At 51.8% G+C, this 68,568-nt stretch overlaps 4 protein-coding genes across 8 annotated transcripts in view; 1 reads left to right on the top strand and 3 right to left on the bottom strand.

Moving 5' to 3' along the window:
• Nucleotides 1-1,255: 1,255 nt before the first annotated feature.
• Nucleotides 1,256-55,861, top strand: STX3 (syntaxin 3). 5 transcript variants are annotated; one of them, XM_077820853.1, is made up of 11 exons: nt 1,256-1,743; nt 19,727-19,807; nt 20,203-20,302; nt 25,195-25,269; nt 25,951-26,018; nt 26,853-26,961; nt 27,928-28,001; nt 28,342-28,476; nt 30,301-30,411; nt 37,646-37,754; nt 38,240-39,541. In XM_077820853.1, exons 1-10 carry the CDS (start codon nt 1,432-1,434, stop codon nt 37,721-37,723), a joined length of 1,143 nt encoding a protein of 380 aa, XP_077676979.1. In that variant the 5' UTR covers nt 1,256-1,431; the 3' UTR covers nt 37,724-37,754; nt 38,240-39,541. The 5 variants fall into 5 exon arrangements, with proteins under 5 accessions (XP_077676979.1, XP_077676978.1, XP_077676977.1 ...); XM_077820851.1 differs by lacking the exons at nt 30,301-30,411; nt 37,646-37,754; nt 38,240-39,541 and adding exons at nt 30,069-30,179; nt 31,979-32,079; nt 55,819-55,861 and having other exon boundaries at nt 1,260-1,743; XM_077820850.1 differs by lacking the exons at nt 30,301-30,411; nt 37,646-37,754; nt 38,240-39,541 and adding exons at nt 30,069-30,179; nt 31,979-32,079; nt 35,915-36,119 and having other exon boundaries at nt 1,260-1,743.
• Nucleotides 39,801-43,459, bottom strand: MRPL16 (mitochondrial ribosomal protein L16). The gene is made up of 4 exons (XM_077820855.1): nt 43,293-43,459; nt 42,556-42,621; nt 40,820-40,968; nt 39,801-40,545 (listed from the first exon to the last, which is right to left on the bottom strand). Exons 1-4 carry the CDS (start codon nt 43,342-43,344, stop codon nt 40,060-40,062), a joined length of 753 nt encoding a protein of 250 aa, XP_077676981.1. The 5' UTR covers nt 43,345-43,459; the 3' UTR covers nt 39,801-40,059.
• On the bottom strand, nt 47,356-53,026 carry CBLIF (cobalamin binding intrinsic factor). The gene is made up of 9 exons (XM_077819276.1): nt 52,960-53,026; nt 52,487-52,678; nt 49,984-50,118; nt 49,208-49,342; nt 48,726-48,901; nt 48,383-48,569; nt 47,940-48,075; nt 47,615-47,733; nt 47,356-47,417 (listed from the first exon to the last, which is right to left on the bottom strand). Exons 1-9 carry the CDS (start codon nt 53,024-53,026, stop codon nt 47,356-47,358), a joined length of 1,209 nt encoding a protein of 402 aa, XP_077675402.1.
• A 10,350-nt stretch (nt 55,862-66,211) lies between the features above and the next one.
• The window catches only part of LOC144267137 (transcobalamin-1-like), a 6,016-nt gene continuing 3,659 nt past the window's right edge, over nt 66,212-68,568 (bottom strand). The window contains exons 7-9 of the mRNA XM_077820856.1: nt 67,290-67,479; nt 66,714-66,832; nt 66,212-66,506 (exon numbers count right to left, since the gene is read on the bottom strand). Coding sequence (XP_077676982.1) covers nt 66,445-66,506; nt 66,714-66,832; nt 67,290-67,479 — 371 coding nt within the window. The 3' untranslated portion in view covers nt 66,212-66,444. The remainder of the gene's footprint in view (nt 66,507-66,713; nt 66,833-67,289; nt 67,480-68,568) is intronic.

The following is a 68,568-nucleotide window of genomic DNA, read 5'->3' on the forward strand; positions in this document are numbered from 1 at the left end:
TCTCTGAGGCAGGGCAGTGCTATTATCCCCATTGTATGGATGGGGAAAGTGAGCACAGAGTGACTGAATGACTTGCTCAAGGTCACACAAGAAGTCTGTGGCAGAGCAGAGAATTCAGTGTGGGTCTCCATTTAACACCCTAACCACGGGCCAAACCTGCCCAGCCTCAGTGCACAACTTTATGGCTGCTCTGGGTCACAGGGCTGCCATAACCCTGGGGTGCCTAAATTATGCTAGGAGCTATTCTGGCTCCTGACCGGCCCAGAACCAAGAGGGGCCCAAAAATTATTTAAAGTCATCTTTGCTTCCTCTTCCTTGGGCTGGGCTGTGCAGTCCCTCACACAGTCTTAAGCATCTTGAATCAAAATAATTCCCTGTCTCAATCAGTTTTCACATTAGCCCTACTCTCCTCCTCCCTTTTTCTCCTTTCCACTTTCTTTATACATTACAGAAAAGTAAAGAAAGTCACACGCTCAATTTATTTTTTCCCTGCAGTTCACCACTAAGGATTCAAACCTGAAAGGTGCTGAGATCCTATGGCTTTCATAGGAGCTGGGGATCAGTCCCTCCCAGAATCAGGCTGTCAGCTGGATCTTTAAAGAAAAACTCAGTCATACACTTTGAATTGGAAACAAACAAACGCAACCCCAAATGCCAAGGTCCTGATCCTGCAATGAGCCCTGTGCAGGCAGAGCCAGGGAATCCATGGGGGCGCAGGGTTCGGATTGCCTGCCTGGAATCCCAATTTCCTTCCCTGCCTTAGCAACTGGCCTCTGAAATGATTAAACCGGAAGGAATTTTAACAGCTTTCTGATGGCATGTTTGTTCTGGGCCTTTCCCTCTGTGAAAGCAGACAAGGCACCTGGGGCACCAGGTGATCCCTGGTCAGTTTCAGCCTCAGTTTCTCAAGCCCTTGGTTGCAAAGGCTGGCTCTCTTAAAAATTCCCCTCCAAGTACAAGCCGAAAAGATGGCAGGAGAGGTTTCTCTGAGCTCTTTGGTTCTGATCAGGGCTGAGCTTGGGGCCCAGTCTGGCCTGACTGTGTCATAGAACCACAGAAGATCAGGGCTGGAAGAGACCTCAGGAGGTCAGCTAGTCCAACCCCCTGTCTCTTTTCTAGTTGTAGCTGCGTGGATCCCAGGTCATTAGAGAGACAGGGTGAGGGAAGTACTGGAATAGCTTTGACTGGCCCAACTTCTGCCAGAGAGACCAGAAAAAAAAAAAAAGGAGGACTTGTGGCACCTTAGAGACTAACACATTTATTTGAGCATGAGCTTTCCTGAGCTACAGCTCACTTCATCGGCTACCTCACCCTTGTCTCTCTCCTGGCTCTTTAAGAGATTGTGGGGCAGCAGATTCTTGCACAGGTAAAGTGGGAGGCTCCCGTCTTCCCCCTCCTCCCCTCCCTGTCTTTCCTACCCGCTCCCTATGTATGTCATTGAGGATTAGCAGCTGGGGCCAGGCCAGGCCAGCGCAGCAGCGCCCGGGAATCCGCTGTGCACGGCCGCGCGCAGAGGCCGGGAGGCCAAAAATCAAGGAGGAGGGCGCGGGTCTCGGGTTATTTTCCTCGGCTAATGAGCCTGCCACCCCCCCTCTAGCCTGGGCGGGGAGAAGGCGAAGAACCGTCCCCCGGGCCTCTGCGGGCGCGAGGACTTCCTGGAGCGAAGCCGGCCGCCCGGGGAGCCTGCACCTGCTGGGGGGAGCGGCGGGCACCATGAAGGATCGGCTGGAGCAGCTCAAAGCCGTGAGTCACTGGGGCGGCGGCCGAGAGGAGCCAGGCGGGGCCCGGGGCTCGATCCCTGCGCCCCGGGGCGGATGGGGGAGGGGGGCTGCAGGGGGAGGATGCTAATAACGAGACCGCTTCTGTAGCGCTGCGGGGGCTCGATGCCGTGGAGATGATGAGGGTGGGAAGCGCCAGGGGAAGGGGGCATTCGCTGGCACTTGTGGTTCCCCCCCCCACCCCGCCAGCTCCCTGGTACCTCCAGTATCTCCCCTCCCTGCCCCCCTCCCCCCCCCCCAGCTCTCTGGTACCTCCAATATCTCCCTTCCTCCCCCCCCCTCCCCCAGCTCTCTGGTACCTCCAATATCTCCCTTCCTCCCCCCCCCCCCAGCTCTCTGGCACCTCCAATATCTCCCTTCCTCCCCCCCCCCCCCAGCTCTCTGGCACCTCCAATATCTCCCTTCCTCCCCCCCCCAGCTCTCTGGCACCTCCAATATCTCCCTTCCTCCCCCCCTCCCTCCCCCAGCTCTCTGGCACCTCCAATATCTCCCTTCCTCCCCCCCTCCCTCCCCCAGCTCTCTGGCACCTCCAATATCTCCCTTCCTCCCCCCCTCCCTCCCCCAGCTCTCTGGTACCTCCAATATCTCCCTTCCTCCCCCCCTCCCTCCCCCAGCTCTCTGGTACCTCCAATATCTCCCTTCCTCCCCCCCCCCTCCCCCAGCTCTCTGGCACCTCCAATATCTCCCTTCCTCCCCCCCCAGCTCTCTGGCACCTCCAATATCTCCCTTCCTCCCCCCCCAGCTCTCTGGCACCTCCAATATCTCCCTTCCTCCCCCCCCAGCTCTCTGGCACCTCCAATATCTCCCTCCCCCCCCCCAGCTCTCTGGCACCTCCAATATCTCCCTCCCCCCCCCAGCTCTCTGGCACCTCCAATATCTCCCTTCCTCCCCCCCCCCTCCCCCAGCTCTCTGGTACCTCCAATATCTCCCTTCCTCCCACCCCCTCCCCCAGCTCTCTGGCACCTCCAATATCTCCCTTCCCCCCCCCCCAGCTCTCTGGCACCTCCAATATCTCCCTTCCCCCCCCCCCCAGCTCTCTGGCACCTCCAATATCTCCCTCCCCCCGCCCCCAGCTCTCTGGTACCTCCAATATCTCCCTTCCTCCCCCCCCCCCCAGCTCTCTGGCACCTCCAATATCTCCCTTCCTCCCCCCCCCCCCAGCTCTCTGGCACCTCCAATATCTCCCTTCCTCCCCCCCCCCAGCTCTCTGGCACCTCCAATATCTCCCTTCCTCCCCCCCCCCCAGCTCTCTGGCACCTCCAATATCTCCCTCCCTTCCCCCCCCCCCCAGCTCTCTGGCACCTCCCTTCCCCCCCCCCCCAGCTCTCTGGCACCTCCCTTCCCCCCCCCCCCAGCTCTCTGGCACCTCCAATATCTCCCTTCCCCCCCCCCCCAGCTCTCTGGCACCTCCAATATCTCCCTTCCTCCCCCCGCCCCCAGCTCTCTGGTACCTCCCTTCCTCCCCCCCCCCCAGCTCTCTGCTACCTCCAGTGTCTCCCTTCCTCCCCCCCCCCCAGCTCTCTGCTACCTCCAGTGTCTCCCTTCCTCCCCCCCCCCCCAGCTCTCTGGTACCTCCAGTGTCTCCCTTCCTCCCCCCCCCCCAGCTCTCTGGTACCTCCCTTCCCCCCCCCAGCTCTCTGGCACCTCCCTTCCCCCCCCCTCCACCCCCCAGCTCTCTGGCACCTCCAATGTCTCCCTTCCTCCCCCCCCCCAGCTCTCTGCTACCTCCAGTGTCTCCCTTCCTCCCCCCCCCAGCTCTCTGCTACCTCCAGTGTCTCCCTTCCTCCCCCCCCCCTCCCCCAGCTCTCTGCTACCTCCAGTGTCTCCCTTCCTCCCCCCCCCTCCCCCAGCTCTCTGGTACCTCCAGTGTCTCCCTTGCTCCCCCCCCCCCCAGCTCTCTGGTACCTCCCTTCCCCCTGCCCCCCGCTCTCTGGTACCTCCAGTGTCTCCCTTCCTCCCCCCCCTCCCCCAGCTCTCTGGTACCTCCAGTGTCTCCCTTCCTCCCCCCCCCTCCTCCAGTGTCTCCCTTCCTCCCCCCCGCTCCCCCAGTTCCCTGGTAGCTCCAGTGTCTCCCTTCCTCCCCCCCCCCTCCCCCAGCTCCCTGGTAGCTCCAGTGTCTCCCTTCCTCCCCCCCCCCCCCTCCCCCAGCTCTCTGGTAGCTCCAGTGTCTCCCTTCCTCCCCCCCTCCCCCCTCCTCCCCCCTCCTCCCCCAGCTCTCTGGTAGCTCCAGTGTCTCCCTTCCTCTCCTCCCCCAGCTCTCTGGTAGCTCCAGTGTCTCCCTTCCTCTCCTCCCCCAGCTCTCTGGTAGCTCCAGTGTCTCCCTTCCTCCCCCCCGCCCCGCACCAGCTCTCTGATAGGTCCAGGATCTCCCCCCCCTCCCCCCCCGCCCCATCTCCCTGGTCTCTCCAGTATCTCCACAAAAACAAGGAGGAGTCCGGTGGCACCTTAAAGACTAACAGATTTGTTTGGGCATAAGTTTTCATAGGTAAAAAGCCCACTTCTTCAGATGCATGGTAAAACCCCCACTTCTCTGTGCATCTGAAGAAGTGGGCTTTTTACCTATGAAAACTTATGCCCAAATAAATCTTAGTCTTTAAGGTGCCACTGGACTCCGCATTGTTTTTGTGGATACAGACTAACATGGCTACCCCTCTGATACCTAGTAGCCCCACAATCAGCTCCCCCCCACCCTCACATCTTCCTAGTCTCTCCAGCCCCCCGCCCCCCAACACCCTAGTCTCTCTAGTATCTCCCCCATCCCTCAGCTCTACAATCGGCCTCCCCATCTCCCTGGTCTCTCCTATGTAAAGCTGGGGGCGGGCGGAATAATCAAGCTCCATCTAGGGAGTTATTGTTTGCCTCTCTCTCCACAGTGAAAGAGGTTGGGGTGGGGGGGGTGGAGCAATGGCTATATGTTGCAAATTGGGGGGCAGCCCCCCCACCCCAGGGATAAGAGGTGTTTGATGCTCCTAGGATGGGAGAGGAAGGAGGAGAGTGTCTGAATGAGGTGTCCCGAGGGCTGAGCAGGTTGACGCTGAGGTTGAGGTTCTTTTGCTTGCTGAGAACAGGTGGTGGTGGGGGTCCAGGGTTCAGAGGGGACCTGCTGGCCAGGGGCCCTTGTTCCTCTATCTGGGGGGGAGGAGGGGGGGCCAGGAGGGTCAGCTGAGGAAGGGGGGGGGATGGACTGAAGAGATTTGGGGGATGGAGGCCATTTCAGTCCCCCCCCATCCCCCCCGCACTTGTATTTGGATGAGTCGAGCTGGCAACTTCCTCCTTTTTTCCACCCATTGCTCAGCCTGTCCGTTAACGGCCTTACCCGCAGCGGGACCTGGCGATAACATTACCCGCAGGGTCACACCCATTATTGCTCTGGCACTTTGCTCTGTGACTATCTGAGCTTCCTTCCCCTGGGTCACAGGGACACCTTGCTTGCTGATCGCAGGGTGGTTAGCGCCAGGGCCTGGGGCTATTCTCGGGAGGGTTGCTTGGGAACACTGGCTCTGGTGTTAGTTTCTTTAGTGTGTGGGGTTGCTTTTGAGCACCAGGGGCTGTGCACAATGTACTGCTATTGTAGGGTCGTTTGTGAACTGCACGTGCTGCGTTGTTCCTGTAGGGTTGCTTCCAACCACCCCCCCGGGGCTACGCACCCACCTTTCTGTTATATGATGTTGTACGAACTCCCAGGGACTGTGCAGGCTGCCTCGTGATGGTAGGGACGCCCAAGGGAGCCGCATGCGTGTGCTGCCTCGTGATTGTAGGGTCACCCAAGAGAGCTGTGTATGTTCCCTTGGTGGCGTCACTGGTGTCAGCAGGCAGGTCGCCCAGGGCAAGGCCGCCTGCTGGCACGGGGTCAGACTCTCACAGCTTTCATTGCCAGGAAGCACTGGCTAAACGTGTATCAGACAAAGGGCTGAATGCAGAGAATAAAAGGCCGAAACAAATGGGGGCCTGGTGTCTGTGAGGCTCCTGGGTTAGGCGGTCCCCTTACGCCCTCCTTCTCCCCAGCCTGTTTTACCCCAACCCAGCTGTAATGCAGGATCTGCCCTGCCTGGTAGCGCATGGGCAGCAGCTAAGCAGAGCCGGGTGGGCGCAGCATGTCTGTAGTACCTTGTCTGCAGCTTCTTTGCTTCAGGGGAGCTCTGGGGGTTTTTGGTCAGAGGTGTCAGAGAAATCTATAATGCTGTGGAAGTGGGTCTAGCTCCCACCCTGGAGTGTGTCACTTTTAAGGGAGCAGGTATTCGGAGACTAAACCATCCCTGTTCTGATCCCATCGCCTGGGGCAGCAACATCCGGTGCCCATATTCTCCTGAAGGCCTGGTGATATCCCACTCTACCAGGCTGAGATGTGGGGATTAGAGGGAGTGTGGACGAGGGGTCAGAGCATGGGCCTAGACATCTGGAGCTCTGCTGCTGACTCGCTGTGTGACTTTGGCTGAGTCACTCCCCCCACCTCCCCATGCTCGGTTTCCCAATCTGTGAAATAGGGTTAATGATGGTGGGCTGTGGAACGGCCATGTACTTTCGGGCGTTTGCTACAAAAGAGGAGTAGGGTCTCTTGTTCTGGTGGGAGCCTGGGGGAGCAGCAAGCTCAGCCCCTGAGGCTGGAGGCAGGGGGAGTGCTCAGTAGTGCCCCTCTCTGAAGCTGAATGAGCAGCGCTGTTGTTCTCTATAGAGAACCATTCCCTGATGAGCGCCAGGGAAGGGGATGAAAGTTGCTGCGGGGCATGAGGAAGCGGCAAAGGATGGGCAGGAATCTGCAGGGCTCTGAGGGGGAAGCGTGAGAGACAACCCAACCCTCTCTGCCCAGGGCGTCCTAGGGGCAACGCCACCCCAGCCTTGGGGCCCTGCAGGGAAATCCATGTGCCTTGTGTGAACTGCACCCACGATGGGAGACCCTGGGGGGAGATCCAAACCGTCAGTAAAGATGGCTCTTCTCATTGGGGAATAGCGGGCTGTGCCAGAAAACAGAGCCCCGGAAAGAAACCAGCATCTCCTGAGTAAATGCTCACCCTAAGGATTGCATCAGGCTTGTCACATTAACAGCTTCCCCCCCATTCCCCCTCCCCACCCCCAAAAAAAAAAAAAATCTTGGCCTATCCAGAAAGGAGAGGCCTCTACCAATCAGACTGATCTCTTCTCCCAGAGCCCGAAGGGTTAAACTTTTTTGCCTGGCTTCCCCTAGGGGGGAATAAAGGCCTCTCCTGGTCTTGAAGTGTCCCTCCAGGACACCAGGGGTTAAACTCTCCCTTTCACCATCACCCCAGTGACGATCAGGGCTGGCTGGAAAACAAAAATTCCTTTCTGCAAAAAAGGGAGAGGTTTGGAGATTTATTTTCTGCATAGGAATTAAAGAGATCTCATGAGACAGAGAGCATCTGTGTCCCCACAATAACCCGGTGGTTCGGGCACTCATGAAGGATGTAAGAGACCTGGGTTCAAGATCCTGCCCTGAATCGGGGAGAGAGGGGCCTTGAACCTGCGACTCCTGCATCACAGGTGGGCTATTCTGGAGTCTCTCTCTGCTTTGGGGGGTTGATCTCCACAGTACAGGAGCGGGGACAGGCGTCCTCTGAGCTCTCCTCATTCTGCCGGTCCATGGCAGCGTTGATTCATTTGCTGTCCCTGTTGGTGGTTGGGAGAGAAGGGGGTGGGGCAGAGTGACAGGGATTTAGCTGGGATTACAAAACCATCAGCTAGGGGAAGAGGAGATAAAACGCTTGGGAGAGAGAAGGGGATTAATTTTATTTTTATTCCTTGGAGGGTTGGAGTCCTGAACTGGAAGTGAGAGTGGGAGGGCAGGTGAAGGGAGGGGATCTGGATGGGTAGCAGGGCCGTCCCCTCTTGGGAAATGATCCAGTCCCACCCTGGGGGGTTTACCAGGGTCTGAGTGGGATATGGCACATCGGGACAGTTCCCCACCCCTTGGATACAATCCCAGATCTGTCTTGGCATGGGGACCTTGTCAGGGTGTGACCAGTGGGGCACAAGGAGCAGGCTGGTCACTGTGGCATTCTCATGACCTGCTCTTTGTAGCCTGGGAGGGCAGTGGGACAACTAGCATATTTCCCATAGTTGCTCCCCTGTTGTTTGTGCCACATGATGTGTCTCCTTGGTAGACACCATCTTGAGGCGTTGAGCTCCATCCGAGAGGCACAGTGTTGGCAGGGGGATGGGTCTGTTCCAGGGGTTTCCGCGCTTGGGGGTCTGAGTAGGGGTTTTGGGTCCGTCTCTCTGTGGATCAGAGCACAGACAGGCCCTATAAGGCCTGGTTTAATCACCAACCAATTGCTCGGCTGCCTTCCTCCTCCAGAGGGAACAGGCTGGAGGTTCACTGGTTATGCTTGGCCTGCTCTAGCTGGAGCAAAGTTCAGCCTCCTAGATGATGAGCATAGCAGTAAAGATCTGAGCAGAGCTGTGTTACTGCCCCCGCCCCCAAAGGTCCTGTGGAGAGCAGAGCATGTCCCAGGCTGGAGGTTACGATGCCATGGTGCCAGCCGTCAAACAGGGGCCAATCTGGCAGTGGCCTTGGGCTAATGCAGGAATAGTAGCCTCAATACCTTCCTCCAATGACTCTGCAGCCCTCTGGGGAACTCCCCACTATTCTGTTCTTGAATAGAGTGCTCACAGGGGGAGCGACTGTGCAATAGCGTGGCCTAGTGAGCAGAGCACTGCGACTCAGGAGACCTGGTTTCTAGTCCCAGCTTTGCCACTGGCCAGCTGGGTGACCGTGGGCAAATCACTTCCCCAAGCTGTAAAATGGGGATAATGATCCTGCCCTCTTTGCAAAGTGCTTTGCGACCTACAGGTGAAAAGTGTCGGATAAGAGCTAGGGCTGATGATTATTTTATCTGTGGTATTTCCCAGGTAGGGCAGCCCTTAGGGAGTTGACACTCTAGAGTTAACATCCTGATGTGCACAATTTTACCAGGATGTCTCTGGGCTTATGGCCAGAAACGATTTGCTAAGCCAGTCGCTCGTTCAGTACAGTGGCACTGACCAAACCTAATGTAACTTTGAGGTCTCCGTTCCTGGATGGTATTCCAGCAGTGGGAGGGGATCAGCCCTGTGTGGGGGGGAGGACGACAGACTGCGAGAGGGATGGTGCTGGGAGAGATGCTAGGCCATGCTTCTGGCAGCAGAGGATCCTGTGGGAAGCTTCCTTTTATCCACACCTGGCTAATTGTTTTGGATGACGTTGATGCCCATTACATTGAGGACACTTTGTGGGCACTCAGCTCTGCAGCGGGCAGGGATCTCTTGGGCGTGGGTAGAGTTTAGATGGGCTCTGGTCAAATATCTGAGAGAACAGCTCTGCCGCTAGCGGAGAATCAAATGGATCCAAGTCACTTGACAAATAAAACACTACTAAAAAACCAGCCGTCGGTTACCATGCTGCACCGGGCAGCCACTTGGAGCGAAGAGCCTCATAATCGGGAAGCTGCTTGCAGTGCATCCCAACAGCTTTATTGAACCTGCTGCTATTAGTACTATTTATCTGTATTACCGCGGTCCTTGGGAGACCTGCTCACGGAGCAGGACCCATTGTGCTAGGTGCTGTACAAATACAGAACAAAACGACAGTCCCTGCCCCAGGTCACTTGCCTTCTCTGTATGGGAGAAGAGACAACAGATGGGCACAGCCAGGGAAGTACAAGAAAACAATGAGACAGTATTGGTCAGCGGGATGGGCAGTGGTCTGCGCACATCAATGATCTGAGCGTGGTCAGGTTTTCATGGGCATCGCAGCAAAGGAGAGTTTTGAAGAGGGCTCTGACTGGGGATGATGAGGCGGAGCTGGAGATGTTTTACGAGGAGCGTCTCCCAAGCATGAGGGGCAGTCTGAGAGAAAGCTCAGAGGTGCCTGTTTGAAATTATAACTGTGGGTGGTGGAAGCTGGTCCAAGGGGCCAATTGCAGGTGAGCATCAACAGCTTGATAGCGAATGAGGGATGAGAGGTCGGATGGGGATTGACCGCAAAGGGCCTTGGAAGTGAAGACAAGCAGCTTATGTTTGATGCGATACAGAAGGGGGAGCCAGAGGAGGGATGCAAAGAGAGGAGGTCAGCGACAGGCTAAGAAAATGATCTTTGCACAACAATACTGTATATTCTTATGTGCAAGGAGGTGGGCTCTTTCTGTTGGCAATCTGCATATACATCTGTAGCTCTTTTTAATATAGCTTTTCCATAACACTTGTAACTCCATAGCAAAGGGAGGCTAGAACACCGAACTGCAGACTCCAAACTCCTCCCCCCTGTTGGCTAAGTGAGGTCCTCGGTGTAACAAGTAGTACGCTTTCCTGCCTTCTGCTGTGGAGATTTAAGAAGGAAGCAGAGCTTTTTGGGTGATGCCTACAACAGATGGGGTCAGGTTCTTGCTGGTTCGATGGCTGGAGGGGTCAGAAAATTGAGGGGAGAGGAAAATGTTAAATAGGCCAGGGGAGTGGGGCAAGGCGGGAGGGCAGCAGCTGTCCGTCTGTGCTGTTTGTTACCTGTGGAGACAGGGTCTGTTTGAGTCATGTGTCCTCCTGTTGGGCCTTGGGTCTCTGTAATGGCTACAGGATCAGCCATGGAGACCCACCAACTGTTGGATAACCAGAGAGAAACCCAGAGCAGGTACTCCTGGGGCAGCCTTTGGGGGCTAAGGTCATCCCTGGGGTAACACCCTGGGATGAACATGGACCTTGGTAGAGCACTGGTGGTGATGTTGTGGTGGGGACGGTGTATGAACAGAGGCCAGTGCCTTTGCCCTGGTGAGGGACACTAAAAACTTAGGGCCAGATCCTTAATGGTATTGAGGTGCCTAACTCCCACGGAAACCAACTGGGTTTTAGTACTTCATGATCTCAGGGTAACCCCCTCGCACCATCCTTTCCTTCACCAGTGTTCTCCACGGTGCCCACAGTGGGCGGCTGCAAAGTGGCCAATGAATGGCCCAACCTTCGGCTGGGTTTCCCTGGCAGGTGGAGCTAGTCCTTGGTGCTGGGGACTCTGCCCAGTCTCAGATCCTCCACTCAGCTCCCAACATATGGCTGCAATTTTTCTTCCTTCAGAACGTAACACATGACTAAGCTTCTCTTGCTCCCTGTTAATGACAACAATATACACCCTGGATGACACTCCTGAGGTTTTCATGATCCTCTCTATGGCAGGAACTAGCTCCAGATGTCTTTCTTGCTTATCTCTTTTGACTGGGTTTTTTTGTTTTAAAATCTACTCTTGAATTCTTCCCTCCTGCGCCAAACATTATTCTTTTGGTTTTATGGTACCCAGCAGTGTGCTGGTGTAAACCACCCTGCTTTGAGCCAAGAGCAGGCATCGAACCTAGGACTCTGAGGGTAGAAGCATGAACCTCCACCATTAGAGCTGAAGGAGTAAGTACCTTGGCTGGCACTTGTTGCGGATGTGTTAACCTTATATGTGGTATAGCCACTAGGGGCAGACATTCACCTACCTTATAACATTGGCTTAGTGAAACCACTGCTAGAGGATTCTGGTATTTTCATTAACAAGGGGAAAACACATCTTAGTTTTTGACACTCTCATGTCAAAGACTGTGTGTGTGTGTGCTTACAGAAGGAAGGGGTGAAGGAGTGGGGAATGTTCCCATTTCAACCCAAACTTAGGGAATCGTAGAATATCAGGGTTAGAAGGGACCTCAGGAGGTCATCTAGTCCAACCCCCTGCTCAAAGCAGGACCAATCCCCATTTTTGCCCCAGATCCCCTGAATGGCCCCCTCAAGGATTGAACTCACAGCCCTGGGTTTAGCAGGCCAATGCTCAAACCACTGAGCTATCCCATTTTTGTTTTTTCTGGAAATGATTCTACTTTGTTCCTTGGGTGGGGGGAAACCTGAGTGTCTCACCTGAATAGCTTAGGGTCTGAAGCCCTTGTACTGGCTTTGGAGCAATCCTTCTCCAGAAAATGTTCTGGAAATAGCTGGCACAAGGTGATATCTGGTGTGTTCCAAAGGCAGAATAATGTGTTTTCCCCAAGTGTCTCTGTGAGCCCTGGGGACACACAGGTAGGGGGCAGGATCTAGTGATGCCATAGAGACCGAGGTCATCTCAATCTCCCCTTCTGCTGGTGATAGGATTTTAACTGGACGTTCCCCCAGAATCCCCTCCATCACATTACTCCGCTGGGCTCTTTACAGAACAAACAGAAAAATGGTCACGGCCATGAGGCATTAGCAATCAAACTCCAGGCTCTGCAATAGGATCTAGGAAAGCAGAACTCAAGTTGGGGCGGATCTAGAGCCTCAAAGGTATTTAGGTGCCCAACTCCCATTGATTTCAGTGGGAGTTAGGTGCTTAAATACCGTTAAGGATCTGCGCCTAGGACTCTGCGCAGGCTTAAAAGAAGAGAGGAAGGATGGTCTGGGCTGGGAACTGGAGACCCAGAGTCAGTTCTCGGCTTCCCCAGACCTTGGGCAAGTCATTTGCACTCTGTGCTACAGTTCTGCCTCTGGAACAAACCTCACAGGGGTGCTGGGAGGTTAAAGAGGTAAGTCCCTTAGATTAAGGTCAGCTATGTGGTTCCTTTGGGGGGATCATAGAATATCAGAGTTGGAAGGGACCTCAGGAGGTCATCTAGTCCAACACCCTGCTCAAAGCAGGACCAATCCCCAACTAAATCATCCCAGCCAGGGCTTTGTCAAGCCTCACCTTAAAAACTTCTAAGGAAGGAGATTCCACCACCTCCCTAGATAATGCATTCCAGTGTTTCACCACCCTCCTGGTGAAAAAGTTTTTCTTAATATCCAACCTAAACCTCCCCCGCTGCAACTTGAGACCATTACTCCTCATTATGTCATCAGCTACCAATGAGAACAGTCTAGATCCATCCTCTTTGGAACCCCCTTTCAGGTAGTTGAAAGCAGCTATCAAATCCCCCCCCCCCCCCATTCTTCTCTTCCGCAGACTAAACAATCCCAGTTCCCTCAGCCTCTCCTCATAAATCATGTGTTCCATGTCCCCTAATCATTTTTGTTGCCCTCTGCTGGACGTTTTCCAATTTTTCCACATCCTTCTTGTAGTGTGGGGCCCAAAACTGGACACAGTACTCCAGATGAGGCCTCTCCAGTGTTGAATAGAGGGGAACGATCACATCCCTCGATCTGCTGGCAAAGCCCCTACTTATACATCCCAAAATGCCATTGGCCTTCTTGGCAACAAGGGCACACTGTTGACTCATATTCAGCTTCTCGTCCACTGTAACCCCTAGGGATCAGGGCCTAACTGTAACTGTGACCTGATGAGTGGTGTTAACAAGGAGATACAACAATAAGCTCTTGGGGTGACTCAGTTTAGGTCGGTGCCAATCCTTCTCTGCAAGGGATGTCCCCTCAAACTGGCTGTTAGAACAGCAGCTGCAGGAAGGAGTTGGGGAGATACGGAGATCCAGCTGCATTTCCTGTTAAAAACTGCCCCCTCTCTTCTTAGCAGCATGCAGGACTCTCACAGCTACAGATGTTTCTTGTTTTCAGGCAGTTGCTTAAATGGTCTCCCTTTGTATTACACAGTGTTGTTGTTGCAGCTGGGTGGGACCCAGAATACTGGAGAGAGAAGGTGGGTGAGGTAATAGCTTTTATTGGGCCAACTTCTGTTGGTGAGAGAGACAAGCTTCCCAGAGCTCTTCGAAAGCTTCTCTCTCTCATCAACAGAAGTTGGCCCAATAAAACATTATCTCACCTACGTTATCTCCCTCTTTGTATTGGCAGGGCTAGGTGCAACACAGATCGCTGTCTCTTGTCTGAATTTATCAGCATTCCTCAGTTCTGCCCTGCAGCAGGCACTGCTATCCCAGTCCTGGGCTCCCCATACACAGCTCTGCTAGTGCCCCTCAACCCCAACCCATGGCCCACTGCTATCCCAGCCCTGGGCTCCCCTTGTGCTGGTTACCCTGCTATCCCAGCCCTGGGCTCCCCACACCAATCAATGCCTCTCCTCCCCAGTCAATGCCCATCTGTCCCAACCCACTGCTGCCTGCTATCCCAGCCCCAGGCTCCTCCCACAGCTCTGCTGGTGCCCCTCAATCCTAGCCTGCAGCCCCCTGCTAGCCCAGTCATTCTTCCCTCCACCCTACCCCAGCTCTGCAGATGCCCCTGAATCCTGTCTCCTTGCCCTGCTCCGTTAGGGAGTTGTCTGAGAAGTGGCTGTTCCCTGGTTTCGAGTGACTCCGCACAAGGATCAGCCCCAAACCAGCAGCTGGGTTTTTACCCCTCATGCCTATCCCCTGCCTTTCCTTTCCACTCCTCAACATGGTGTCAGGCTGGAGGGCTCCCCCGCTGCACCCTTCTTTCTCTGGCTCTGCAGAGCACCTTGGGAGGGTGTAATGCAATTAAACAAGGAATCCAGCCATCTGGTCCTGGTTTTCGTCAGGCCCTGTGGGAAGGAGGGGGATGGTCATCTGTCCCTTAAACCAAGAGCTAAGGGTGGTGATGGGTGTACGGGGGAGTTGGTGGGCGGCACCGAGTTGCCCTTTAAATGGGGGAAGTGGCAGAACCAGTTGGCAATGGGATGAATCTCTGTGTGTGGCTTAGGGGAGCAGCTGTCCCTTCAGATCCAGTGGGGGGGTCACCCACATGGGGAACCTGTCTTGGGAAGTCGCTGTCCCTTTAAAGCAGGAAGAGCTGGGCTGAGGGGCCCCAGGCGAAGCCAGTAGGGGTACATGGGTGAGGGACAGCTTGTGCGTGCTCCTGAGCAGGCAGCCCCCCTCTCCTCACCAGCAATCCATTAATACCTTTGCTGTGTGTGTCTGGAACCAGATGTGAGATTAGCTCTGCTGCTCAGGAATGCAGATGGCTAAACAGCCTTTTCCCATGTGCACGAAACACCCCTCTTAGGCACCTTGCCTGCTGAGCCTCCAAAGACCCCTCCTCTGGGCCAGGAACCCTCCCCCTTCTGCAGCGTCCTTTCCCCAGCATCTCACGCTTCCCCTGCGGCAACCGAACAGGGTTTGTTTGAAACCTCTTGGCAGCTGCAGGAAGCGCACGGCTCCGGGGCTCGAGGATGTGGGAGAGAGCAGGAGCCTCTTACTTCTAGGTCACTGAATCCTATCTAGCCCCAGGTCAAGAGTGACTAGAAACTGCTAGAATCAGAGACATTCCAGCTGGAAAATGCCCTTCCTGCCATATTTTAGCTGGCTGTGTCCACTGGGCCCATCTCGACCTTTCCTAGCGCTCGGCTCCGTCTAATTTTAGATGTCCCGAGAGTCAGGGCTCCCATCATTCCCCTTGGGAATCAATTTCAGAGTCCCTTATCAGGGAGGCTCTCTGACATTCATTCCCAATGTTCCTTTTCTTGCTTTCATCCCCTTAGATCTAGTTATGATTCCTCTCTCTCACTGGCATTTACATCCTTCAGATGTTTACAGCCTGTTCACCATCACCGTGCCTTCCACATCTCATAGTCAAGCTGTATGTAACACCACACCCTTGTGTGTGATGGGTGTATCAGCTGAGGGGATTGAGCCTGGGTCCTGGATCTTCACACATGCACCTCTGGGCATCTGAGCCAAAAGATCCACCTCTGTTAGCCAAGGCTGTAGCAAAGTGGGTGCGTGTTACATGTACATATTCGTGTCTCAATCTTTCCTTGTTGCGCCGCACCTCCAGCCCCCTGAACATCTGTAAAGTGAAGATACAAGGGGGTTGTGCAGGGCTCAGATACTACAGCGATGAGAGCTAGGTTGCTACTGCTGCAGCTTTTAAGAATTAATACTGTGGCTCCTTCTGTTGATGGCCTGGTCAGACATCCTTGACCACTGGCTGATGGCTGCTAAGGATCCCCTCTTTGCACCATCCTCTCAGGTCACCTGGGTTATACAGATGACCTGGGACAGATGGAGGGGAGTTGTCGTCCTACTGTGAAGCCTCAAGTCCTGTGCTCTGGCTGTGGTGGAGGCTCAGAAAGCTTTCTTCTCTGACTCCACCCCAGGCCCCAGCCAATGGTTGACATCCAGGTAAATCTGAGCCACCTCCTCTTGGATCCGGGGTCAACAGCAGCAACTGCCCTCCAGTGCAAGGAAACACTCAGAATGGATGGATCGGTGGTAGCGTAGCCACATCAGGAGACAAGCGCAGCATTTGGTTGCATTCCAGCCGGTTTTCCTCCCTCCGGTTGTGGCAGAGCAGCATCCTATAACCTGTGAGGTGGCCCCGTCTCTGTCACATGCAGCAAAAACAACTGGGGATCTACTGGGGGTCATTAATGGCACGGGTCATCTGTGCCTCTGTGGAAGAGGACAAGGAGCCATATTCCCATAAACGGGGAGCAAGGCTGTTGCTTAGTAAAACACCTTTACTCCTTAAGCTTTTTTTTATGGGAGTATGGGGAGAGGGGACTATTGAGAAGAAGTGCCAGAATTGCTATGGTGATATGGTGGAGGGTTCAGACTGCTTTGTGGCCTCTTGGTCTGGTTTGTTGGCCTAGAGACACTCGGAGGCAAGCACAAATTTCCCTGATTGGTTCCTTGACGATGGACAGAGGTGAGGCATTCATAGAATCATAGGACTGGAAGGGACCTTGAGAGGTCATATAGTCCAGTCCCCTGCACTCATGGCAGGACTAACTATTATCTAGACCATCCCTGATGGGTTTGTCTAACTGTCTTTCAAAAATCCCCAATGAGTGAGATTCTACAACCTCCCTAGGCAATTTATTCCAGTGCTTAATTACCCTGACTGTTAGGAAGTTTTTCCTAATGTCCAACCTAAACCTCCCTTGCTGCAATTTAAGCCCATTGCTTCTTGTCCAATCCTCAAGAGATTAACAAGAATAACTTTTCTCCCTCCTCCTTGAAGCAACCTTTTAGGTACTTGAAAACTGTTATCATGTCCTCACAGGTCATGTTTTCTAGACCTTTAAATGTTTTTATTGCTCTTTTCTGGACTTTCTCCAATTTGTTCACAACTTTCCTGAAGTGTGGCATCCAGAACTAGACACAGAGCCTCAACTAGAGTACTATCAGTACGGAGTAGAATGGAAGAATTGCTTCTTGTGTTTTGCTTACAATACTCCTGCTAGTATATCCCAGAATGATGTTTGCTTGTTTTGCAATAGGGTTACATCTTTGACTCATATTTAGCTTATGGTCCACTATGACCCCCAGATCCCTTTCCACAGTACTCCTTCCTAGGCAGTCATTTCCCATTTTGTATGTGTGCAACTGATTGTTCCTTCCTAAATGGAGTACTTTGCATTTGTCCTTATTGAATTTCATCCTATTTACTTCAGACTGTTTCTCCAGTTTGTCCAGATCATTTTGAATTTTAATCCTATCCTCCAAAGCACTTGCAATCCTTCCCAGTTTGGTATCATCCACATAGAGGGTACTGTCTATGCCATTATCTAAATCATTGATGAAAATATTGAACAGAACCAGACCCAGAACTTATCCCTGCAGGACCCCACTCGATATGCCCTTCCATCTTGACTGTGAACCACTGATAATTACTCTCCGGGAATGGTTTTCCAACCAGTTATGCACTACCTTATAGTAGCTCCATCTAGGTTGTATTTCCCTAGTTTCATGTTGATCCCTGTGGAGCTGGGTCTTCCCTCCCCCACAGACCGCAGCCAGCATTGGTGGAGTTGTTTGGATGGCTGTTTTCTTCCTCTTGGGGAGATCTCAGAGGGTGATACTGAAGGCTCCCTCACGTGTGGTTCCTCTTGCTCCACACATTGGGAAGGCTGCTAGGAAGGACTGCTATATTTTAGGTTGCTGTCATTGTGCTGATGACCCTCCCCTCTGCGGCTCAGCAGGCTCCAATCATGTTGGCTCTAACTTCCCAGTGCCTGGCTGAGATGGCTAACGCTTAGTCTGGGCAAGCTGAAAGTGATGCTGGTTGCTGGTGAAAGGAACCATCTAGAGAACTTACAGGGGAGATAGTCTCACTCTGTACTGCACTGCTCTGCAAGTGAGATTCGCACCCTATAGAGTCTTGGGGGCAGGAGTGCTTTCAACCTCTGCATTTGGCTAGGACTCTGCAAACTGCCCTCTCTGATGTGGAGCTCCCTGCAGTCAGTGATGCCTTGGGAACCTCTCTCTGATCACTGCACTGAGCACAACCTGGAGCTGTCTTTGGAGGCCATGTGTGAGCTTCAGCTAGGGCAGAAAGGCAGTTGCTCATTTAGTGAGCAATGCAGATGGTACAGGGTGTATCCCCTGCTCTGTGTAGATGATGCTAGCTTTTGACCTGCCTCCAGGTGCAATTCAAGGGGTTGACTTTGATCTCCAACCCTGTATGCTGTGAATCCTGGCTGAGTGAGAGAGCTCCTTTGCTGATACTTTGTGTCAGCAGCTGAGATCAGAGGGCTGTTTCTGCTGATGGTACCTAGATATGCATGTAAGGGGTACTTGAGGCAGATCCTGGGGTGGGGTGGGTTATCCCATCATGCATTGCCCCACATCAGTCATTGGTGCATGTTGCAAAGCTATTTACATTAGTGCATATTGGGTGTAATAGACCAATGGATCTGAGTGGAAGAGCTGGATTCTGTTCTCACTAACATCAGAGTGAGTTTGGAATAACTGCAGTGATTTCATTGGTGTTACCCGGGATTTTCCGTGGTGGAAATTGATTGGAAGCAGCATGGCTGGCTACGTAAGCAGCAGGACACGGGAAAGCCAGACGCTTTCAGCAGGCACTGGACATTTGCTTAGCCAAAACAGACTGACTTTGTTGACCTCCAGAGAGTGTCCTAAGGCCAGTGTGCTTGTAACCTGGGCTCGCTCCTGAGATGGGCTGACAGAGCAGGTGGGGCTGAAGGGCAGGTGGTTTAGCTGACGTTGTGATGATGTGAAGGGCTGTTGCATCATTGCTGTGGGCTGGGAGAAAACACTGTCTTAACCGTAAAATAATCCTATTTCTGCTCTGAATGGGAGGGGAGTGTGGTGAGGGCCACTTCCCCCCAGGGAAATTTAAAATAGGGGCCAGACCCCTTCACTATGAACCTTGCCTTTTTACTAGCTACCCACAATACATCTTCTACCTCCTCCACTCCCTCTTTACCATCCCACCCCAAATTCCTGGTGCCTCTTCACCACATCCCCATTAGCAGCAGTAACCGTTTCCACGAAGCTCCTGGACTTCTGCGTCCCCAAATGTGGCTGGGGCTGCTGAGCTGGGATTTGGATCGCAGTCCCACCAGGGTAAATCGGGAGTTTCTCCAATGAAGTCATGCAGTTACTCCAGATTAATCCCATGTGCCTGGCACTGAGTCGCCTTCTGATGGCTGGTATTTTTAGTAGCCCATATGAGATGAGTTGGTCTTTCCTCTGACTTGTCCCTAGAGGACAAAGTATAAAACCAGTGGCCTCCACTAGCACTAGCTGGCTCCCTTGTCATCGGTCTCAGCAGAGATCCCACAAATTGATAGGTCATGGAGGCTGAGCTCCCCACTTCCCCTAAGTGGGGTCCCTCTAGATCTGGGCTGAGGCACGCTGGCGGTGAATGGTGTGGGGAAAGTCTGCAGAGCCACCACTCATGATGCACCGGTTGTGGGAAGGAACCAAAGATAGCTGTCTCCAGGGGGTCAGTCTGGGACCCAGTCCCAACACAGATGTTACAGAAAAGCCCCCTGATGTTTGAATACTTGTAGCGGCCGCCGCAGGAGGAAGAGAGGGAAGCATCTCCAGGAAGGATGATCCTTCACTTTAGATTAGTTTGATGGATCCCAATCTTTTCCAGGCCAGGACCCACCCTCCTCATTGTTCTGAGTGAGGGTGACTCCCAGAGTCGCATGCCTGGCTTCCCAATGGTGCTGCATTGGCATGGTGGCTGCTGGGTGTAGGGAGTGGAAATTGGGGCACTGGTGAGATGGCCTTTTGCACCCAGGGGGTAGGCCGTGAGGGGTTTCTCCTATGTGCCGGGAAACCTGATGTGGGTGTGCTGGCTCTGGGTAGGTCCCCTAACCCTCTCACTGGCCTTGCCCTCCCTTACAGAAGCAGGACCAGGATGATGATGCCGACGATGTGGAGATCGCTATCGAGAACGCAGGGTTCATGGATGAGTTCTTCTCCGAGGTGAGGAGGAGGCGTGGCCCTGGGATGGGTCTCTGCCTCGTTTACGTTGACAGTGTCCCTTCTCCGGGGGGAGGGAGCAAGGCAGGCTGGCAGAGCTCCTTTGCCTGGGGAGCTCTTGGGGCTAGAGATCCCCTCTCCTTTGGTGAACAACTGTGGTTCAGTGGATAGGGCACAGATCTGGGTGCTTCTCCCAGATCGGCCACTGGCTGGCTTGGTGACCTTGGGTAAATCGTTTCCCCTCCCACCCTTTGTCTGTCTTGCCTATTTAGACTGTGAGATGTTTGGGGCAGGGACTGTCTCTAAATGTGTCTATACAGCCCCTAGCACCCTATGGCCTTAATAGCAGTTCAGTGCTACTGTAATACAACTAATAGTGATCTCCTCTTGTGGTTTAGATTGAAGAAACCCGACAAAATATTGAGAAAATTGCAGAGAATGTGGAGGGGGCGAAAAAGCTGTACAGTATCATCCTGTCCGCCCCCATCCCTGAGCAAAGTAAGTCTGAGGGTATGTCTACACTACGAAATCAGGTCGAATTTATAGAAGTTGTTTTTTTAGAAATCGGTTTTATATATTCGAATGTGTGTGTCCCCACAGAAAATGCTCTAAGTGCATTAAGTGCATTAACTCAGCGGAGTGCTTCCACAGTACCGAGGCTAGAGTCGACTTCCGGAGCGTTGCACTGTGGATAGCTATCCCACAGTTCCCGCAGTCTCCGCTGCCCATTGGAATTCTGGGTTGAGATCCCAGTGCCTGATGGGGCTAAAACATTGTCGCGGGTGGTTCTGTGTACATATCGTCAGGCCCCCGTTCCCTCCCTCCCTCCGTGAAAGCAAGGGCAGACAATCGTTTCGCGCCTTTTTTCCTGAGTTACCTGTGCAGACGCCATACCACGGCAAGCATGGAGCCCGCTCAGGTAACCGTCACCCTATGTTTCCTGGGTGCTGGCAGACGTGGTACTGCATTGCTACACAGTAGCAGCAACCCATTGCCTTGTGGCAGCAGACGGTACAGTACGACTGGTAGCCGTCCTCATCATGCCCGAGGTGCTCCTGGCCACGTCGGCTGGGAGCGCCTGGGCAGACATGGGCGCAGGTACTAAATCTGGAGTGACTTGACCAGGTCATTCTCTTTAGTCCTGCAGTCAGTCCTATTGAACCGTCTTATGGTGAGCAGGCAGGCGATACAGATTGCTAGCAGTCCTATTGCATCATCTTCTGCCGGGCAGCCATGAGATGTGGATGGCATGCAGTCCTTCTGCACTGTCTGCTGCCAGCCAAAGATGTAAAAGATAGATGGAGTGGATCAAAACAAGAAATAGACCAGATTTGTTTTGTACTCATTTGTTCCACCCCCCCACCCCCCATTCCTCTAGGTCACACTGCAGTCACTCACAGAGAAGGTGCAGCAAGGTAAATCTAGCCATGTATCAATCAGAGGCCAGACTAACCTCATTGTTCCAATAAGAACAATAACTTAGGTGCACCATTTCTTATTGGAACCCTCCGTGAAGTCCTGCCTGAAATACTCCTTGATGTAAAGCCACCCCCTTTGTTGATTTTAGCTCCCTGAAGCCAACCCTGTAAGCCATGTCGTCAGTCGCCCCTCCCTCCGTCAGAGCAACGGCAGACAATCGTTCCGCGCCTTTTTTCTGTGCGGACGCCATACCAAGGAGGCAAATTTGGCAATTAGGAGCACATTAAACACCACACACATTATCCAGCAGTATATGCAGCACCAGAACCTGGCAAAGCGATACCGGGCGAGGAGGCGATGTCAGCGCGGTCACGTAAGTGATCAGGACATGGACACAGATTTCTCTGAAAGCATGGACCCTGCCAATGCATGCATCATGGTGCTAATGGGACAGGTTTCTGGGCTCGGGAAACAAGCACAGACTGGTGGGACAGCATAGTGTTGCAGGTCTGGGACAAGTCACAGTGGCTGCGAAACTTTCGCATGCGTAAGGGCACTTTCATGGAACTTTGTGACTTGCTTTCCCCTGCCCTGAAGCGCATGAATACCAAGATGAGAGCAGCCCTCACAGTTGAGAAGCGAGTGGCGATAGCCCTGTGGAAGCTTGCAACGCCAGACAGCTACTGGTCAGTTGGGAATCAATTTGGAGTGGGCAAATCTACTGTTGGAGCTGCTGTGATGCAAGTAGCCCACGCAATCAAAGATCTGCTGATATCAAGGGTAGTGACCCTGGGAAATGTGCAGGTCATAGTGGATGGCTTTGCTGCAATGGGATTCCCTAACTGTGGTGGGGCCATAGACGGAATCCATATCCCTATCTTGGCACCAGAGCACCAAGCCAGCGAGTACATAAACCGCAAGTGGTACTTTTCAATAGTGCTGCAAGCTCTGGTGGATCACAAGGGATGTTTCACCAACATCAACGTGGGATGGCTGGGAAAGGTACATGACGCTCGCATCTTCAGGAACTCTGGTCTGTTTCAAAAGCTGCAGGAAGGGACTTTATTCCCAGACCAGAAAATAACTGTTGGGGACGTTGAAATGCCTATAGTTCTCCTTGGGGACCCAGCCTACCCCTTAATGCCATGGCTCATGAAGCCGAACACAGGCAGCCTGGACAGTAGTCAGGAGCTGTTCAACTACAGGCTGAGCAAATGCAGAATGGTGGTAGAATGTGCATTTGGACATTTAAAGGCGCGCTGGCGCAGTTTACTGACTCGCTTAGACGGCAGCGAAACCAATATTCCCACTGTTATTACTGCTTGCTGTGTGCTCCAGAATATCTGTGAGAGTAAGGGGGAGACGTTTATGGCAGGGTGGGAGGTTGAGGCAAATCGCCTGGCTGCTGGTTACGCGCAGCCAGACACCAGGGCGGTTAGAAGAGCACAGGAGGGCGCAGTACGCATCAGAGAAGCTTTGAAAACCAGTTTCATGACTGGCCAGGCTATGGTGTGAAAGTTCTCTTGATGAAACCCCCCGCCCCTTGGTTCACTCTACTTCCCTGCAAGCTAACCATCCTCCTCTCCTCCCTTTAATCATTGCTTGCAGAGGCAATAAAGTCATTGTTGCTTCACGTTCATCCATTCTTTATTCTTTCATCACACAAATAGGGGGATGACTACCAAGGTAGCCCAGGAGGGGTGGTGGAGGAGGGGAGGAAAATGCCACAGAGCACTTTAAAAGTTTACGACTTTAAAATTTATTGAAAGCCAGCCTTCTTTTTTTTGGGCAATCCTCTGTGGCGGAGTGGCTGGTTGGCCGGAGGCCCCCCCACCGCGTTCTTGGGCATCTGGGTGTGGAGGCTATGGAACTTGGGGAGGAGGGCGGTTGGTTACACAGGGGCTGTAGTGGCAGTCTGTGCTCCAGCTGCCTTTGCTGGAGCTCAAGCATACACTGGAGCATACTGGTTTGGTCCTCCAGCAGCTTCAGCATTGAATCCTGCCTCCTCTCATCATGCTGCTGCCACATTTGAGCTTCAGCCCTGTCTTCAGCCCGCCACTTACTCTCTTCAGCCCGCCACCTCTCCTCCCGGTCATTTTGTGCTTTCCTGCACTCTGACATTATTTGCCTCCACGCATTCGTCTGTGCTCTGTCAGTGCGGGAGGACAGCATGAGCTCAGAGAACATTTCATCACGAGTGCGTTTTTTTTCCTTTCTAATCTTCACTAGCCTCTGGGAAGGAGAAGATCCTGTGATCATTGAAACACATGCAGCTGGTGGAGAAAAAAAAAGGGACAGCGGTATTTAAAAAGACACATTTTATAAAACAGTGGCTACACTCTTTCAGGGTAAACCTTGCTGTTAACATTACATACATAGCACATGTGCTTTCGTTACTAGGTCGCATTTTGCCTCCCTCCACCGCATGGCTACCCCCTCAACCTTCCCCCCTCCCTGTGGCTAACAGCGGGGAACATTTCTGTTTAGCCACAGGCAAACAGCCCAGCAGGAACGGGCTCCTCTGAATGTCCCCTGAAGAAAAGCACCCTATTTCAACCAGGTGACCATGAATGATATCTCACTCTCCTGAGGATAACACAGAGAGATAAAGAATGGATGTTGTTTGAACTCCAGCAAACATACACTGCAATGCTTTGTTGTACAATGATTCCCGAGTACGTGTTACTGGCCTGGAGTGGTAAAGTGTCCTACCAAGGAGGACGCAATAAGGCTGCCCTCCCCAGAAACCTTTTGCAAAGGCTTTGGGAGTACATCCAGGAGAGCCGTGAATGCCAGGGCAAAGTAATGCTTTCACATGCTTGCTTTTAAACCATGTATAGTATTTTAAAAGGTACACTCACCGGAGGTCCCTTCTCCACCTGCCGGGTCCAGGAAGCAGCCTTGGGTGGGTTTGGGGGGTACTGGCTCCAGGTTGAGGGTGAGAAACAGTTCCTGGCTGTCGGGAAAACCGGTTTCTCCGCTTGCTTGCTGTGAGCTATCTACAACCTCATCATCATCTTCTTCATCCCCAAAACCTGCTTCTGTGTTGCTTCCATCTCCATTGAAGGAGTCAAACAACATGGCTGGGGTAGTGGTGGCTGAATCTGCTAAAATGGCATGCAGCTCATCATAGAAGCAGCATGTTTGGGGCTCTGACACAGAGCGGCCGTTTGCCTTTCTGATTTTCTGGTAGGCTTGCCTCTGTTCCTTAAGTTTCACACGGCACTGCTTTGGGTCCCTGTTATGGCCTCTGTCCTTCGTGCCCTGGGAGATTTTGACAAAGGTTTTGGCATTTTGAAAACTGGAACGGAGTTCTGATAGCATGGATTCCTCTCCCCATACAGCGATCAGATCCCGTACCTCCCGTTCGGTCCATGCTGGAGCTCTTTTGCGATTCTGGGCCTCCATCATGGTCACCTCTGCTGATGAGCTCTGCATGGTCACCTGCAGCTTGCCACGCTGGCCAAACAGGAAATGAGATTCAAACGTTCGCGGTTCTTTTCCTGTCTACCTGGCCAGTGCATCTGAGTTGAGAGTGCTGTCCAGAGCGGTCACAACGGAGCACTCTGGGATAGCTCCCAGAGGCCAATACTGTTGAATTGTGTCCACAGTCCCCCAAATTCGAGCCGGCAAGGCCGATTTAAGCGCTAATCCACCTGTCAGGGGTGGAGTAAGGAAATCGATTTTAAGAGCCCTTTAAGTCGAAATAAAGGGCTTCATCGTGTGGACGGGTGCAGGTTTACATTGATTTAACGCTGCTAAATTTGACCTAAAGTCCTAGTGTAGACCAGGGCTGAGCTTCCTCCTGGGCCTGAACAAGAATGAACAGGTCACCTGCCTGGGATGGGTCAGTCCAGCTGTGGGGTGGAGGGTGGATTTCAGCTGTGGTGGTGGTGGGGCAGCAGGTGCTCTCCTGGTGGCCTTGCTGGTCAGCTAGTGCTGACTGGGTTTCATTGCTTGTGCTTTTGCAGAGACGAAAGACGACCTGGAGCAGCTCACGGCAGAGATCAAGAAAATAGCCAACAGCATCCGAAACAAGCTTAAGAGTAAGAGACTTATTTCTCCCCCCAACCCTGGGCGGGCTGTTTTGGAGCCGCCTTTTACTGTAGAGCCCTTCCTCGGGCCAACCATCCCATCAGCACCCATCCATTGCCCATCATCTTTCCACCTCCTCAGGACTGCCTTTTCTTCCCTGTACCCCGCTGGGATTGCTTCTTGGAAATGACCCTTCCTTGCTAAGAGCTTTTCTCCCCCTAGTGGGGCACTGGCTGCAGGGATGATTGCTGGGACCTTTGGACCTTAATGCACAGGTCTCTGCTGCTTGAATTAAGAGACCCATCTCTGGTAGTCCAGCCTGTAGCAGGCTCATCAACCCCTGGGGCTCAGACGCCACTAGTGGGGACAGAGTGCCATGCAGAGTGGGTGTGGCTGCACCCTGTGGCTCCTAGTGCCTGGATAGGAAGGGGGTGGAGAAGGGCGAACCTGCAGACTTGGCTATGGAGGGGTGGGGGGCAGTAAGGGATTGAGCCCCTTTCTTAAAGGAAGAGGAGAACTCAAAGTTCCTTGGGTAGGGAGGCTGAGACATGATTTAATTGGGGATGGACTTGCTTTGAGCAGGGGGTTGGACTAGATGGCCTGCTGAGGTCCCTTTCAACCCTGATATTCTATGAGACTGTACAGCTGCTCCAGCCCCCCCATTATTTCACCCCACTTGCCCATGTCCCCAGGCATGGAGCGGAGCATTGAGCAGGATGAGGTCCAGTCGTCGGCGGATCTGCGGATACGGAAATCCCAGGTGAGCAGGGCACTCCCTTGTTCTCACACTGCGATCCCTGTATTGACCTGCCCCTAGCCATGAATGGGTCCCAGAGGGAGCAGGCTGCACCCATAGAGAGCCCTGGTGGGAGGGGACAAAGGTAGCGTCCGAGATGGCAGACTGTACCAGACTCCTGCGTGAGAAATGATACGTTACAGAGAACAAAATGTGCAGTACATGGATCTTTGGCTTCATCTGAGGATCTTTGAGTGGTGGGCTCCTCAGTCCAACAGACAAAGGCAGAACTAGATCCAATGTCTGGAAGTTGATTTTGCACAAATTCAGACCAGAAATAAGATCCTAATTCTGTATTAGGAGGGTAATTAACCATTAGAATGAATTTATCTAGGGCTGAGATGAATTCTCCAGCCCTGCACTTCTAGGAGTCTGTTGTTCAAAGTCAAGACCAGATGTTCTTCCAAACAATCTGCTCTAGCTTACCCAGAAGTTCTGGGCTTCATGGAGGATTCATTTTCTGGTCTGTTATACAGGTTGAACTAGATAATTCCTTCAGACCTTAAGCGCTATAAAAGCACTATTCAGAGCATTATTATCCCTTTCATACAGATGGGTAAACTGAGGCACAGGCAAATGACCACATTTCCACAACGCTGCAATGGGTGCTCCTGTCGGAACCAGCCAGGCTGTGTTTGGGGAAAGGGGAGGGTATGGAGAGCAGGTAGGCTGTGCTGTGGTCAGATAGTCATCTGCTTGGAGAGCTATCCCAGCTGGAGAGGCAGTGCCCGTGAGCCCACATTACCACAATACAGATCATACAGCGAACTGCTCGTCTCCCCCTTTCATTCCCCCCAGCATTCTGTCCTCTCCCGGAAGTTTGTTGATGTGATGACCAAGTACAACGAGGCACAGGTCGACTTCCGGGAACGTAGCAAAGGGCGGATCCAGCGGCAGCTCGAGATCAGTATGTACCCTCCCTGCTCAGGGGACATGGCCCACAGGCAGCATGTGGCCAGGGCCTGACCCTCCTCCCCAGCCCAAGGGGTGGCTGGATTCATTGCCCACAGGAATGGAAACTACCCCACTCCAGTTTGTGCGCCTGAGTTACTGCAGAGATCATAATTAGGGCCCTAGCAAATTCACAGCTGTGAAAGACGCATCATGGACTATGAAATCTAGTCTCCCCTGTGAAATCTCATCTTTTGTGTACTTTTTCCTATACTATACAGTGTTTCTCAAACTGGGGGTTCTGGCCCAAAAGGGGGGTGCAAGACTCTTGTAGGGGGGTCACAGTATTGCCACCCTTACTTCTGTGCTGCCTTCAGAGCTGGATTGCCGGAGAGCGGCAGCTGGGCTACCAGCTCTGAAGGCAGTGCTGCAACCAGCAGCAGTGCAGAAGTAAGGGTGTGTATGGGGGGGGGGGGGGGGAAGGGGGAGGGCAGCATTGATCACTTTTTGGGAGGGGATGTCATTATGGGCTTTTTATATTTTGCTGTTTTTAAATACATATTTGTTTTGTTACAACATTGAAATTTATTATTTAAATATCTGACACTGAGAAATTCAAGATTTAAAAAAATACGATGACCGTGAAATTTACAAAAATGGATTATGAATTTGGGAGAGCCCTAACCATAATCCTCCCCATGATGCCCTCCCACCCGGGGTGTCTCAGTGTCCCCTGCTGGGAACTGTGGGGCTGGGCAGCTGTGGGATTCCTTCCAGCTGTGTGTCTGCTGAATATGGGGGAGGTTTAGAATCTGGGCTTGGAAGGCATATCTCCGTTTGGAGGCCAGAGGGGTTCACACAAACACACCTGTCAATGAGAGCAGCCAAAGTGAATCTTTTCGCCCCATACAAGCCCTGCTAGTTCCGCCATTCATGCCCAGGGATTTGGTCTGATCTCTTCTCTCTTTCTCCCGTGATAAAGCTGGGAAGAATACGACGGATGAGGAGCTGGAGGAGATGCTAGAGAGTGGAAACCCCTCAATATTCACATCTGGGGTGAGGACGCAGTGGGGACTGGGAGGAGATGGGGGAATGGAGGTGCATGAAGAGGAGGGACCTTGGAGCATACAATGGTATAATAGTACCTAGCTCTTACACAGCACCTTCATCAGTAGGTCTCAAAGCACTTATAGGATGGGATATCTAAGGGGAGACACTGGAATGGGGGGTAAGCAGTGGGAATTTGGGGGGATGGGCAAATGTGGGTGTCAGGATATGGGTGGTGGGGAGCAGGGTGACTCTGAGCAGTGGGAATGGCAGGGTGTTGGCTCACAGCTCCTTAGCATTACCTGGGTTTGTGCGGGGTGGTAACTGACCCTGCCCGGCTCTGTTCCAGATCATGGATTCACAGATCTCGAAGCAGGCGCTGAGCGAGATCGAGGGGCGGCACAAGGACATTGTGCGGCTCGAGAGCAGCATCAAGGAACTTCACGACATGTTCGTGGACATCGCCATGCTGGTGGAAAATCAGGTAACTGGGCAGAACAACCAATGAGGGGGGTGGGGCGCTCTGGAGGGATAAGGACTGAGTGACTGAGCAAGGGGGACAGGAAGGGATAACCTAGCAACCAGGGTCAGGGAACAGAATAACCATGTAACCTGGGGCAGGGAACTGGGTAACCAAGCAACTAAATGGTGGGGCCCTCAAGGGAAAAGGACAGGGTAACCAAGCAATCAGGGGCAGGGAACAGGGTAACTGAGCAACCGGGATGAAGGTGACAGCTGTGTAACAGGAGGGGAAGCGAGGTAAGCCTTGGTAACTGAGTAACCATGGGAGGAGACAGCATGATAACCATGTAACCTGGGAGTAGGGGGGAAAAAAAAGGATTGTACAAGACTGGGCAGGGTGAAAACCATGTAACCAAGCAATGCAGGGATGGGGGAAATGGAGGGACTGGGAATTGAAATGGGTAACTAAGCAACTGAACACGGGTGCCTTCTAGCAGCCAGGGATTTTCTGATGGTGGTACCTCAGATGCAGGAGCTGGGTGGGAGTGAGTTTGTAATCTTGGTGACGTGGCTGATGTCATGGAGACCCAGAGGTCTGCTGTCCTGTCTCAGTGCCTAGCTTTCCTCCGACCCCACAGAGCTCCTGCTGCCAGGGCCCACTCCCTGCTCTGTGTGTCCCTGGGGAAAAGCCCCCCATTTCACTCTCCTGATACCCCTGCATTGGGGAGTGCAGCCACCTCTCTCACTGCAATTTAGGCATCAGTGTCAATCTCTCTGAGGCCCCCTTTCTGTTTTCTACCCACAATGCAATGCCGAGGAGGTGGCATGCGAGTCGGGGAATGGTGAGTATGCCCCTTTCCTGTCGTCAGCCCCAGGGAGAGGCGGTGGATTGACCCTGAAGCCCTACAACCCAATGGCGACCCTTCTGTGCCCAGGAGAAGGGTGGTGGTGGTGGGAATGACTGCCTTGTTCCCCTGAGCAGAGGGGGAGACCTCCAAGGGCAGGGCTGGGATCTCATGATGGGAGGAGCATGTTCATGGTGGGAGGTGATGCTGGGGTCTCACGGAGGGGCTGCATTGTATCTTCACTGCACAGTTAACCCTAGTGATTGGCACCCCGGTCTGAGCCCCTGCATGAGCATCCCCACTGCAAAGCCTTACCGAATTAGTGTGTCCCCACTGTGTCTGTATTTACCTCTGTGTGCTTGGAGACATACCCCTGGGCCTTTGTGCTGGGACACTCTAGGATTCTTTCCCAGGTAGTTTGTCCTTCATGGGGCATTGTGGGAAGGGCATTGGAGGACTATCAGCACATGAGTAACTTTTTTTCCTGGCATCGTCACTGCCCAGTGGGGTAGGTTGCAGCCTGAGTTAAACCAGAGCTGGGCTCTAACGTGCCTCCCCAAGCCGAGTCAGCTAGCCCAGGCTTAACACACCTCCAAACCCAGGTCTGAGAGTTCTGTGCATGGCTGGTAGGAGGGGTTGGGCTAAACCTGGGTGTCGGCCCAGGCTAACTGTGCAGTGTAGATATACCGTGCGTGACTCTCTCTGAGGTTCCCCAGGTCAGTGGGTGTTTCAGATGTCTGAGTTTCCTCTCTTCCTGCTCCCCTGACAGGGTGGGGTCCTAGATAACATAGAGCTGAACATGATGCATACGGTAGACCACGTAGAGAGAGCGCGCGATGAGACCAAAAAGGCTCTGGTATACAAGAAAAAGGCGCACAAGGTGAGTCCCCCGAGCCCCAATCTGTGCCCAGGCCCCCTCGCTGGCTCTCTTGTTCTCTTCTGCCTCCCTGCCACTTCCGCCGCTCTCTGCCGCTCCCGCCATCTCTCTCTTCCTCCGCAAGGGAGCCATGATCGACCGCATAGAGACCAACATGGACCAGTCGGTGGGCTTTGTGGAACGGGCGGTGGCTGACACCAAAAAGGCTGTGAAATACCAGAGCGAGGCCAGAAGGGTGAGAACGACCAATCACAACCCCATCCCGTCTCCATCTCCTGCCAATCAATGGCCCCGTCTCACCCTTCTCAGATGCCATCCAATCTTGAATCATCCCACCAACCAAAACCCCACCCCATCTAGTCTCCCATCCCACCAGTCACAGTCCCCCATCCAACCTCCACTCACCAGTCAAAGCCCCCATCTTGCCCTTCTCAGATCCATCCAATCATGACCCATCCCACAAACCAAAGCCCCACCCCATCACCTCAACACCACCAACCACAGCTCCCTGTCCAGTCCCCATGCATGCCAGTCAAAGGTTCCCATCTCAGTCTTCTGTCACCCATCCAACCATGACCCATCCCATCAACCAAAGCCCCACTGCATCCAGCCCCCACTCACCAGTCAAAGTCCTTTTCCCATTCCACCCCCTCAGACCTCACCCCCCTTCTCCCCAAATCTTCAGACTCCTCCAGTTATCCTCCTCCATCCCACCCTTGTCTGATCTCGCTGATCTCCATCCTTCCACCCCGTCCCTGTTCCAGCCCCCTCCCTGTTGGGAAAGGACCAATGGCTCTCAAAGGTATTATGATTTCCAGGTGAGTAAGCCACCTGAATACTTTTTTGAGCACCTGGGCCAATGGGTCTGGCTGGTAAAGGTCCAGAGCAAATCCAGGGGCCCTGGTGACCCCTTGGTTTCTCAGTAATATTTCCCCATCCCTTGCTCCAGCTTTCTGTGCTCTTCTTTCACAGCCTTCTCCTCCTCCTCCCCCACTTCTCCCCACAGCCCAGCCACTGAGCCTCTCCATGTACGACGTGCTATGCTACATCCCTCTCTGAGGTAACTGCTTGGGCTGTCTCCCTGCTTCACTTTGCTCGCTCCGGACTCCTCCCTGGCCCTTCCTTCTTCTCTGTGTGTCTTGATAAATGCGGTTATGAGCCAGGCTCGGTCCTCAGAGCTCCTGCACTGTTCCCTAAAGTGCCTCCAAGTGGGGGAGGCTGGGAACTTCCCCATAGCCCACACCTCTACACCATTACCTATAGCACCCCCTGCTGGCAGGAGTCAGTGCTGGAGTAACTTGAGCTCCCCCTGCTGGGAGAGGCTGGGACTGGAGTAGCAGGGAGGTCCCCCACAGCCAGCGCTCCTGCCTGACTATCTACAGCACCCCCTGCTGGGAGTGGCTGGGAGTACCTCTCTGCTCATCATTCCCAATAGTACCCCCAATTGAGGGAGGCTAGGATTGGAGTAGCTGTGTGCTCCCAGTGCCTTTATGCCATTCCCTGCAGCATCCCTTGCTGGAGAAGGCTGGGACTGGATTAAATTAAGAGGGGGACAAAAATTCAGAAGCCTAGAAATGCGGATGGTCTGATTTTTGTCTGAAAGATTCTGGTGGGGAATATTTTTGAGGTGTTAAAAAAAAATAGCTTTGCTGCCTTAAAGGGGTGGCTGAAATCAGTGCTCTGCAGTTCTGAAATAACTCTCTCTTAAAGGGACATGTGTAGGGGAGCCATATCTGTTGTTTCTTATTTGCTGTTGCGTTGCTGTTTATGGTTTATCCTTTTTTTTTTGTCCCCTTCTCCAGAAAATGATAATTATCATTGTGGTAGTGGTTGTCTTGCTCGGAATAGTAGCTCTGATTATTGGACTTTCCGTAGGGCTCAAGTAAAGCTAGCCCCCTGAACTGTAAGTAGTGTGGGGAATGTGGGGGTTTCCTGGGGCGCTGGCTCGGTGGGGCGGCAGTTGAGCAAAGGTGGTGGAGTGACTTGAACTTGCTTGCTTGCCCAGGAGAGTTCAGAAGCTCTCTGAGCTAGGTGTGTATTGGTGGGTGCCTTGGATATCGGGTGGGTTTTGCTCCTCATACCTGGAGACCACAGGAGATCAACCCTGCATTGGGCCAGAAATAAAATGTATTCTCACTTGTCAGTTGGATCTATCCTGAGTGTTGTATTCACAACCTTGTCTGTACGTTGGGTTCTGTGTTCTAGGTTCTTGCTGCTGGCTTTGGGTTCTAGACTCTAGACACTGTGCTTTGTGTTCTGGGCTATGTGGGTTCTGTGTTGTGAGCTCTTGGTTATGGTTTTGGGTTCTAGACTGGCTTCTGTGCTTTTGGTTCTGGCTTCGGGTTCTAGACTATGTGGTGTACTTTGGGTTCTAGCCTCTGGGCTCTGTGCTTTGGGCTGTAGATTCTTGGCTCTAGTTTTGGGTTCTGTGCTTTGCAGCTGAGCTTTGCATTCAATCTCTTACATTTTTAACTCTTGCCTTGGCACTGAGGATGTGGCAGGCGAGAAGGTGTTTGCAGAAGAGGAGACGGTGTAGGGAGCATGACTTGGGAAGCGGGTGGCATGATTTCTCAAGATTCTAGAGTGGGGAGGATAGTTCTGTGGATGCGGCCCAAGTGAAGGCAGCTGCTAGAGTCTGCTGCAAAGCAGGTGCATGTGCTGTTCTTACAGGGCTCACTCACATCTCTCTGCAGACTCAGAGTGTGCAGCGTAGGCCGCTGTGCACAAAGGGATCTGAAGGGTTAATTCTGGTCTGCTCTCCATTCCTTGCCTTGTGGGGGACAAAGGGAGGGGTGATTCCACCCCTATGAGTCACCAAAACCAGACCCCCCCCCCTCAGATTGTGCAGATAATCAAAATAGGGGTGTGATGTTGCTTGGCCCTTTCTGGTGTGGGAGGTTTGAATATCCCCCCGGGCTTGACCAAGGTGCTTGGGCTAATTGTCGGGGGGAGGGAAATGTGGTATTTACCAAACACCACCCACCTGTGACACCAAAATCAGGGAACTGTGCCAGTCTGTGACCCTCCCTCCCCATTCTCCGATGAGCCATGACTCACACAGCTAACAAAACAGCCATTTAATTGACCCTCACGAGCAGGGCAGTTCACACTTCTGTGAGTTGTTGCAGGCTCCCTCCGCTCACTTACACTTGGGTCATGGCTTTGCAATTTCTTTTACAAGCAGAACAGCTAGAGACTCACTTTTTATTTTAAATGAAAGCTGAGACTCTGGGGAGCAAGGTAGTGGCTTTGGAGACATCATCATGCAGGATATGCGTGCATATGCTGGCTGTTTCTGAGCCCCACAGTGGGGTCATTGGCCCATCTGCAGAGATAGTTTCCCCATCTCTAGCTGTCTGGGCCCAGGATCTGTTAGTGTTTAGATGTCAGTGATTATGTTTAATATTACCCTGCTGGCCTGCCCTCACATACGTGAATTGATTTCTCCCTTGTTCCTTCAATTTCTCCAGACACTCCTGATCTTGGTGGTGAACTTTTTTCCCTCGTGATCCTCCTCGTGTCCCACACGCCGGCTTCCCGCTCCCCCTGCCTTCCCTGGACCTGCTAATCACAGTCTGCCTTCTGGGCTCTGCTGTGAATCATTTCCCTTTCGGGTGGAGCTTTTCCCAATAGCACTTCCTGGGAGAGCTGCCGGCCCATTCATCAGCTAGCTGACGCATCCCTCCTGGAGGATCTGAGCTTGCTTCACCATGTCCAGGAGGTAACTGTCTCCTGCACCACTGATGCACTTGAGAGAAGCCGTCATCAAGTCTTCCTCTTCTCCCCTCCTCTCCGAGTCCACAACCACCAACCCCAGTTCCTCCTCCTGATGTCACTTCCTGTTTTGGTCAAATTTTGTTTCCTGGCAGGATTCCCACCAATGATAGCAGAGCCTTAAAGGAATGTCCAGGACTGTGTTTCCTACCTCACTGGCCTGTCTTGTTCTCATCTTTCTTAGGGGGAATTTTTTTAATTGTTTAAAATCTTTACTGAGGGAGGCCAGGGAATGTAAGAACTACCCCTCTGAATTGCTCCAGCCAGGACAGGGAGTGAAAGATCAGGGTTCAGGAGCTTACCTGGGTTGGCCATGTGGCATATGGGATGCTAATTGAGGCTGGACTCTGAAGTGCTCCCAGGACCTGCCAACCCTAAGGAGAGTGAGCAGCTGGGCCTGATCTTGAGTCTCCTGTGTAGCAATGCACTAAACCTATAGCACCGGAATCCGCAGCACTCCCAAGCCATGTTGACACCAGGATTAACAAGGGACATAAGTCAAACCAGCAGGCACAGACTTGGCAGCATCCTCAACTTTGCCAACCTCAGAATTAGGGACGGCATGTGGAAGCAAAGCAGAGCAGGACATGCAGGCACTGACCTCAGTGCACTGTGCGGGACGGGTGACAGGGCTTGGACAGAAACGCGGGTCTGCGGCAGAGCGCCGGGATGCATGAGCACGCCGAGCTCTGTGCAGAGGAAGAGCCCAGTGGAACCTGGGCACTTCTCTTGTTAATCCCTTCCTGAGAGGCAGGTGCCTGTGTACGGAAGGAGGGACCTGCAAGCCCTGTCTCCTGTGATCCCTGTTTGCTAAGGACTGGGAGGAATCTAAACCTCTGTTTGCTTTGAAGTGTGAACCTTTAGGACTGGAGTTTCCACCTACTTGTTTGTTCTAAGCAGCAAAAATAATCAGGTTGGCTTCTGGCACCCAACTGAAAGCCCAGGCTCTGATACTCCCTGTGTTTGGTTTGCATGGCCGGGGGCTCTTGGAAACTTTTAGGTTGAGTGACCTAAAGTTATTCTGTTAAATGGTGATCAGTGACTCCTGGGCTGTGAATCTTAGCACTGACCTTGTCTGATCCTTGCTGGGGGGTTCTCCTTTGGTTGTGGGACCAGCTGCCCACCCCTGCTGGGGATATAATTTTTTGTGTGTGTGTGTGTGTGTGTCTCCGCATGTATGTTTAATGGTCTGTTTACTCAGGGCTTGCGTTTTCATGGATGTTTTAAATGTGCCTGGATCAGGAGTCCTTGTGTGTATTTATTATTCTTACCAGCCAGTCCCTGAATGTCTGCATCTGTCACAGAAATCAGGGTGGCCTGTTTTTACTGGTGTGATGTGGGTTTGGGTGTGATCCAGCTGAGTTGGGCACGGCCAAGAGCTGTAGCTATAGGACAGCCATTTGGTGGCCTCAGTGGGAAACAAGGATTAGGGCCTTGGGCCCCGTTCCCAATGGACAGATCTCTGGATTGCAGAAATGCCATCACATCAGTCGGGCTCCCTGCTTGGAAGCCTCAGTAGAGAAGCTAAGAACTGAATCAGTGGTGGTCTTCCCAGGGCAGAGCGGTGGGGGAAACCTACCCATGCTGTGCCTGCTCTGAGGATAAACAGAGGCCCAAGGGCTGTACTAAATACACTTGACAAACGTCCTCTCCCCTTGTTGAGGGATAAGGAGTGACAGCCCTTGTTAGTTGGGATGGGGGATTCTTGTCCGTGAAGGGAGCCAAACTCCTTGCCCAGCAGCATCTGGCTGGTACAGGCGCACACCTCCACCCCCACCATCCTTCCTGCTGTGCTAGGGTCTACACATCTCTCTCAGATCCACTCACCAGCTTGGTGCCCCATGACTCACTCTCCTGATGTAAGACTGCACTTGGCCAGGACCCCTTGGTGAACAGACGGAGCTGGGAGGAAGTTCCCATTTGTCTTCCTCTTCTTTAGGTCTTGATGTCTGTGATTTTTCTAGGTGGTGGGTATGGAGCATGCTGCCCGGGCAAGGTTGCCATTGCAGCTCCGAGATGCCCCTGAAACTCCCCAGAGCTCTGTGGACAGGGGAAATGTCATTGTCTCACCAAGTGAGGGTATTGGCACGCACGCGTGTGTGTTTTTAAACTTTTTGATTTTTTTTTAATTTAAAAAAGTAAATAAATGAATTTATATCTGATCACAAACAGCTCTCGCCTGTGTTGTGTTGTTCCCTGCATGAGCTGTCATTGCCTGAATACAACATCCAGCTATGGCTACCCTAGCTGTTCTTGATTGGTTCAAGGCTGGGAGGCAGGGGTGCTGTCTCCTTGGCCTGCATCCCTCATGTAGAGAAAGACCGGACTTGGCTGAAATGAATGGTAGTAATAACTTGTAACTAGCTCTGATCCTCCGTAGGTCTCAAAGTGAGGTCGGTATCACAACCCACATTTTACAGATGGGGAAATTGAGGCACGGACAGGGGAAGTGACTTGCCCAAGGTCACCCAGTGGCTGAGCCTGGAATAGAGCCTAGGGCTCCTGAGTCCCAGTCCAGTGCTCTAGCCACTAGGCCACCCTCCTCCCAGTGTAAAGGAGACTTTATTAGCAGGGCTGCCAGACACGAACTGATGCTGTGGTTCTCTGGCTCACCAGCTCCCAGCCTGAGTAATGCAGCCTGTGCTGCCCAATGCACTGCACAGGGGCCAAGTCCCGGCCTTGAAGAGACTGCTCCATGCAAACATTGGGATACACCAGTTCAGAATGCTCCTGGCTGGAATCTGTCTCTCTGCTCATCCTTAGCCCTGCCCCAATTATCCAACCCACAGCAAGAGTCAAGGCTGAGTAAAGCAACCGATGGGGAAAGGCAGTAGATACAGTGATAGCACCATGTAGAATTAAATAGCCCCACGACAGTAGCACTCCCTTGGGGATGAGACTGGGACTTTGAGCCTCCGGTGCTGGGCTGAGAACTGCTTTCACTTGACTCACTGACATTTAAAGAGACAGCTCCTCTTTCAGAATAGCAGCAGTGACCAGGTTTGGCTGCAAAGGAAGGAGCTTTGTTTATAATCGCCATGCCACCTGGCTCTGCTGATGAACCTTGGGGAGGTGAAAGGGTGAGAGAACCCCACCCACCCAGGCTGGCCTGTTGTTTCAAGTCTCCAGACGGGCCTCTCCTCTCCACTTCACCCACCTGGATCAGAAAACTTGGCTGGGGTTTCTCCTCCGCTGCTGTGCCGTATCCAGTGCCTCTGGTAAGATGAGATAATGGGTGTTGTCTTTTTCCTTGGGGGCATGACATTCTGCATGGCTGTATGCGTGGGGCAGACTAGCTCTTAGTTATCTAGCTATTCACGTGGCCCCCCAATGATAGCGTCTGAGCACGTGGCTGGGGCTTGCTTCTTCTGCATGGCACGTGAGTTGAGGGGAAGGGAAATGAGCTCATTAAGCGATCGTTTCCCATCAAGGCCACCAGCACCAAGGATAAAACATTTTTCTGTCCTCTGTGAAAGAAAAGCCCTACTCCCTCCCTCCACATCTCCGTCCTACTACCCATGGATCCATTTCCTCTTTTCCAGCCCAAAGCAATGGACCCCCCTTCCTCTGCTCTTTGTGACACATGGAGGATGGATGACCCTTCCCTCTCCTCTTCCCTCACTTCCATTTATACTTCACTGTAAGCCCCCTGCACAAGCTGTTTGTTGTTTACATTTCTCTCTCTCACCGAGCAGAAGAAGATCATGATCATGATCTGTTGTATCATCCTGGCCATCATCCTGGCTTCCACCATTGGGGGCATCTTTGCCTGAGTGCCCATCTCCTGCCCCCCGCCCACCACAGGTGAGCCAGGTGTAGCAGTGTGATGGGTCAGCAAGGTGGGAGCTGGAGTTTGGTTCAGTCAGTATTTGTACTTGTGGGTTGTGTTCCCTGTGCTGTGATTGCTTTGTGCCCTTATTCTGGATGGGGGAAAGAGTGCTCTAGATTGGCAGCCTGCTAGGTGTCTAGCCGCTGTATTCAGCAGCGCTGCATCTAATGCTTGAGGTATCTCTGACATGCCACAACTGATCAGAGGCACAGTAGGGTGCTGGGTCAGATCAGAGAGCAGCAGGGGAGTTCTCACCCTATGAGGAGAAAAAGAAAAGTTGAGCGTGCAGGAAGTGCAATTCAGGAACATCACTGCCAAGCCTAAGGGGTGATCAAGGGGACAATGTCAAAAAGAACGAGGGCTGGTAGTTACTGACTGAAAAGGGGACCATCAGGTAGATGGAACTCCAAGATTCATCTATTCTTCCTCCTTTTGGTGTCTCTTGCTCTGATTTTTTCAGATGGATTTGCAGATGGCCTTTCACCGTTCTTCCACTCCGCACCCTGGTGCCACCCGTCAAATGTTTTTTCCCATCTGGATTTCTCACCAGCTCTACCTCCTCCTCTTTATGGAGACATCACAGGCCTGGCCAGTGGACCCTACCTGTCAGATGTTCACCGTTCAGTGTTCCTGGTTGGAGGGGCTGAGGAAGCCGGAATAGAACAGGGAGGATGGGCTGCAGACAGAACCAAATAAGACACCATGGGGATGATGCTAGCTGACACTAATGTAAACATTTTCAGACACCATGTTTATTGGCTGTTTAAAGTGCTTCTAAATATCAACCTTTTAGTTCAGCTCTGTTCTCAGTCCCAGTGGCTCCTTCTGCCCACTTGTGGGTGGAGACTGACTAGCCAGCAGAGGACATCCATTCAATGGAATGTGTATGCTCAGCACAAACTTACTGAAGGGCAGGGAATGGCATAGTCCTGCCTATGTTGCTCTGGGAGGCTCAAATCTCCTCCTTGGTGGACAGGGATTAAAGACAGCATCTGACATTGTAACTGTCAGTACATCAGAAGCGTGATCAGGCACTGAACTGTCAGAACATCTTTCCCCAGATGAGCAATATAACTCTTTTCACTCTCCGATCCTTGTGACCCCCCATTTCTCTGGCTCTGAGTGTGGGAATCAGACCACGCTTGACCTGAATCACTGGTACTTAGAAGGCGGTAAGGCCCTTTGCTCCCTCAGCTAGGGTCTCTTAGGCACAAAATAGACTGTATTCCTTTGTTTATCTGTGGGATGGTCTCATTTACCCTACAGAAAAATCTTTCACCTGAAAGTTTGTCACTTATTTTAAACCCCCAAACTGTGGCAACTTGAGTGTATTTATTTCTTTTCCCTCTCCTCCGATAAATCATTTCTGCAGTAGGGAGGAGCAACTTGGACACTGTCACTCTGTACCTCTCCTGATGCTTCTGTTCCTTTGGGTCCTTCCTTGTCTATCCATATGAGGAAAGTTCTAAGGTTGCTTTCCCCTATGTTACTTGTACATGAGGCAATCACTAGTGAAAGGCTCTTCAGAGAGAGGGAGACCTCCATGAAATCTGATAATCCCTCTGCAGTTACACAGAGGGCAAATGACATGTTCCCCTCCAGTGTCAGATGTGAGTGGAGCAGAGGACTCTGCCTCACTCAGTGCTTAAGGAGACACCACTCACTCTGAATTTATATCAGCTGTTATCTGTATAGGTACTGTTCTAAAGGCACAATCATCTATACAGAAGCCTCTTTCTGAATAAAGACTTCAATTCAGTGACCACTGCTATAGTGTATTCAGTATGTAGTGGGGTGGGTGGGTCATCTGGGAGGAAGTGTTTTTGGGTGGGGCAAGTTTCCTTAGGAACTTCAATGATGCAGCATGAGAGGTCCATCTTCCTGACTTGATCAGATGTGCAGCAATACAGGCTCTAACTTAATACCCCACAGAGGATCTGACGCTCCTTGGATGGCCCCTTAACCATCCCCTCTGGCCTCCAACATACACAGGACATGGAGGCACAGGCACAAGACCATGCCACTGTAGGAAAGCTTTATTAATCCAAAATGATCACTGGTTACCCCAACCTGCCCCTTGCACCTCCATGTTTACTGCACGCAACTCAGCCACCTTTGGAGCTGAGGGGCAGATCTCCACAGCAATGCCTGCCCTGGAGAGCCTATCACTACAAGATGGGCTGCACTCAAGAGGGACCTCACACCTGCTGAGGAAGGAACCTTGATCCTCCTTCCAGGCACCTGTCCCTGATATTTTTCCCTCCTACCCCTACTTGGTCATTACACTCTGTCTTTCAGAAAGAACTTGCCCCAGTAGCGGCCCTTCTGTGACAGATCGTAGGGGCTCAGCACCTTGCGGCTCCCCAGCATGTTGGAGGTGATGACACGCTCAAAGGTCCATGGGTTCTGATTTTTGCATCTTCTCTCCTCTTCCGCCTGGCGCATCTCCTCCAGGGACTGGCAGCTGACTGCCTTGGCTGGGAATGGCAGCTTCTTGGCCACCTGTGTGAGGAAGTGCTCCACCTCCCCGAACTCGCAGTGCCCACCCACTTCCAAAATGAGGCGGCCACATTTCACTGCTGTCACATAGTGGTCGATGGCACCTTTGCCCCCGCCCATGCGCTGGCCTAGGCTCTTGCGGGTGATGGGCTTGTAAGGGGCTGGGATGCGCCACACGGCAAACATGATCTTGGGATCCAGGTGACGATTGATGGTTAGGCGCATCATTTCAAAGTGACCCCAGTGAAGGTAACCACCACCCAATGCCTGCAAGGAGAGAGAGAGAGCAAGCACAGGAATAGTTATGACTCAGATACAGGTGAAGGGGCTTTTTCTGCCACCTATTTACAGTTGTTCTCACTCATACCACTTCCATGCTCTCTCTTGGCCTCAGTTAGGCCTTCCCCCTGGATGGAGTAAGCCCTAATGGTCTCAGCTACCTCAGCTGAAAAGGTCAGCTCCTGGGGTTCTGTTTTCCTTGCTCTGGCTGAATCACCCCAAAGGTGACCCCAATTTGTATCTCCCCTCCTCTCCCACTCACCAAAATGCCATACTGTCCCTGGGTGAACTCAGTGGCCTCAGTGGATGGGCCACGGATGTCACGTAGGTTTTTGAATTCCCGCCTCACTTTAGGTACACTTGGAACTTTGTCCATGAACTTCAGTTTGGGTCTGTCAGGGATGGAGACATCTGGAAGAATGAACAAAAAGAGGTGTCAGTATGCCCCACAGGCACCCCCACTCTCTCACTGGGGCAGATGGGCACAGATCTGTGGCTACAGGGTGCAAATATGGAACCATCAGTAGGGGAACATCAGCTAGTTTTCCTCACTGAGCTTCTGAAACTGTGTGGCCACGGACCTGAGCCTATGCATCTTATAACTAGTATGTTAAATCAAGCAAAGGGAGACATGGGCTCAGAAAGCTGATTTCTCTAAGGATAGGCAAGAAGGCAGCTTGGGTTAGTCCCCTGCTTAAGAAACTACTTCTTGACACTAGTAATAATACTACCAATTCTCTCGGTCATTAATGCTTCCTTTTAGGGCAGATGACTGAGAATGATAGGGGCCTCCTGCTATTTATCCCCAAATATTCCCATCCCACCCCCTTGAAGCTGAAGGGATGAACAAGCCATCCTAAAATGGCAAAGGTCTGTCCTCTCATACCAAACCCAGAGGGTGGTTATGGATTACTGTTCCTCCACCTCAAAGCCCTCATCTACACAGTCCCACAAGACTCCATTCCTCTCCTCCATTTTATCTATCATCTACATGATAGCGGTGGGAGAGGCTGGTGAGACAATACAGACTTAAGGGTATGACTACTCTACAGCAGCTGCACAGCTACAGAAGGGTTTTCTGTTGATGTAGGTAGTCCACCCCTCCAAGGGATGATAGCTAGGTTGAGGTGATGATGCACTCAAAGGTCCATGGGTTGTGGTGGTTGTGTCTTCTCTCCTCTTCTGCAGTGGGGGTTAGGTTGACCTAACTGTGTGGAAATTTCTCAGCCCTAAGTGATGTAGCTAGGTCAACCTAAATTTTAGGTGTAGACAGGCCTAAGTACCAGCTTTACTGCTTCTTTACATCAAACATAAGCAGCAGAGCTTCCCTTCAATCTCAATATCAAGCTAAAATCAGCACTTGGATGAAGAGCAGCTGGCAAAAATTATTACTACTCAGTCTTGCCTGGAATCAAGAGAGAAATACAAATATGTGGGAGGCATTTAGACAGCAGGGTGAGGCAAGGCAAAGGGCTTGTTAGCTCAAAGCCCCTAGATTCTGTCTGCTTCCCACACTGGTCCAAAACCCAAATGCATTAGCCTTTAGAAAATGGTACATGACCCCTCTCCCTAGGTGTTAAAAAAAGAAATAGGACAACCTAGAGCAAATGGTGTGTTCTCCTGACAAGGGAGATACGCAACTAGGTATATTTTCCAAAGCTATTAAAAAAATAAGAATTGATACACTCCTACTCTGAAATCCTCCCTGATAGCAAGGATGACAAAACGCTTCCTCCGCCCCTCACAGTGAGATCAATAATATGCATCCTGGTTAACCCATGCTCCCTCAAGAGATGGTGACGATGTGCTTAGTCAATACCCCACCACACCGCAAAAATCATTAATATGCTTTCTATAATGCTCTCCCCTCACCTACCACTCCAGCCCCCACTCAACATCTTCCCGCAACACTTTTCCAAGGGAGGTGACAAATGCATCCAACATTACAAGACACCCGCTGCCCTTCTATCTTGGCATTTCTCCATGCCCGGCACTCACTGGTATAATCCTGGGGAAGCACATAGCTCTTCAGGCCAGCACTGAGGACTCTGGCACAAAAAGGATCTGGAAAATAAGAGAGAGGAGATGTAGAGAGACCTTACACAGATCCTTGGTCCTTTAATAAAAGCACCAGCAGGAGGCAGAGCTGAGACAGTCGCCGTTAACCAGCCACCACCAGAACACGACCTAGACCCCAGGCACAGAGCGAAGCTGCAACCTGCGGCCTTGACAGGGCGCCGTTCGCTGGGGAGCGCACAGCCCTCCTGAGAGCAGGCGAAGCGGCACGCTCCCCGATTTGCAGACAGGGAGAGGGAGGCATGGCAGCCTGGGATAGGACCCCCACTGGCCCCCTCACCCAGAACTGGACTAGAACCCAGAAGTCCGGCTCCCAGCCCCCTGCGAACGGGGCCGTCCAACGGAACGGATCATAGAATCTCAGGGTTGGAAGGGACCTCAGGAGGTATCTAGTCCAACCCCCTGCTCAAAGCAGGCCCAGTCCCCAATGTTTGTCCCAGATCCCTAAATGGCCCCCTCAAGGATTGAACTCACAACCCGGGGTTTAGCAGCCCAATGCTCAAACCACTGAGCTAGCCCTCCCCGCAACGGTGGCCGGCGAGGGACACTAGCCCAAGGAGAGCCCCGCATTGGGCGGAGAACACCCCGGCAGCGCCCAACGGGGGACCATCCCCGGCTCATAGGGGCTGGAAAGGGCGTTCGCTTGGCGACCTTCTGACCTCCGGGAACCTTTGGCAGCGCGCGGAGAGGGCGCGCGAGTCGCCTCCACATGGTCGCGCGCCGCTCCGGAGCGTGGGACTGTCCTCGCGCCGGGATGCCCCCGAAACGAGGCCGCCTTAGGCGCTGTACTGAGAAGCTCCTCACGGCGGGGGAAAGCGGAAGGGGAGGGGGAAATGGCCACAGGGCGCCGCCATTTTTGGAGTGCTCTTTAATCCGTCCGGGAGGAACTACTTCCGGTAATCCTGTAGGCATGTTGCACTGGGGGAAACAAGAGTCAGGAGGTTTGGTTCCGGAACTATGGGGTTCCAGCCTGCAAGGCCGGCGGAAGCGAAGCAGTCGGGAGCGGACCAGATCCTCAGGGGGCGCTGTTGCCACCCTTTCCCCCCATCAGCCTCGTCCTAGAAAGTATGGGCTGGGGGGAGGGGGAGGGGGTGGCCCCCCATGAGTCTTTGCAGCCACAAAGGGGGATGGGGTGCAGCAGGCCTGGGAATCAGGACTCCTGGGTTCCATACCAGCTCAGGGAGGGGAAGGGGTCTAGTTAGGGTGACCATATGTCCCATTTTGTGGACAGTCCCGTTTTTAAGTCCTGCCCCAGCCATCCCGACTTTTTGGCAAAACGGTGCATTTGTCCCATTTGCTCTTCCCAAATGATCATCAGCTGGCAAGAGCAAACTGGACAAACACAGTTTTGCCAAAAACGTGGGATGCAATGCTGTGCGGGCTGTGGATGAATGTGCGGGAAGCGGGATAGGCCACGCCAGACCTGCTCCAGAGAGCAGCTTGGGCCGGCCCCGTGTACGGGAGGGCATCCTCAGGCTGGCCTCATGCACTGTAGGGATGTGTGTGTGGGTGTCTCGGGTGGACCCATGGGGCAGGAGACAGGGAGGGCTCAGACTGGCTTCACACACGGCTGGCCCTGTGGGGTGTCCTGTTTTCCCTTTGGGAAAATATGGTCACCCTAGTGGTTAGAGCAGGGGGGCTGGGAGCCAGGACTCCTGGGTTCTATTCACCCTTCCCCTCATGCTGGGGGAGCCTTTCAACCACATTATACCCCCAGCCCTGCTGGACAATGAGGCTCTCCCATATTATCCCCCTAGCCTATAATCCACAGTGGGGACTAGTACGCAGTGTGAACCATGCAGGAATGGCCTGATTGGGGGCAGGAAATCTTTTAGCATGTGCGTCCTCAGCCCCCTTCCCTTTCATTATGGCAAGGTGGGAGGGGAGCCCTGCAACTCCTTACTGCTGTAATGTGGGGTCACATGCAACATCACCAACCCCAAGCATTATGATACCTTGAGTCGGCTCTCCCCAAATCTCCATGAAATAATGAGATTTATATAGAGATAGATAGACAGATATATAGAGAGTTCATTTTCTTTGCCTTCTGGGTTCTGAGCCTCTAGGGAGTTCTCAGGTCATGTTTCTCAGCTTTTCATTGAAAAAACTGTCTGCTGCCTGCCTAATGGGAGATCACCTCTAGCCGAGTGTCCTCAGCCACCCAACATCCACCTGCCAACCTTGTCATGAGTCGCACCAACATTTGTTCCATTGGATGGTGCTGTTCCAATGCAGGGAGCTGGAAATGGGGGTGAGGGGGGTGATGGGAGTCACGATTCTCTCCCCAACTCTGGGAGGGGAGTGCAGTCTAATGGGTTAGAAACACCAATTATTGCAAGACTTGCAATTTAATTCCAAGAATTGGCAATGTCCTGCATGGTATATGGGTGTATCAACCCTGCAATGGCCCATCTAGGGTTAACCACACTCTGTGGGATGAAGAAGCCAGGCCCCCTTGCCCTTGCTGACAAGGGATAAAAGGCAGCAGCTCAGCTCAGCTTAGGATGACTGAGGAGGAGAGCGAATGTGTGTTGCAGGCTTCAGGAGCCCTAGGCTGCAGAGGCCAACCATGCTGAGGCCCCTACACACACCCAGTCAACCACTGAGGATGACGGAGAAGAGTTAGTTGACACCAGGAGACTAACTACACTGAAAGTGAAGGTAGGAAGTGACCCAGGAGAATGGACTGGATGCAGAGAGCGACTGAGCCTGAACACAGGAGGAATTGGTTTCTCAGGGCCCTGGGTCGGGACTCAATGGAGTAAGGTGGATCTGGGTCTCCCACACCGCACCCACCACTGGGGCAGTCACCACCCCAAGGAACACACTCTACTGCTCAAGGGCAACCATGTAAACTCTGGCCGCTGGGCTGCGCTGCCCTGAAGACAGGGACTGTCATAACCATATAGCTAAGGGTAGCCTAGAATTCCTCCTTACCTGTAAGGGGTTAAGAAGCTCAAATAACCTGGTTGGCACCTGACCAAAAGGGCCAATGGGGAAAGAAGATACTTTCAAAGGGGTCGGGGTGGGGGAGGCTTTGTTTTATGTGTTCTCTTGGGAAGCAGAGAAGCATTCGGTCAGAAAACTCCTTCTCCTATAAACCATCCTAAAAGTCTCTCATATTACAAAAATTGTAAGTAAAAGCCAGGCAAGGTGTATTAGATTATCTTCTGTTCTGTTTGTGAATTTTTCGTTCGCTGGAGGGAGGTTTATTCCTGTTTTTTGTAACTTTGAAACTAAGCCTAGAGGAATTCCTGCTGTGTTTTTGAATATTTTGTTACCCTGTAAAGTGATTTTACAGAGGTGATTTTTATCTTTTTTTTTTTTTTTTTTTTAATAAAATCCTTCTTTTAAGAACCTGTCTAATTTCTCTATTGTCCTAAGAGCCAGGAGTTTGGGTCTGTGATCACTTTGTAACCAATTGATTAGGATATTATTTTCAAGCCTCCCCAGGAAAGAGGGTGTAAGGGCTTGGGGGGATATTTTGGGGGAATAGGAACTCCACGTGGTCCTTTCCCTGATTCTTTGTTAAATCACTTGGTGGTGGCAGCGTACCCTCCAAGGGCAAATAATTTGTGCCTTGGGGAAGTTTTAACCTAAGCTGGTAGAAATAAGCTTAGGGGGTCTTTCATCTGGGTCCCCACATCTGTACCCTAGAGTTCAGAGTGGGGAGGGAACCCTGATAGGGACAGTTGTATTGACCCCAGAGGCAGGGCCCTGTTACCCTAGGGACAAGAGACAGCCTGGGAAACTCTTGCCACTTGACCTGTCATCTCTGTTTTTTGTCTTTCTTGGCCCAGCACCTGTGGCGGGGTATATCAACCCCATGACAGTACGGAAAAGGTTGAGACCCACTGCTTGATGGTATCCTGTTGTTTTTCAAAAGAGATCGTCCCATCTTGGGGCCACTTTAGAATGTTATCATTCCCCTGGAATGCCGGACACTTTATTGATACCCTCTTGTTATTCTGAAGTGTATGGCCCAATCTGAGGGCTTGTTAAAAGGGAAGAGCTTTATCAATCCCCTAGTGTTGGTTAGGAAGCAATGTCCTGTTCTAGGGACCTCTTTAAATGGGGAGAAAATTTAATGGTATCCCTGTGAGAGAATGGCCTATTCTGGAGCCTCTTTAGACAGAAAGAACTTTATCAATATACACTGATCAAATTTGCAAACTGTACGGGGGAAAACATTTTTTCAGGAGCTGTATCTTGGGGATCCCTTGGTCAAATGCCCCTACATTTGGAACACTAACTCTTGCAAGCACGTTATGAGGCACACCAAGTTTCAAGGAAATCCAAATAACTGTGTGGATTTTAGAAGTACTTAGAAAAGTCAAGCTTTAAACAGAAAGCTGGTCTCAATCTTAACTCACGCAGACTTAAGACTTAATGTGGCCAGCTATAATCTGGGTATGAGCTGATCTGAGTCCTCTTTAGAAGCAGGAAATCACATCTGTCCCTAGAGCTTGCTGGTAGAGACTATCCCAAATTGGGGAGCCCTTCAGAAGCCGAGAGCTTTGTTGAGAGCCCAGTGTCACACCTCAGATTGAAATAAACACTCAGCGATCCATGAGAACCAGAGAACTCTTTTTATTTGCCCTTGACAGCCCTGTGATGGGCTGGGCATGTATCTCCTCAGCCTAGGGGGGTCTTGAAGGGCGACAGAAGAGGCCTCTCCTGCTCTTGATTGCATCCCCTTCCTCCCCAAGGCCACCTGTGTGCTCAGTATGTGCTGAAGATGGCCTCAATATGCTCGTTGTTACTTGGTATGTAGCTGTCGACACCTGGAAGAAATGGGACAGGATGATAAAGCAGGAGTGGTGCTGCTCAGATGGAATTCACTCTCGCTCTTGCTGTTGCCTCCCTCCTATGAAACGCCCCGCTTGGACGGAACTGATGCAACTCTGAGGACAAGCACGTTCCCCTGCCAGATGGTTGTCAACAACTGTCCCGCCCACTCCCTTCCCCTCAGACCCCGCACCTTGCTCCAGGGGCTCTGTGCCGTTGAGGAACTGCCAGTAGGTCTTGTCATTGGAGTTGGCAGCCCGGTTGTTGATGGAGACCACCATGAGGCCCCAGGATGTCTGCTCTGTTTCATAGCTGCAAGGGAAACGAAGGCAAAAGTCAGGAGGGAGCCGGGGTGACAGGGTGGAGGGTACAGTTGTCGGCTGCAGGGAAGGAGAGGGATGTAGAGGGGATGGATCAGGAGAGAGACAGAGGCAAACAGGGAAACTGACGCACCAGTAGGGAGAGAATGATCAAAAAGGAGGATGAACCTGTAGCCACATGAGGCCTGCCTTGCTCACCTGAAGTCCTGTGGATTGTCCTGCTGAGCTGCTTGCAGGACGGAGAGCAGCACAGAGCCTTTGGGTACGCTCACGGAGATGGTGTGGGTGAAGTGTTGCCCCCTGAGGTGGTTGATGATGGTGTATTTCACCATGACTGAGCAGAGAGAGGATATAGGAGCATCTGGTCACCCTAGTGGTTAGAGCACTTATTGTGGTCCTGGGCCAGCCGCAGGGTGTGAAGGAGACCTATTCCAGTAGCCTTCTACCAACCAGGGAAACCCCCAACACTGGGATTATTTGGGGCCAGTGGAGCAGAGGCCAGGATCAGGGCCGGTTAGCTCAGACCTCTACCAAGGTAAAGCAACAGGTGAGAGATCTTGGGACCCCAGGGTCATTGTTGCATTGCTCCAAGGGGCTGGGGAAGTGGCTGGTGGGGGAAGGGGCTACAGAATGATCCTTACCCTTATCTGACGAGCAGTTGAGTCTGATCACATTCAGGTAGGTTTTGCCCACGAGAGAAGGGAGGATCTGGGCAGCGGCCATGGGGTTGTTGAAGGCTCCGTGGGAGATCTCGGTGAGCACCTTGGCTAGCGTCTGTGAGCAGCTCCAGTCCCCGGTGGGATAGGACACCGAAGTGACATTGAGCGCCTGTCAAAAGAGGAGGGAGAGGCCTCTAACAGAGCAGGGCATGGTGGGCTGGGACCTCGACTCAGTCATGCCACAGCCAGACCCATGGCTCAAGGTGTGTTGAGGGCTCTGCACCAGGCCAGTGCTTCCAGCAGGGAGGGGGTGGGGATTTGGTACCTGAAGAGCCAAGCCGATGCTGTATATACTGGTGGTGTTGGTCTCCACGGCCCTGAGGATCTGCTGTTGGAGCTTGTACAGTGCTTCATGGATGGGCGCCAGGATTCTGCTCTGCTCAGCCTTCACCAGCCTATTGTGCACGCAGGTCAGTGCCAGAGTCGCCATGGCTCCGGTGTCTGCAAATCAGCCCCCGCCCCATCGTCACCACGACCATTGGGGGTGGAAGGAGACAGCAAGGGTGGTTAGAGCAGCACATTCTCCGGAGCATGGCTCCATGCAACTGGCAGGGAGGGGCAGTGAGGAGGAGGACAGGGTAATGGGGGCACAGATGGGCAGGCAGGGGGCAATGATGGGGAGGTTCAGCAGCAGGTATGTTAGGGGTGAGGTCAGTGAGCAGAGCAGGGTGCCTAATTGGAAGCAAGCCCCAGTGGCACTGGGGCTCAGTAGTGGGAGGGGCTGGCATTCTTGGCTGTGGCTCTTACCCACAAAGAAGTCCTTGGCCAGTGCCTCCTTGGCCAGGCTTACCGCTGCCTCATTGACATTGGCCCCCTCCAGGCACAGAGCCAGGGTGTCCAGGCTGAGCTGGTAGAACGTTGTCTTGGGTGTGCTGTGGTCACCTGAAAAGCACCAGAGTAGGAGTGACTGAACATTGGGCCACCGAGACACAATGGGCCTCCCCTCCCTTAAAGGTTGTGTCTGTATATCAGGCGGGGAAGTGCACCCCTTGTGCTGGTCCTCGTCTGTGCTGTACCCACTGTGGACACAGAAGGTGACCTTCGAGGTGCTAAGTTCTCAGGACAACACTTTACAACAGTGCCCACTCACTTGGGTAAAGAAAAAGAGCAAAGATCCCAGTGATTCCCTCAGTTGAAATGGTGGCGCAGTGCTGACCTGGGCAACTGCTGCCTCCAGGGAGATTTGCAGAGGACACTCCTCCTGGACAGAAAGATCCCAGGCACACTTGGGCAGGACCCCAAAGGTGCAAGGAGACCTGGAGTCCAGTCCCTAAGGCTCTTCCCTGATTAGAATACTAATAGCTAGCTCTTGTATAGTGCTTTTTGTCCATAGATCTCAAAGCGCTTAACAAAGAAGGTCAGGATCATTATTATTTGCACAGATGGCAAAACTGAGGTACAGAATGGTGTGGTGACTTGCTCAAGGTCTCCCAGCAGGCCAGTGGCAGACCTGGGAGCAGAACCCAGTCCTGCTGAGTCCTGGTCCAATTCTTATGCCTTTGAAGCCCTGCTCCCCCTCTTACTCAAGTAGGTCAACTCCTCCTTGGTTTTCAACTTCAAGACTTCAACCAAGTTGATGTTGGCTGTGATGCACTTGGGATCCTCGCAGGACGAGATGAGGGCGAGGATGTAGAGGGCCACCTGGCCAGAGGTCATTTCTTCAGGACAAGGAGTGGAAGTGGAGGAGAGAGAGAGAAAGTGTAATCAACTCATCAGGGGGTCCTCGGCACAGCACAGGTCATGTCTTTCCTATGTTTCCTTGGGTTAAAGCTATAACAGATTGCATGTCTGAAACACCAGGAGGAGTGAGGGTGTCAGTGCACGGGCTGGGGGCAGCCAGCACAGCATGTGTTGTTATCAAAGCTAAGTGGGCTTGTGATAGGGCTTTGTTAGGATGGGCAACATTTGAGGGACACTTGCATGCTACACAGGGGTGATGGTGACTTACTGCTCTTCCTCTGGAGTCGGTATGGCCTCCAGGACCTTGCTAGAGTGCTAGGAGGTGCTGTCTATCAGATGGGCTATAAAACTGAGGTCCTGAGCACTCATGTGTAATTTAGATCCCGTATTGCTCTTCATGACAGCAAGGCTTAAGCCTGCAGTCTTGTCTGAATTCCAGCTCTAACAACATCCTTCCTCCTGAAATTCCACCTTAGATTTATTATTATTTCTACTAGGATAGCATCTAAGAGGCCTGGTTGATATCTGGGCCCTGTTGTGCTAGGCACTGTACATCCCTGCAGTGCGAGAGAGTTCCTGCCCCAAAGAACCTCCAGTCGAAATCAACAAAGATTTTTGTTCTATGTCTGTACAGCACCTTGCATAATCAGATCCTGGTCCATGATTGGGACCCCTAGGTGCTATCATAATACACCTAATAAATAATAATTGTCCCCATTTTACTGATGGGGAACTGAGGCCCAGAGAGACTCCCAAGGGAATAAGTGGCAGAGTTAGGAATAGAACCCAGTTTTCTTCATGTCCCAGGCCATCTGCCCTCCCGTTTCCACTGAACACAGGATTTGTCTCTATTTCCTGTGCTAAACCATTGTGTGGTGTTGCTGTGAGGGATTGTAAAATGCTGTTCCCCAGAGGTGGCTGGATGAAAGGATCTCAGACTGGGATGAAAACAGTATAGAAATACATAGGGGGAGAAGCAGCTACTGCTGTAGTCAATCTTCCTATTCTAGCCTCCCTCCCTTTCTTCTGGTTTTCAGTGGTTCATAAGTTACAGAGACTTTCTCCTGTTGAGCTGAAACCCTGTTTTATTTGAGAAATTGTCCAAGATCCTGTAATTAGAGCCTTTATCCTAGTGATACAGCCACTCAAGGGGGCACAATTAAGATATGAAATCTTACTTGTCAGTGTGTAACCTGGAAATGTAATGTCCTCTTCACCGGTTGCATGTGTGTGGTGTGGGAGAGGGCCAGGGTATTAACATGGAATATTAATACAATCCCCTCCAAACTCAGCAAAATGTGCCTGGAAGGAATATTCTTTGCTATTGCCACTAGGGGTCAGCATTTACATCCTTCCTTACAATAGCTGCTGGGGAAACCTGGTCACTAGATCCTTCCGGATCGGTGATCATACAAAATCAGGATGGCAGAAGGGTCAGACTGGTTGAGCAGCAGCAGAAAGGACTGGCTAGGCAGCATGGCAGCAGCAAAGGATGCGGGGGCTGTCATGGATCACAAATTGAATATGAACCAGCAGTGCAATGCTATTGCGAAAAAGGCAACTGTCATTCTGGGTGGTTTCTGGGGTGTATTAACGGCAGTGTTGTATATAAGACGGGAATGGTAGTTTTTCTGCTCTACTCAGCACTGGTGAGGCCTCAGCTGGAGTCTTGTGTCCAGTTCTGGGTACCAGACTTTAAGAAAGTTGGGGACATATAGGAGAGAGTCCAGAGGACAGCAACACAAATAAGAGGTTTAGAACACCTGACCTATGAGGAAAGGTTGAATATCTCGGCATATTTAGTCTAGAGAAGAGAAAGCTGAGGGGGAACCTGATAAGTCTTCAAATATGTAAAAGGTTGTTATAAAGAGGACAGGGATCAATTGTTCCCCATGTCCATCGAGGGCAGGACGAGAAGGAATCGACTTAGTTTGCAGCAGGGGAGATTTAGGTTATTTATTAGGAAAAAACTTTCTAACTCCGAGGCTAGATAAGCACTGGAACAGGTTACTCAGAGAGGCTGTGGAATCCCTGTCACTGGAGGGTTTTAAGAACAAGTTGGACAAACTGGTCAGGGATGGTCTAGATTTACGTGGTCCTGTCACAGCAAAAGGGGCTAGACTAGAGGACCTCCCAAGGTTCCTTCCAGCCCTACATCTCTGTGATTCTATGACTAAAGGATATACCAGTTTGTCTTTTAAGGGCAGGATATATGGAAAAGGGACTTGTGGCATGCACAGAAGTCCCGAATCTAATGCCCTTCAAAGTCAATGGAAATCTCCTGTTGACTTCAGTGGGCTTTTGATCCGGCACACAGGGAAGAATATCTGATTTCTGGTGTCCTACCCACTGTGCCTTCCTTGATGATCCTGTCTTTTATCTGCTGCACCATGAGCTTTTCCTTCATGCCATCCTGTGTGCCGCCAGCCAGGTTCAAAGCAATCAGGATGCTGGGGTTCGGTGGGCTTTGCAGGACGACAGAGCTCTCCATTCTACGTTGGAGTTCAGTGACCATGTACTGCTGCTTAGGAGGGACAGCTGGAGATGGAGAGAAGCAGACATTCATTCAGGAGGGCATGTGCCCTGGGGAGCCACCTCGGCAGCCCCAGGATATGAATTAAGGATCATGCCCTCCCGCCTCCTCTCCCCCATGCAGATTCACTTTCTTTGGAGACTCTTGGCTCTCACTGATGCTGGGAACCAGCACCCATTGTGCCACCTCTGCTTATTTCCTTAACTGTGCTCAGGGACCACCAGGGAGACATGGAATTAGCCGAGCCCAGCTATTGCACCCTGCTGGCCCTCTCCGTCATACTCACTGCACTGCTCCTTGGCGCTGGTCGCCGTGCAGAGCACACACACAACAGCCAGGGCCCAGGGGAACATTCTGCCTTTTCTTCTGGGCAACGATTCCTGCTGGGGGCAGGACTCGGGGATCTCAGAGAGCATTGGCAACCTTCTGTGTGATCCTTTATATGCACAGTCCCAGCCCTCTCCCTACCTCTCCCCCGCCCCATCTCTGATACCATTCATCGTATTCGCTTATCTCAGTTTCGACAACACAGACTCTCAAGGGTTTGGCAAGGTGACTCCGGAGAACAAATACTGGCAATGGTGGGATCAGCTACACAGCTAGTGGAAGGACATACCAAGAGTCACGTGAGCACCATTGTTATACCCTATCCTTTGGAGAGCAGCCAACCCAACAACCAGAGGTGCCTTCTGGTTGGCGAACCAACATGTGGCGTGAGTAGGACAGGACGGGGAGTGGCTAGCAGAGAACGTGTCTGAGATCAAGAGGAGTCAGCTAAGCTGTAGCCTCTTCCCTCAAATCCTACTTGTGTGTACTGGTGTTTGGCCAGGGTGAATTACTCTCTGAATCTCGCTGAGAGCCAGAGCTCAACACCCAGCTCTTACCTAGAGCTTTTCAGCCATAGATCTCAAAGCACTTTACAAAAGCTATCAGTATCACTGCCTGTATAGCAGGCAAAGGGCAATCCCCTTGCTGCCCCATAGAGAGAAGCTGAGATATGTGGGGAGACAGATCTCCTCTACTGGGGGCATCTTCGCCAATCCTTTTCTGTCTGAAGACAGATCCCCAGTTCTATACTGGGCTGGAGGCAGGGATCATAGAATCATAGAATATCAAGGTTGGAAGGGACCTCAGGAGGTCATCTAGTCCAACCCCCTGCTCAAAGCAGGACCAACACCAACTAAATCATCCCAGCCAGGGCTTTGTCAAGCCTGACCTTAAAAATATCTAAGGAAGGAGATTCCACCACCTCCCTAGGTAATGCATTTCAGTGTTTCTCCACCCTCCTAGTGAACAAGTTTTTCCTAATATCCAACCTAAACCTCCCCCACTGCAACTTGAGACCATTACTCCTTGTTCTGTCATCAGCTACCACTGAGAACAGTCTAGATCCATCCTCTTTGGAACCCCCTTTCAGGTAGTTGAAAGCAGCTATCAAATCCCCCCTCATTCTTCTCTTCCGCAGACTAAACAATCCCAGTTCCCTCAGCTTCTCCTTATAAGTCATGTGTTCCAGTCCCCTAATCATTTTTGTTGCCCTCCGCTGGACTCTTTCCAATTTTTCCACATCCTTCTTGTAGTGTGGGGCCCAAAACTGGACACAGTACTCCAGATGAGGCCTCACCAATGTCGAATAGAGGGGAATGATCACGTCCCTCGATCTGCTGGCAATGCTCCTACGTATACATCCCACAATGCCATTGGCCTTCTTGGCAACTGTTGACTCATATCCAGCTTCTCGTCCACTGTAACCACTAGGTCCTTTTCTGCAGAACTGCTGCCGAGCCATTTCGTTCCTAGTCTGTAGCGGCGCATGGGATTCTTCCATCCTAAGTGCTGGACTGTACACTTGTCTTTGTTGAACCTCATCAGATTTCTTTTGGCCCAATCCTCTAATTTGTCTAGGTCCCTCTGTATCCTATCACTACGGGAGATTCTCTGGACTATGTTATCTGGAGGTCAGACAAGGATGATCTAATGGTTCCTTTGCACCTTATAATCTGTTGTATTCTACTATATTCAGATTCTTCCTCCTCCCCTCCCCCCCCAAAATAGGCCTCCAGCAATTAAAACTCAAAATATCCCTTGATAGGTACACTAGAGAGAGCAAGATAGGTGTTTTTCTCTATGCAAAAGAATAAATGGACACATATCTGACATCAGGAATCATAACAGTCAAAAACTGGTAGGAGAACACTTCAACCTCTCTAATCACTCAGTGACAGACTTAAAGGTGGCAATTTTGCAACAGAAAAGCTTAAAAAACAGACTCCAACGAGGAGCTGCTGAACTTGAATTAATATGCAAACTAGATACCATTAACTTAGGTTTGAACAGAGACTGGGAATGGCTCAGTCATTACACTAGTTTAATCTATTTCCCCATGTTAAGTATCCTCACACCTTTGTGTCAACTGTCCGAAATGGGCCATCTTGATTATCACTTCAAAAGTTTTTTTTTCCCCTGCTGATAATAGCTCCTCTTAATTAGCCTTTTACAGTTGGTATGGGTACTTCCACCTTTTCATGTTCTCTGTATGTATAAATATCTTCTTAATATATGTTCCATTCTATGCATCCGATGAAGTGAGCTGTAGTCCACAAAAGCTTATGCTCAAATAAATTTGTTAGTCTCTATCGCTTAGCCCTGGTCTACACTAGGAGTTGAGGTCAAATCTAGCAGCGTTAAATCGATTTAACTCTGCACCCGTCCACATGACGAAGCCCTTTTTTTTTTGGACTTTAAGGGCTCTTAAAATCGATTTCCTTACTCCACCCCTGACAAGGGGATTACTACTGAAATCAGCCTTGCCGGGTCAAATTTGGGGTAGTGTGGATGCAATTCGCCGGTATTGGCCTCCGGGAGCTATTCCAGAGTGCTCCATTGTGACCGCTCTGGACAGCACTCTCAACTCAGATGCACTGGCCAGGTAGACAGGAAGAGGCCTGCGAACTTTTGAATCTCATTTCCTGTTTGGCCAGCGTGGCAAGAGGTGACCATGATGGAGTCCCAGAATTGCAAAAGAGCTCCAGCATGGACCGAAGGGGAGGTATGGGATCTGATCGCTGTATGGGGAGAGGAATCTGTGCTATCAGAACTCCATTCCAGTTTTCAAAATGCCAAAACATTTGTCAAAATCTCCCAGGGCATGAAGGACAGGGGCCATAAAAGGGACCCGAATATAGCTCACAGGAAGCAAGCGGAGAAACCAGTTTTCCCGACAGCCAGGAACTGTTTCTCACCCTCAACCTGGAGCCAGTACCCCCCGAACCCATGCAAGGCTGCCTCCCGGACCCACCAGGTGGAGAAGAGACATCTGGTGAGTGTACCTTTTAAAATAGTATACATGGTTTAAAAGCAAGCATGTTTAATGATTAATTTGCCCTGGCATGCGTGGCCAGTACAGCTACTGGAAAAGTCTGTTAACGTGTCTGGGGATGGAACGGAAATCCTCCAGGGATATCTCCATAAAGCTCTCCTGGATGTACTCCCAAAGCCTTTGCAAAAGGTTTCTGGGGAAGGCAGCCTTATTCCATCCACCATGGTAGGACACTTTACCACGCCTGGCCAGTAGAACGTAGTTGGGAATCATTGCAGAACAAAGCATTGCAGCGTATGTTTGCTGGCATTCAAACAACACCCGTTCTTTATCTCTCTGTGTTATTCTCAGGGGAATGATATCATTCACGGTCACCTGGTTGAAATAGGGTGCTTTTCTTAAGGGGACATTCAGAGGTGCCCGTTCCTGCTTGGCTATTTGCCTGTGGCTGAACAGAAATGTTCCCTGCTGTTAGCCAGGTGGTGGGGGAGGGAGGAGAGGAGGGTTAGCCATACGGTGGGGGGAGGCAAAATGCAACCTTGTAACAAAAGCACATGTGCTAGTATGTAATGTTAACAGCAAGGTTTACATTGAAAGAGTGTACCCATTGTTCTATAAAATGTGTCTTTTTAAAACCACTGTCCCTTTTTTTTTTTTTTCTCCACCAGCTGCATGTGTTTCAAGGATCACAGGATCTTCTCCTTTCCAGAGGCTAGCAAAGATTAGTAGGCGAAAAAAATGCACTTGCAATGAAATGTTCTCTGACCTTATGCTGTCCTCCCACACTGACAGAGCACAGACGAATGCATGGCGGCAGACAATGTCAGAGTGCAGGAAAGCACAAAATGACCGGGAGGAGAGGTGACAGGCTGAAGAGGGTAAGTGGCAGGCTGAAGAGAGGGCTGAAGCTGATAGGTGACGGCAGCGTGATGAGAGGAGGCAGGACTCAATGCTGAGGCTGCTGGAGGGTCAAACTAATATGCTCCAGTGTATGGTTGAGCTGCAGGAAAGGCAGCTGTAGCACAGACTGCCACTACAGCCTCTGTGTTACCAACTGCCCTCCTCCCCAAGTTCCATAGCCTCCTCACCCAGATGCCCAAGAATATGGTGTGGGGGGGGCCCTCCGGACACCCAGCCACTCCACCCAGAGGATTGCCCAAGCAACAGAAGGCTGGCATTCAATAAGTTTTAAAGTGCAGTGTGGCCTTGTCCTTCCCTCCTCTACCACCCCATCTGGTACTTCCCTCCTTCACCACCCCTCCTGGGCTACCTTGGCAGTTATCCCCCTATTTGTGATGAATTAATAAAGAATGCATGAATGTGAAGCAACAATGACTTTATTGCCTCTGCAAGCAGTGATCAAAGGGAGGAGGGGAGGGTGGTTAGCTTACAGGGAAGTAGAGTGAACCAATGGGAGGGCGGGACGGGTTTCATCAAGGAGAAACAAACAGAACTTTCACACCGTAGCCTGGCCAGTCATAAAACTGGTTTTCAGAGCTTCTCTGATGCGCACCACACCCTCCTGTGCTCTTCTAACTGCCCTGGTGTCTGGCTGCGCGTAACCAGAGGCCAGGCAATTTGCCTCAACCTCCCACCCAGCCATAAATGTCTCCCCCTTACTCTCACAGATCATAGAATCATAGAATATCAGGGTTGGAAGGGACCCCTGAAGGTCATCTAGTCCAACCCCCTGCTCGAAGCAGGACCAATTCCCAGTTAAATCATCCCAGCCAGGGCTTTGTCAAGCCTGACCTTAAAAACCTCTAAGGAAGGAGATTCTACCACCTCCCTAGGTAACGCATTCCAGTGTTTCACCACCCTCTTAGTGAAAAAGTTTTTCCTAATATCCAATCTAAACCTCCCCCACTGCAACTTGAGACCATTACTCCTCGTTCTGTCATCTGCTACCATTGAGAACAGTCTAGAGCCATCCTCTTTGGAACCCCCTTTCAGGTAGTTGAAAGCAGCTATCAAATCCCCCCTCATTCTTCTCTTCTGCAGGCTAAACAATCCCAGCTCCCTCAGCCTCTCCTCATAAGTCATGTGTTCTAGACCCCTAATCATTTTTGTTGCCCTTCGCTGGACTCTCTCCAATTTATCCACATCCTTCTTGTAGTGTGGGGCCCAAAACTGGACACAGTACTCCAGATGAGGCCTCACCAATGTCGAATAGAGGGGAACGATCACATCCCTCGATCTGCTCGCTATGCCCCTACTTATACATCCCAAAATGCCATTGGCCTTCTTGGCAACAAGGGCACACTGCTGACTCATATCCAGCTTCTCGTACACTGTAACCCCTAGGTCCTTTTCCGCAGAACTGCTGCTTAGCCATTCGGTCCCTAGTCTGTAGCAGTGCATTGGATTCTTCCATCCTAAGTGCAGGACCCTGCACTTATCCTTATTGAACCTCATCAGATTTCTTTTGGCCCAATCCTCCAATTTGTCTAGGTCCTTCTGTATCCTATCCCTCCCCTCCAGCGTATCTACCACTCCTCCCAGTTTAGTATCATCCGCAAATTTGCTGAGAGTGCAATCCACACCATCCTCCCAGATAATTTATGAAGATATTGAACAAAACCGGCCCCAGGACCGACCCTTGGGGCACTCCACTTGATACCGGCTGCCAACTAGACATGGAGCCATTGATCACTACCCGTTGAGCCCGACAATCTAGCCAGCTTTCTACCCACCTTATAGTGCATTCATCCAGCCCATACTTCCTTAACTTGCTGACAAGAATACTGTGGGAGACCGTGTCAAAAGCTTTGCTAAAGTCAAGAAACAATACATCCACTGCTTTCCCTTCATCCACAGAACCAGTAATCTCATCATAGAAGGCGATTAGATTAGTCAGGCATGACCTTCCCTTGGTGAATCCATGCTGGCTGTTCCTGATCACTTTCCTCTCATGCAAGTGCTTCAGGATTGATTCTTTGAGGACCTGCTCCATGATTTTTCCAGGGACTGAGGTGAGGCTGACTGGCCTGTAGTTCCCAGGATCCTCCTTCTTCCCTTTTTTAAAGATTGGCACTACATTAGCCTTTTTCCAGTCATCCGGGACTTCCCCGGTTTGCCACGAGTTTTCAAAGATAATGGCCAATGGCTCTGCAATCACAGCCGCCAATTCCTTCAGCACTCTCGGATGCAACTCGTCCGGCCCCATGGACTTGTGCACGTCCAGCTTTTCTAAATAGTCCCTAACCACCTCTATCTCCACAGAGGGCTGGCCATCTCTTCCCCATTTTGTGATGCCCAGCGTAGCAGTCTGGGAGCTGACCTTGTTAGTGAAAACAGGCAAAAAAAGATATTGTGGAGCACACAGCAAGCAGTAATAACAGTGGGAATATTCGTTTCGCTGAGGTCTGACCGAGTCAGTAAACTGCACCAACGCGCCTTTAAACGTCCAAATGCACATTCTACCCCCATTCTGCACTTGCTCAGCCTGTAGTTGAACAGCTCCTGACTACTGTCCAGGCTGCCTGTGTACGGCTTCATGCGCCATGGCATTAAGGGGTTGGCTGGGTCCCCAAGGAGAACTATAGGCATTTCAACATCCCCAACGGTTATTTTCTTGTCTGGGAAATAAGTCCCATCCTGCAGCTTTTGAAACAGACCAGAGTTCCTGAAGATGTGAGCGTCATGTACCTTTCCTGGCCATCCCACGTTGATGTTGGTGAAACGTCCCTTGTGATCCACCAGTGCTTGCAGCACCATGGAAAAGTACCCCTTACAGTTTATGTACTCACCGGCTTGGTGCTCTGGTACCAAGATAGGGATATGGGTTCCGTCTATGGCCCCACCACAGTTAGGTAATCCCATTGCAGCAGCGCCATCCACTATGACCTGCACATTTCCCAGGGTCAATACTCTTGATATCAGCAAATCTTTGATTGCGTTGGCTACTTGCATCACAGCAGCCCCCACATTAGATTTGCCCACTCCAAATTGATTCCCGACTGACCGGTAGCTGTCTGGCGTTGCAAGCTTCCAGAGGGCTATTGCCACTCACTTCTCAGCTGTGAGGGCTGCTCTCATCTTGGTATTCTGGTGCTTCAGGGCAGGGGAAAGCAAGTCACAAAGTTCCATGAAAGTGCCCTTATGCATGCAAAAATTTCGCAGCAACTGGGAATTGTCCCAGACCTGCAACACTATGTGGTCCCACCAGTCTGTGCTTGTTTCCCAGGCCCAGAATTGGCATTCCGTGGCATGAACCTGCCCCATTAGCACCATGATGCCCACATTGCCAGGGACCGTGCTTTGAGAGAAGTCTGTGTCCATGTCCTCATCACTCTCGTCACTGTGCTGACATCGTCTACTCGCCCGGTTTCACTTCGGCAGGTTCTGGTGCTGCATATACTGCTGGATAATGTGCATGGTGTTTAATATGCTCCTAATTGCCAAAGTGATCTGAGCAGGCTCCATGCTTGCCGTGGTGTGGTGTCTGCATGGAAAAAAGGCGCGGAACGATTGTCTGCCGTTGCTCTGACGTAGGGAGGGGCGACTGATGACATGGCTTACAGGGTTGGCTTACAGGGAATGAAAATCAACAAAGGGGGTGGCTTTACATCAAGGAGAAACAAAAACAACTATCACACAGAATGGCCTGCTCAAGGATTGAACTCAAAACCCTGGGTTTAGCAGGCCAATGCTCACCTCACTGAGTCATCTCTTCCCCCTAGTATGCCAAGCAGGACTGAATCTCTATTAAACTTTTCAAGGTCCCCTGACAGAGCTCACCGAAACGATTGTCGGCCATTGATTTCACAGAGGGCAGGAGGGCGTGTGGAGCAAATGAATACAAAACAAATCTGGTGTATTTCTTGTTTTGATCCACTCCGTCTATCTTTTACATCTTTGGCTGGCAGCAGATGGTGCAGTAGGACTGCTAGCCATCCTCATCTCCTGCCTGCTTGCCAGAAGGTGCAATATGACTGCCGGCAGGACTAAAGAGAATGACCTGGTCGAGTCACTCCTATTTCAGTCCCTGCGCCCATGTCTGCCCAGGTGCTCCTGACTGACCTTACCGAGGCAGCCAAGAGCACCTCAGACATGATGACGATGGTTATCAGGTCTATTGCACCGTCTGCTGCCACAAGGCAATGAACTGCTGCTGTGTAGCAATGCAGTACCATGTCTGCCAGCACCCAGGAGATGTACGGTGACAGTGAGCTGAGCGGGCTCCATGCTTGCCGTGGTATGGCATCTGCACAGGTAACTCAGGAAAAAAGGCACGAAACGATTGTCTGCTGTTGCTTTCACGGAGGGAGGGAGGGAGGGAGGGAGGGAGGGCCTGAAGACATGCACTCAGAACCACCCGCGACAATGTTTTAGCCCCATCAGGCATTGGGATCTCAACCCAGAATTCCAATGGCTGGCGGAGACTGCAGGAACTGTGGGATAGCTACCCACAGTGCAACGCTCCGGAAGTCGACGCTAGCCTCGGTACTGTGGAAGCACTCCGCCAAGTTAATGCACTTAATGCATTTAGAGCATTTTCTGTGGGGACACACACACTTGACTACATAAAACGATTTCTAAAAAAATGACTTCTATAAATTCAACCTAATTTCGTAGTGTAGACATACCCTAAGGTGCCACAAGTACTCCTGTTCTTTTTATTAGAGAGGAGATAAGCACGGGTTGTTCTGTTTGCTGTTCAGGCTACGGCTTCACTGAGCGATGTTCAGATACTGATTTGACATTGGTTGTGCCTTAGCATGTAACAGGACAGACTCTGAGATGATTGTCATCACTCAAATCCAGGAAACTTTTTTGGCTTGCAGGGCAAGAGCTTGAGGATTCGGGGTCTTCCCTCACAGAAGTCAATGGTGAGCAAGGTGAAGGACGCTGGTGACCCAAAGAAACACCATACCAGTGCCTCAAGTGAAGAATCCAGTGGCTTTTCACTCACATGGAAAATAGAGTCCATTTTCAATTGCAGCCACACATCACATGGCAGATGCACCTACCTTCTCCATAAAGGGGAACTGAGGCATAGTCCTATTTGTGCCTGGGGGAAAGGGACTTCAGACTATGGAATATCTCATGAATCATTTGGGATATTGATGCTATCCTGGTGGGCTCTCTGCAAATTATTGTGCCTCACCTGAAGCAATCGAGTGGATTGCGAACCTAGGCTTGGACATCTAACACTGCTGGTTTTAAGTCATATGGAAGAAGAAGCAGCAAAGGCTCTGGGGCAAGCTAAGTCTAAATTCTGTGCCTATCCCTTTTCCCTTCTGATTTCTGTAGCCTTTGGAGCAGCAGATGAGCAATTGTGTGGCAGCATCGGGTAAAGCCAATAAATGGTGTCTTTTGCTGAGCTGAGTATGGGAATGAATGGTCAAATCTGCGCAGCTGTTCCTTATTTTGCTGGAGGGCTGTAACACAGTGTCTTGCCCATGGAGTGCAGATCCTGGGACTAAGCCAACCCTAATAACATGATGAGCCCCGCCTGAGTGGGATCAGTAATTTCCTATAAAAGGCCACAGGTGGCTGATCCAAGCTGGGAGAACCACTCAGGAAATAGAGGTCTGAGAAGTTGTAGTTGGCAAGAAGGTGAAGGAAACTGCTGCAGGGAGCAAGATGAGTTCTTGCAGAGACTTTGAAAGTGCAGATCTGGGAAAGAGGGCTGGGAACACCCCAATGAAGGAGAGACAGATGTTGAACTGAGTTTGGGGCCTGGATGGCTAATTTATATGTGAAGAGTGAATAAATTGGACTGCAGGTGGAGAATGTTTCAATTTCCTTTGGACTCTCTTGAGTTTGGTTAAGGAACCCTGTAAAGGAGACAGCAGGGATGGAGTGCTGCAAGGTGACCTCTGGCTATGAGGAGGAGCTTGGCTAGCAGCCAACCCTGTTACTTCGGAGGGGAACTGTGATCCACCAACCCCCTCCAGATGTTCAGAGGTGTCCCAAGTGTACTCCAGATTCAGCAGTAAGTGCAGGGGGCAGGTCAGCTGCTAGGCTCTGCAGGCTGTCCCCCACCCAATTCCCACTTCCACACAGCTGGAGGGAAAAGATTATGAGAGCTGATGGGAAGGAGGCAAATCATCCCCAGGAATGGTTCAGGGAGTTTTACGAGGCAATCAATGCAACAGTTCCTAACGGGCCCCTGGGAGCAGCCCAATAGAGGGGTGCAAGTGTAACCATTTCTGCAATTAAGCAGAGATCTGTAGCTCCCACCAGCCAAAGTTCAGTCCTGGCATGAGTGGCATCACTGAGTCCTAGCCGTTGTCTCCGATCTGCCTGCAGGCTGCTTCCAAGGTCTCCTGCTGCACCTGGCCCCTCTCTAGCCAATATGCTTCCCAGCTGAGTTCTCTGCTTCTCTCCCAGATCCCAGGCCACTGCCAGATGCCCCTGAATGAGCTCCCAGCCTGCTGACCTGTACCTCTCTGAGTCGCTCCTGGGGGAGCCGGGAAGCTGCTGCTCAGCAAACTCCTGCCAAGGCAAAGCTCAGCTGATCTTACGCTGCCCCCAGGCTTTTTGCATTGACAACTATGCTAGCCTCTCAGGAGTTGTCAGGTGGAGAAGCTGGAAGGGTTGGCAGCTGGGGAGGGTGCATTAGGGAACATGGGGTTGCTGGGGTTTTGGCACACAGGAGGTGGCTGAAATTGTGGTCAATAAAGTCAAGATGTGGCCAAGCCCAGATGTGGCTACGTGTTCCCCTCCTCGGTTTGGGCAGGGGGAAAGAGAGGTGGCTGGGGACTGAATTCCTGATTGCGTCTACATTAGAATGTTCCTACCCTTTAGTCCCAACTGGTAGCACTCATTAGAAACAGCTAGTGCAGCCCAGCACTGCTGTGGCATCTCCCCCCTGCTCCCAGCACAGGGAGACAACATGATGGAGAAACCATCAGCAGCTGCTCCACTCAAGCACCCTGTCAGGGCTAGGCCCAGCTCAGTTGCATGAGTGCAGAGGAGAATAATGTGTCTGGTTACCAGGGGAAAGGCAGGCTGAAATAATGGCTTGCTGTAGCAGGATATTTCCACTAATACACTCAGCAGTGAAATAGTTAACCTGGCTGCAGTTTCAGCAGCCATCGAGAGGTTTCAGAATTAACACTCTTTTTCTCTAAACGGGAATGACTGTCATGTCTCCCGGAGCTATTGCTCCAGGCTGGAAGCTGGCCTGGCTGGAGAACAGTTCTTATGCAGCCACAAGGAGGAGCTTTTTAAGGGAAAAAGCTGCAGGGAGCTAAATCCCTTCAGTGCCCCTGAACACCCTGGACCTGCTTAACCGTGCATTTCTTGGGTGCTGATCACTGCAGCGTCTGGATCCCAAGGGGCTGCTGTTGCATCACATTCCCTAAGCCAGCGAGGATTCTCCGCCCCTCCGTCCGCTCCCATCCTCCCCATGTTGTGCTTACAGTGTAGGCGATGTCCTAGTTTTACTTTTTGTCACTCTGCATCAAAGGGCGGCTGAGTTGGGGAGGGGAAGATGCAGACAGAGGGGTGCTGGGCCAAACCTGAGTGACGCTGCAACCCCGCACAGCAGGTCGCAATGCTGCTTGGTTTGGGGGCCCTGTGAAACGGGGAACCCAGTACAGACTTCCCCTTCCCACCCACCATGCTGGGTGGACGTGGGAAATACTCTTCTTCAGCCAGGACAGGGATTTGGGGGCATCAACATGGGACAGTCCGCTAACCCTCGGGCACTCACCGTGTAACCGGCACCAAATTGGAGAGGGAACAAATGCACACTTGGGGGGTCGGGGACTGGGACCTGGAGAGATCAGAGCACAGGGGCTTCAGGGACTATGTAGCACAGATTCACCGGGGGGCGACACAGCCAAGTGACTGCTCCCATTGGGTTAAAGTTAGACTGGAGTCAGTTTGGGGCATGGACAGTCTTTTTGTCCTGTATATGTACAGCGCCCAGCACCATGTGGATCTGGATAAATTCATAATAACTAAATGCTGGTTCATTGCCTTTAGAGCTGGTAGGAGAAAGGCAAGTATGTTTTGTGCGCACACACAAAAAATCAGAAAAAAAAACAAACCCCACCCCACTTCCCCACCATTTGAATAATTGGGTTTTTATTTATGTTTCAAAACAATTTTGGTTTGTTAGGCGGGGGGTGGGTGGAACTAAAAAGGGAAGGAAAGAAGGGGTATTTTCCTTACAAAATGAGATTAAAAATGGATTTTTTTTTGATCTACACAAACATTTTTGTTGGGGATGAAAAGCCATTTTTCATTGAAAAAAAAACTTTTCAACTAGAAAGTTTTCACTGGATCTGAGTCCCATCACTCTCCCTAGCCCTCTCCCTGTATTTTTTTCTAACTACCTGGGCAGTAATCTCCAAGTGGGTTGTGATGGCAGAAGTGAGGAGGTGGGAGGGCACATGCCTATGGGAAGAGCCATCTCCAAAGACACAGTCCACAGAGTGGAGCCTCCTCTAACCGCAGTCCATGGTCCAGGCCTCTGACACCTCTGGGTTCTGCTGTGGGGGCTCACAGTCAGTGGCGTTTACTGCTTCTGCCCCCTGTAGCCTGAGTCCACAGCTCTAGCCCCTTTCCCTGCAGGCCCAGGGCAGTTTCCAAGGGCCAGGTGAGGTGGCCTCTCTAACACCCTCACCCAGGAGGAGAACACCCCCTAGGCACTTGTTACTGACTGGATTGGGTTTGAATCTGGAACCTTCAGCATTAAAGGCTGAGGCCACCACTGCTAGGGCGAAAGGGCTATGCCCCCTGGCTGGCAGCTTTAGGAGAATCATCACCCTCCCATGTGGATCAGCCACTGCTGGGGGGCTCGGACCCAGAGTGGGTGAGGCAAGGAGCCCAGGAAGTGCAGCTGCTGGGAATCCAGGCGGAAGAAGGGTTTAGCTGGGCTGTTGACACCATTAGCCTCCCATTCTCCACCAGCAGTGCCCTCCAGCCTGCCCTGCTACACCAAAAGCCTTAATGACCTGCCACTAATGATGCTATACCTAGTGCCACAGCAAGGGAGAGTCCAGGCCTGGGGACTGACTACTCAGTGCCCCATTGGCCAGGGCCCCAGAGGGGATGGTGACTCCATGGTAAGCCCAGCACCCCATTGGCCAGTGCAGTGGATGGGCTCCAGGGTGAGCCCTTATGTATGGTGAGGGAAGTGGCAGCCCTGCGGCTGTGCTGTGTTTCCAGATGGAGGGTGCCCATCAGAGGCCCCATTAGCCACATTCCCAGTTTCTCAGCCCCTCTCCTTGCCTGGAATAACCCTCGCGGTACGGCGAGCTCTTGCAGAGCTTTTATTTCAGGACTGAGGGCCAGACACAGGCAGAGTTTGGGAAACAGTCACACAGACATGAATATAAGACACAGTTGTCCCCAGGGGCCCATCCTACCCCCTGCTCTGGGGGGAATGGGTGGGGGATGCTGAACCCTGAAATCTCTGGACAGTAGAAAGGCCAGGACAAGTTTCACCTTCTGGAACACCCCTTGTCCCCAGGCTGGCCAGTGCCCTGGAGCTCAGTAAGTGGAGAATCTGACCTCCAGACTCTCGCCATTATAGACGACGTAGTCCCCAGCACCTGGAACATGAGGAGAGGAAAGGGAGGATAAGGGATAAACGGGGTCAGTGGCCCCTCAGCCCCAGCCACCCACCTGCATGCCAGCCCCTCCCTGGGATCCTGTCTTTCCTGGTTCTCATCCCCGCTTTCTCTTGTGCCTCTCACTGCCCTGTTCCTCCCCCTCTCCCCTCCCCCTGCTCCCCACCCCTGCTCTTCCCACTGTCCCACCTTGGTTCAGTGGGATGCCGTTGCTCAGGAGCTGCCAGTAGGTGCGCTGGTTGTTATCAGCCTGCAGCCCCTGCACGGAAATGATGTACGGGCCCCAGGAGCTCTGCGTGTACTTGAAGCTACAGAGAGACAGAGAGTTGTGCAGGAGGACTGGTTACCATTGCCTCATAGCCTCCCCACCCCCCGCTTCACAGGGACATGCAACTGAGGACACAGTGGGACTGAACCCCACTCCATTCAGTGGGGAAAGGGAATGAGAAGCAGCCGAGCTGGCCCCTGCCTGAGCTCCGATCTCCCCATCCCAGGAAGACGTTGTCCAGCTGAGTGATGTGGCGGAGCCAGCCTTGATCCCCCTTCCCAGCCCCTGAGGGTTTAACCTACCCTCAGCACACTGCTAGCTGTGAGAGCCATGCAGGGTGGGGTAGCAGGGGCATGTCGACCCCCCCATGATCCTAGGGACCCCTCTGTTTTTAAAATCTCTGTTGCCCTAGGAGCCCCATGCTACCATCTAGCCTGCTCTGTGCCGCTGCCGCTGCCAGCAGTGGTGGGTGCCACGTTGCCAGGCTGAACAAGTACCTGAATTTGCTGGGGTCTTTATCCTGGGCAACCTCCATCACCTTGAAAAGGACGGAGCCCTGGGGCACGGTGACACTGATAGAGTCGTTGAACGTGTTGTTCACACCATCGGCAACAGTGTAGGTGACTCTGATGCTAGGTGGGCGGCTAGTGGGTGGGGCAGGCCTGGTGGTGGACAGGGGGAGGTTATCTGTGTGGGGAGAAAGAGGAGAGAGGGCGAAGAACTGCCACGTATACCTTGGAGAGAGCGATTCTCTCTCTGCAGGGACTCCAGTCCCACTGGAGTCAAGGGGAGAGAAAGAGGCAGAAGCAAAGACAGAGAGGCTCTAGGCAATGGCCCTCTGGGAAGGAGATTAGCTGGGACTGAACCCAGGGCCTCTGGATCTATGATGATGATGCTCTAGTGATTGAGCTAAGGAGAAGGATCGGTAGATTGAGACTCATAAATCTCTAGGCCATCTAGTCACTAGATGGAGACATAGAGCCGCACGGGCTCCACATAGAACGGAGCAGGAATTTTTCAATGAACCCTTTTTTTCCCAGAAAAATGCCAATTCAGTGTCCGAACTGTTCATGAAGCAGTGTTGGGTTGGTAGAAACTCCCACCTCAAAAAATGTGTGGTCAAAAGATTGCTGAACTGGAACGTTTTGGTTTTTCAACCTGAAACAACTTTTCGCTGAGAAATTTTAGTAAATTTACAGAGAGAAAAAAAGCGAGGAAGTTTGTAGTAGAAACACTTTGACGTTATCAAAAGGAAACATTTTGATTTATACAAATCAAAACAATTAATTTTTTTGTCTGTTTGTTTACTGGATTTTCAGTTTGTGAACATTTTTGAGATTTTTTTGCCTTTTCAGCCTCATTCAGGATGGAAACAAATTTTTGAAATGTCAAAACCCATTTCCCCCCCAACCCTTGCTACATGTGCTTCTGTCAGCCTCAGGTACTTTAGCTGGCCCCATCACCATCCTTAACAACCCCCCGATGAGGCAGGACAGTGCTATGAACCACATTGTACAGATGGAAAACTGAGGCACAGAGACACAGGGTACAGCTACACAGCCAAAAAATCCAAAAAACCCCATGGCAGCAAGTCTCAGAGCATGAGTCCACTGATTTGGGCTCGAGCTCTGGGGCTAAAAATAGCAGTGCAGACATGAAGGCTCTGAGACCCAATCCCTCGCCAGATTTCAGAACCCAGGCTCCAGCCCTAGCCCAAACATCTACACTGCTATTTCTAGCCTCACAGTGTGAGCCCCACGTTAGTTCACCCAAGCT

Source organism: Eretmochelys imbricata, chromosome 6 (assembly GCF_965152235.1).
Source record: "Eretmochelys imbricata isolate rEreImb1 chromosome 6, rEreImb1.hap1, whole genome shotgun sequence".
In the NCBI taxonomy this organism is placed as follows: domain Eukaryota; kingdom Metazoa; phylum Chordata; order Testudines; family Cheloniidae; genus Eretmochelys; species Eretmochelys imbricata.

Excerpts from the sequence above, each read along its gene's own strand:
- MRPL16 (XM_077820855.1), bottom strand. The coding sequence starts at position 43,344 with ATGTGGAGGCGACTCGCGCGCCCTCTCCGCGCGCTGCCAAAGGTTCCC. Across the intron at positions 42,622-43,292 it reads GCTGCCAAAGGTTCCCGGAG|ATCCTTTTTGTGCCAGAGTC; the intron begins GTCAGAAGGTCG and ends CTTATTTTCCAG. Across the intron at positions 40,546-40,819 it reads AGGGACAGTATGGCATTTTG|GCATTGGGTGGTGGTTACCT; the intron begins GTGAGTGGGAGA and ends CTCTCCTTGCAG.
- CBLIF (XM_077819276.1), bottom strand. The coding sequence starts at position 53,026 with ATGTTCCCCTGGGCCCTGGCTGTTGTGTGTGTGCTCTGCACGGCGACC. Across the intron at positions 49,343-49,983 it reads GGAGGAGTTGACCTACTTGA|GTGACCACAGCACACCCAAG; the intron begins GTAAGAGGGGGA and ends GGTGCTTTTCAG. Across the intron at positions 48,902-49,207 it reads GGCCAAGGACTTCTTTGTGG|ACACCGGAGCCATGGCGACT; the intron begins GTAAGAGCCACA and ends GCTGATTTGCAG.
- STX3 (XM_077820851.1), top strand. The coding sequence starts at position 1,432 with ATGTCATTGAGGATTAGCAGCTGGGGCCAGGCCAGGCCAGCGCAGCAG. Across the intron at positions 26,962-27,927 it reads CCAGCGGCAGCTCGAGATCA|CTGGGAAGAATACGACGGAT; the intron begins GTATGTACCCTC and ends CCCGTGATAAAG. Across the intron at positions 30,180-31,978 it reads ACAAGAAAAAGGCGCACAAG|AAAATGATAATTATCATTGT; the intron begins GTGAGTCCCCCG and ends CCCCTTCTCCAG.